The sequence below is a fragment of the Solanum tuberosum genome, unplaced genomic scaffold, assembly GCF_000226075.1.
Source record: "Solanum tuberosum cultivar DM 1-3 516 R44 unplaced genomic scaffold, SolTub_3.0 scf00017, whole genome shotgun sequence".
NCBI lineage: Eukaryota > Viridiplantae > Streptophyta > Magnoliopsida > Solanales > Solanaceae > Solanum > Solanum tuberosum.
In genome coordinates this window covers 1,578,763-1,636,944 of record NW_006238943.1, presented here as the reverse complement: position 1 = coordinate 1,636,944, position 58,182 = coordinate 1,578,763, and the positions used below count along the sequence as shown (strand labels likewise).

At 30.9% G+C, this 58,182-nt stretch overlaps 8 protein-coding genes across 8 annotated transcripts; 3 read left to right on the top strand and 5 right to left on the bottom strand.

Moving 5' to 3' along the window:
- Window positions 1-3,828: 3,828 nt before the first annotated feature.
- LOC102586207 (carotenoid 9,10(9',10')-cleavage dioxygenase 1-like) lies at window positions 3,829-8,866 on the bottom strand. The gene is made up of 11 exons (XM_015303352.1): window positions 8,746-8,866; window positions 7,350-7,609; window positions 6,679-6,858; window positions 6,054-6,132; window positions 5,896-5,977; window positions 5,574-5,636; window positions 5,316-5,454; window positions 4,891-5,218; window positions 4,605-4,687; window positions 4,333-4,494; window positions 3,829-3,945 (listed from the first exon to the last, which is right to left on the bottom strand). Exons 1-11 carry the CDS (start codon window positions 8,864-8,866, stop codon window positions 3,829-3,831), a joined length of 1,614 nt encoding a protein of 537 aa, XP_015158838.1.
- Window positions 8,867-19,356: 10,490 nt separating this feature from the next.
- Window positions 19,357-23,749, top strand: LOC102584556 (uncharacterized). Its single transcript, XM_006340197.2, has 4 exons — window positions 19,357-19,705; window positions 21,326-21,439; window positions 21,540-21,610; window positions 23,316-23,749. The coding sequence occupies exons 1-4, from the start codon at window positions 19,526-19,528 to the stop codon at window positions 23,572-23,574; spliced, it is 624 nt and encodes a 207-aa protein (XP_006340259.1). The 5' UTR covers window positions 19,357-19,525; the 3' UTR covers window positions 23,575-23,749.
- Window positions 23,750-34,295: 10,546 nt separating this feature from the next.
- LOC107058052 (putative F-box protein At3g21120) lies at window positions 34,296-35,546 on the bottom strand. Its single transcript, XM_015303349.1, has one exon. It carries the CDS (start codon window positions 35,544-35,546, stop codon window positions 34,296-34,298), a length of 1,251 nt encoding a protein of 416 aa, XP_015158835.1.
- Window positions 35,547-39,355: 3,809 nt separating this feature from the next.
- Window positions 39,356-40,324, top strand: LOC107058051 (uncharacterized). Its single transcript, XM_015303344.1, has one exon. The coding sequence runs from the start codon at window positions 39,356-39,358 to the stop codon at window positions 40,322-40,324; it is 969 nt and encodes a 322-aa protein (XP_015158830.1).
- Window positions 40,325-40,668: 344 nt separating this feature from the next.
- On the bottom strand, window positions 40,669-41,820 carry LOC102585873 (F-box/kelch-repeat protein At3g23880-like). Its single transcript, XM_006340358.2, has one exon. It carries the CDS (start codon window positions 41,815-41,817, stop codon window positions 40,669-40,671), a length of 1,149 nt encoding a protein of 382 aa, XP_006340420.1. The 5' UTR covers window positions 41,818-41,820.
- A 4,865-nt stretch (window positions 41,821-46,685) lies between these two features.
- On the top strand, window positions 46,686-47,879 carry LOC102585538 (ethylene-responsive transcription factor TINY-like). The gene is made up of 2 exons (XM_006340357.2): window positions 46,686-46,875; window positions 47,486-47,879. Exons 1-2 carry the CDS (start codon window positions 46,686-46,688, stop codon window positions 47,851-47,853), a joined length of 558 nt encoding a protein of 185 aa, XP_006340419.2. The 3' UTR covers window positions 47,854-47,879.
- A 1,022-nt stretch (window positions 47,880-48,901) lies between these two features.
- Window positions 48,902-50,742, bottom strand: LOC102585200 (mitogen-activated protein kinase kinase kinase 1). Its single transcript, XM_015303489.1, has 3 exons — window positions 50,473-50,742; window positions 49,955-50,135; window positions 48,902-49,248 (listed from the first exon to the last, which is right to left on the bottom strand). The coding sequence occupies exons 1-3, from the start codon at window positions 50,730-50,732 to the stop codon at window positions 48,964-48,966; spliced, it is 726 nt and encodes a 241-aa protein (XP_015158975.1). The 5' UTR covers window positions 50,733-50,742; the 3' UTR covers window positions 48,902-48,963.
- A 972-nt stretch (window positions 50,743-51,714) lies between these two features.
- Window positions 51,715-57,500, bottom strand: LOC102584217 (pectinesterase 31). The gene is made up of 6 exons (XM_006340196.2): window positions 57,132-57,500; window positions 56,075-56,179; window positions 55,907-55,984; window positions 55,293-55,480; window positions 52,598-52,771; window positions 51,715-52,361 (listed from the first exon to the last, which is right to left on the bottom strand). The coding sequence occupies exons 1-6, from the start codon at window positions 57,375-57,377 to the stop codon at window positions 52,199-52,201; spliced, it is 954 nt and encodes a 317-aa protein (XP_006340258.1). The 5' UTR covers window positions 57,378-57,500; the 3' UTR covers window positions 51,715-52,198.
- Window positions 57,501-58,182: the final 682 nt, after the last annotated feature.

The following is a 58,182-nucleotide window of genomic DNA, read 5'->3' as shown; positions in this document are numbered from 1 at the left end:
GGGATCCTTTTCATAGCTTTTTAAACTCGATTAATTCAAATATACAGTATACGTTGTTATCAAAATCATACTAAATATTGCGCTAATCACAATTATGTATAGAGTTTACTAACGTGTTATAGATGATTAACTGTCTTATTTTTCAGATTATTAAGTTTACTTAATTATAAGCCAGCAAGTCCAATTAATTGATGTTTTATTTGACTTCATTTTCAATTAATAGATGTTTTATTTGACTTTTAATTTTTTGAGATTTAAAGTCGATCATAGCTTGGTGAAGGTTAGGCATAGAGCCAAACTTTCGTCATTAATATTCAGACTTAATAATAAGTAGATAAGCTTTATATCTTCAAACTGAATAATAAACTGGAATAGAGAATCATAAAGACTTTTGTTTTTAAAACTATAGGAATAGAAAATTATGAAAATTTTAGTTTTTCAAAAACAGATAAGATGAATATAAAAAAATATTAATACAAAAATAAAAATTTGATTCCATTCTCACTGAATTTATTGTGTGTTCTTTCCTTAAAAAATTTAACCCCTTTGTTATTGTCCAAAATTTTGAGTTAATTTCTCACAAGATAAGATATTACACTATTTTGTAATGGTTGGCAATTCAAATAAAATTAAAGAACTTCAACGAATTGAAACATTATTTTTATATTTATAGGCAACTAATTAATTGTGAGATGAAGAGGTGCAATTCAAGAAAAAGGTATTTCTTCCGATTCAATTTAAAAATCGCTTTCATAAAAATATTAGATGAAGGGCGGCTTATGGTTGGTGCTTAAAGCCTTTTTAGTGTTGCTGAGCTTGAGTTCGAATCTCACTCTCAACATGTTTTTTATATGTTTTTTTAACTTTTTTTTAGTGAAAATTTTGATCATATCACTATTAAGCTAAGAGAACACCCATAACTTCAAAATCTTAGATCCATCATGTGTTTGAGCTACATGTTTTCCTTTCAAAATTTGTGTTACTCATTACAAACATGTTTTAGTATTGTTCAAAAAGTTTACATGACTAATTGATATGGGGTTGTATGTGTCTAGAAAAACATAATTCTTGGAATGACAATGGAGTGGTGCAGATTTTAAGTTATGCGTGGTGCAGTATGATTTTTAAATTATGCAAGTACAAGATAGATTGAAATAATTTTCTTCTAAATTCTTTTTCTAGTCTTGGATATAAAAAAATTCTTGACATGGAACACTTTTTCTGAATAGGACCTCATGCAGCGTGAATCTAAGCTAAAAAAGAAATTCTCATCTTCTGAATTGAGCTTTAATACGGATACCGAACACCGAATAAAAAGTCAAGGAAAATATTTTTAAGTCATTAGTAAAGATGTTTTAGTGAATAGATAAAGATGTTTAACAATAATTTAGAAAGAATAATTCAAAGTCATTAGTAATTAATAGGAAGTACTATAATTTAAGTCTCATAGGTTTTCCCTAATTAAATCACTTTGTCGTATATTATTTTATTAATACGTGTAGGCTGTAGCAAGGACTAAGACAATCCATTTCTCTTTTCTTAATAAATCTATAATACTCTATAATGGTACTATTTAATGCACTATCAGTCACTATATTAAAAATAATCTTTAGCAATAATTAATTAATTGTAATAACTTAATTAATGATAAATATATTTTTTAGAGACAATTATTACTGACAGTTACATTTTAGCACTCTTTGTAAATGTAACTAAAGCCTATAGCGATATTAAATCTAATGACACATTTAGTACTATTTATGTTGTATAAGATTATAACGATGCAAAGATGAAGAAATTTGAAGCAAAATAATTTTATACCGAAAGTAAAAAACTCAAAAAATAAAATAAAATTGAATTACTAAAATGTCCAATGACCATTTTACCCTTCCCTTAAACACATACATTCTCTATCTCTCTCATTTAAATTAGTTAAAAAGAGAAAAAGAAAAGTGACTCAAACGATCACATAAATTTATAATTTATTTATTTTTTTACAAAAAAATTGGGGAAGCTAGCATTTGAAATATTAAATGAATATTCAATTAATTGATATATAATGTCTTTAATTAATATGCTCGTCCGGAAACAATAACTTGCAGCCATATTCCAACTCAAGCTAAGACAAGTGGATGTTTGGATTCATAATTAATAATAAATAAAAGAGCAAGGTAAATCATATATTAATATGCTAATAAGTATAAAAATTGTAGGGAAGAAATATGTTGAAAAAAAAGCCAAAGATAAAGGTGAATAAAAATATAACACATCTTGAATCTCTTACACAAAAAATTACAGTTCCATTAGTAATGACGAATTCAAGATTTTTACAGGATTCGAAAAATAATAATATAATACCTAAAATTTAAACCTGGAAACTCTTGGTGAATTTTGAACTTTTCCTAACCCATTGAGTCTACTTTTAGTTTTGTGCTTAGTAGACTCACATAAAAAAAAAAAGTAAGAAAAAAAACCTTATATATACGTGTAAATTTTGCTGAAAGAGTTTGGGTGAACACTCTCGATCCTCTCGCACATTTATTTTGTACCGTTCATATTATGCTATATGGTTCACAAAAATTGGCACCCACTAACGATCATAGTGGGGGCTCACCAAAAGAGATCATGTTATCGAGTTCAAGCACACCTGTATTTATGATAGAAAAAACAACAACAACGTCCTCAGTAAACACAAATTAATTATTTAGTAACCATGTGTTTCGCATGTACGATACAAGGATCTAAGTCTTATAACTTTCTTAATTTATCAATATTGAATTACGTATTAGGAATATTAATATTAAGTCTGAATTGTTCTCAATTGATTTTATGATACTCTTGAAATTAGTAAAGTATTTACGATTGTTTTCGTAACAAACTAACAACGCGTACAACAAATACCATTCAAAAATCGAAATCGAATATCTCACAATAGAGAGGTGACAAATAAGACAAATTGCTCAAATAATTTAATCGAGTATAAAATTGAATGTAATTAATAAACGAGCCATGATCCATCGTGTCCTAAAATTTACAAGTTGGTTATAAATCTAGTTCAAGTGGTATGGGCCAAAGAAAGAGAGACTTGACCATATTTTTTTTAAAGGAAAAACTATCTTATTAGACATACATCCAAACTATATATACTAATTCTATCGACACTTTTAAATAATACGTATCTCACCACTAATTAAGAGTTTTCTATCATATATTGAGGAAGATACACCCAGATATATGTATTTTTTCTACCAGAGACACTAAAATAGAGAGAGAGAGGCGAGCGAGATAGTCACGTGTCCTAGATACATGTGAATCACATTAGATACATACTAGATACACGTGAATTACACCAGATACATAGGAGAGTGGTGAGGGAGACATTTGTTATGTATCCTAGATACATGCGAATCTACTTAATTGGATACAATGTATCTACAATAAATTACTCCTAATTTTGACCCATGTATCCCGAAATACATGTATTTGGACGTATAATCTGGGCGTACCAAAGTCTAGTAAGATTCGTAATATTATAAATTAGAGTATATCTAAATAATTAACTCCTAAACTAATGAGATCTTTATTAAAAAAAAAAATTAATAAAGGAAACTAACATTTATTGGCATATATTATATTTTATTCATGCATGTATTTATTGGAGACCGCTAAATGAAACAATTCAATAAGCCAATAAGCACAAGATATTGAATACTATACTATCACTAAAAAAAACAGGTCAAAAAACGAAGGCCAAAACCAACGGATCGATGGATTTTATTGGTTATAAACTATAGTCCATCGATTTTTTTTTCGGATTTTAACACTTTTTTAGTAGGGTATATTGAAGGACATAAATGCCCCATGAAATCCATATGGCACTCTACTTGGTAATATGATTATGGCAACGGCCTCACTTTCAAATTTTTTTGCATCAATTATATAAACCTGCAAGATTGAAATAATTATATACATATTAGAATAAATATAAATTCCAAAATCAAGTTTGAGTAAAAAAAACTATAAGAGGATTCATGAAACACCATTCAAAATTAATCAATCGATCCTAAAATTTTAAAAACTCGACATAACAATTTTTTTTAAAAAACTATATATATATATATATATATATATATATATATATTTGTCCTTCAAAATTTGACTTCAAAAACTTACTGACTTGACTAATTTAAGTTTGCATTGTAATAGCAAATCCATTATGGGGCTATTTGTCCCTTGAAAACATCTTGTGTAATTGTAATAAATACATATAGAAGATTAACACCACACATACAAATCGAGAAAAAATAATAATTATATTATGATTTAACTTACTTGTGATTGATTTGTATTTTCATTATGTGTGAATGCCACAATCCAACCATCATCTTCATCAACACCATCAAGTTTTGGAACAAATGTAGCTCCACTACAAAATGTGTTTTTTGGGAAAATGTGATATTCAACCTTAATCAAATCTTCTTCTTCTTTATTATCCTAATAATTAATCAACATTCAAAAGTAATAACAATAAGATAAATTAATATTACAATTTTAGAAAATGTCAAATATAATATTATTGTCACAAATTTATAAGTAGCAATTACCTTAGAATTTTCAACATGTCTTTCTTCAAAATGAAGTTTGGCTAGCCCTCCAAATTTAGCAAATCCTCCTGATAAATTCTTTGCTAAATTCAAGATAATATGTCATCATGAAGTTTAATTAGTAACATGAAATTTTTTATTTTATTGCTAAATAATAAATATTTATCGCTAATTCTATTTAACGATAAATTAGTAATGAATTCTTAGCTAATAAATTCATGTTTTTAATAATGATTATAATTTATATCTCAATGTTCCAAATCCAAACAGAAATTAGAGTACTAACCAAAGTAATTAGAGAAAGCTTCTGAATCAATAAGTTGTAGATAACAAAATTTGTTTTTAATACCAATGAAGTGTTCATTGATCATTGGGAATTCCATTATAAATTGATGATCGGTTGTAGTTGAATCTTTCAACTTCACTTCTCCTGTTTTCATGTTTAATCTCCATTCACAAACTCGAAAAAATGAAAAAATCTCTTTTAACATCTGAACATTATTTTTACTGAAATTCATCTCGTCTAATTCGTCCAAACTCAGCTCAAACTCATCTACTATAATATCTGGTCTTGGTATAATCGATCTACGAGCTCTACATGCCCTCACCACCACCTTTTACACACACAAAAAAGGATAAAATTAATTAATTTTACTAGTTCCATTATTGATCACATAAATCTGAAATTAAATCAAAAAAATGTAAAGATACCTCATCATTATCTTCAAAACAATTTATTATGTGAAATACACAACATGGTTCAATTTCAAACCATTTAATGGAATTAGCATCACCATAGCGAGGCATTATTCCAATTCTTGCATATCCATCTTTATCATATTTTATTAATCTGCAAAAATCAGAAGTATAAATATACATAAATTAAGAATTTAATTAAAAAATACTTTTCATGAAATTGTAGTATCACTAATTTAAAAAAAAATAATATATCATGTTTGAAATACTTACTGCTCTCCAATAATAAGTCTGTTTAGGTCAATAGTTAGTGGAAAATCCAAAATCACATTGTACCTACACATAATTGAATTGTAAAAATATTAGAATAACATTAACATATATAATAATTGGATTTAAGTTCATAAATTTATACTAAACTACAAAAAATATTTACACTATCGATTAGTACAATGTAATTGGTTATAATGAATTTTTACTTTAGTTTTCAGGTTATCGTATAAAATTTTATAGAAAAAAATACTTATATTATAAGTTGATTTTATTTTATATATATGATCAGTCAGTACATAAAACTTAAACGCATAATAATTACCTCTTTGTAACTCCAATTTCATGGCAAATGATACACCTATTAAGTTTGACATCCACCTTGTGAACCATTTGTTTTCCATCAGCTGAAAATAGGTATTAAGTGAATTTAAAAATAAATTAGGAAATTAAATAAACTTTCCAAAATGGAAAATAACATACCTGAAATAACTCCTAGCTCAAGATAAGGCTTTAGTGGATTAATTCCCATTGTAACTAGTTCACCTGTATCTGGTATTTTCTGTCGAGACATAATATAAATAAATAATTAATTAAAAATGTATTTGTTTTAGTAACTTAAATTTTGAATGTGATAGTCACATCTTTAATGATATCAGAGCATGCGCAATAATCCTATCTAGTTCACATGTTTCTATAGTTTTGCTCACATCCCAAGACAAAAAAACAATATTTTCATTCATTTGACCTGTAAAAAGAAAGAATAACTTCGATCAACTAATTTACAAAATATAATATACATACAATGTATATTTTATACTACATATACATATACTATATACATAATATACAATATAATTATGTAAGAAATCTTTTTTAATAGTCTAAACTTCTAGATTAAACAACCACACGTACACTTTGAGAAATTTTGCAAACAAGATTCACCGTAAAAGATTTATGTTGTTCAAATTCTTTAAAAACACTGATAAATACACATTAAATTCTTTAAAAATAGCATATTTGATTTTTTAGGATTTGATGTAATTACAATTACATTTTAAGAGAGTTCGAGCGACGTAACAAAATGAGTTTTGTGATGAGCCATTACCTTTGGATGGGCTGTGAATGGTTGACTCCAAGCCCCATTAACAGTCCAATTTCCCAAAGTTTCAAGTGTTTGTATGTTTATCTCTTGAGGCATATGATTTTCAGCAATTGAATAGTACTTCTTTGAATGCTCAAACACATTTGTATTGCTTATATATTTGTGCAATACACCAAATCTCATCTGCAAAACAACAAAAATACATACACATAGAATTCAAACTCTTGCTACAATCAATTACATGTATATTGTTCGGATTCTTTAAAAATATTATTGTTGTTATATTAAATTCTTCAAATATGTACTACCTGTAAAGTATCCGACACACACCCTCCATATTTTTAATTAGTTTAAGAAACATATGGTTAGACCACGTTAATAATACCATCATCTTCTCTTTTACATTACAATTAAGTCTCTGAATACATGTGACATTGCACATGCCAGACTCTCAGATTGGGGCTCTGAATATGAAATAGATAATTCTATTCTTAATAAGATATTTAGCATAAGGCTTTAGATATGAAGAAAAAATCTGATAAGAAGCGTTTCCCGGTTTCCTCCTCTAATAAGTTTTACATACTAATTAATCGAGACCTTGTTACATATATCAAATACCGGATAAGAAATCAAAATCAAAATAAAAATAAAAATGAAAGTAGTTCATGACATACCACATTTAAAAGGGAAGCCACTAAAACAGCAAGAGAATCCCCTTCAATATTAGGAATAAATCCTGGGTTTTTAAGATTTTTTTCCATGTTGAATGTGTCTGTTTCTACATATTTGTTCTTGTATAATATATTCCATTTGTTGCCTTTTTCTTTTGTAAAGTACAAAGCATGAAGCATTCCTTCACCTTCAACCCATAAATGGCTTGATTTTCCAAATATTGACTTGGTTGATTTTAATCCTCCAATGAGAGGATTTGATCCTGCAAATAGACGCAGATTCAAAATTTAAATTTTATCGATTTAATTTTTAGGTTAACATTGAAATCATAAATTACACTTTTGGATGAATTAAAAATTTAAAATATATATGCACTCTATGTAAAAAAACAAACATTGAATTCAGTTGAACCTATTAATTATATGCTACGTACATATGCATTTTTGCCTACAAATGACACTAATTTATTAGGTGTGTTTGTTACGGGAAAAAAATATTTTTTTAAGATAAAAAGCTTCTTACAAATCAAAAAAATAACTTCTATTTATGAGATTATAAAGGGAAGAAAAATGGTTTCATAGCTATTTGATTTTATATTTTCAAAGTTTGATTTCGATCGATAATTGAATAATTGAAAAGAGATATTCAGTCCGATACTAATAAATCATATTTCAACTTTCAATGTGTAGTCCCATACTTATAATTCAAACTTCCATATTGTGAATTTCAATACGATAATTTAATAATATCGTATTAAAGTTGAAGTCGACTGTTCATAAAATATACTCTCCCTCTATCCCTATTTACTTGTCCATATTTCCTCTTTTAGATGTCCCTGCTATTTACTTGTCCATTTTGACAAATCAAGAAAGAACAAAAAAAAAATTCCTATTATACCCTCATTTAAACTTCTTGAAAATTTAAACTTCCCCCAACATTGATTAGTTATCTTGAATAAATTTATTTTGGAATCATAATTAATAAGGGCAAAATTGTAACTTCACTATGCTAATCATTGTTGCCTTAATATGTGTGTCATTTCTAAAGTGGACAACTAAATAGGGACGGAGGGAGTATATGTTTAAAAAAAATATAAAAAGATTAGAATATACACAAAGTGAAAGGTGGAATCTTGGATATTCAAAAGATGGGGCATTGGAATTGTCAACAGCTTAAAAATGATTTAAATTCAATTAGTTAAGACTGGCTGCACACAGAGAAATTAAGTGTGTGGGCAGAATGCAGAAAATCATAACACATACCCTAAAATAATCGAATATCAAATGGGTATTAATGTCGTGTATAAATTATCAAAATTAGTTATTGTATTTTTAAAATTTTATTCTTGAATATCGTATCGAATAAATAAACTAATACATATCAAAATATCGAAATAACTTCTCATTCGACTTGATAATTCAATTTTCGGTGATTTATGCTCAGCTCTAATTGGTGGTCTCCACCCTACCTCCAAATTCCGCCCACTAATCGCCCCAATCCCGAGTTTCATCCCATCCATTTAGTGGCAGAATTAAAAAATTTACTAAGAAAGTTCAAAATATAAAAGTACATACACAAAACGAAACAAAAAGAGGTATAATATAATATCTACTTTATAAACATAATTTTTTTTTATATAAATAACATAATTTTCTATCGAACGAAATTTGAATGAATTCTCTCATTTCTATCTGGCTCCGCCCCACAAACCCAATCATACCCCAGACCCCCCTTTCATCTCCACCGCCTCACCCCCTTCACCCACCCTTATCCCTCACCTCACCTCCAGATTATAAATGCTTACCTAAGTTATATTTCTCTCGTTTCAATTTATATGTCTGATTTTAATTTGATACAAAATTAATTAAGAAAGTGAAGACATATGTTTTAAATTTTATAGTCTAAAACTAAAGATACATAGAATATATCAAAATATTCTTTAATAATCATCATACTTCGATAATGTAAAACAATTTCATGTTAACACACTAATATTAAAACTATCATACCCAACAACACACTTAATATTCATGTAACTAGCTAGTTTCACTTATTACGAGCCACATGCAATTATATTTTTCTTAGATGATCTGATAGTGTAAAAAAAACGTATTTTATACACTTTCTTACCATTTCTTATGTATACACCCTCTGGAAAATTATCTGGAATTTTCCCTTGAATTATAGTGACTCTTACAGCTTCTCCAATTTCTTCAACAGGTGCAAAATTACTCTATCAATTATTTATTTGTGAAAATACACAAAGTCATGAACAAATAAATGTACCAAAAAATGTGATAATTAATGGACAAATTAATATATATATTTTTTATTTATATATAATTATATATATACCTGAGATGGGGATAAAGGTTGATCCACAAATTCAAAGGTCAAATCTACAAAATTGTCCAATAATTTGAAAATAATTTCCTTCAATATAACTTTTGGAACATCCATTATCAAGGGAAAATGTTCCAAATTTGTCAAAAATGGCTGTTACACAAAAAAAAAATGAAGCAAGTTATAATTGTGCACAAAGTTCAAGGGAAAAAAAGATTTTTGAAATTGTTAGTATGAAATGAGTCGATTTTCGACTGACATGTGCTTTTTAATAAAACGTCTGTAGTAATTCACCTTCAGATTAGACGAGACTGAAGCTCTCAAGTCTTTAAATTTTGGTATAACAGGCTTTTGCGAACAACAATAATTAACTTGACATGTATAACTACAAGCAGCCATTAACATAAAAAAAATCTTTTTTATTTATTTCTTCACTATTTTTTTGGATTATTGAAAATTTGAATAAGAAGATATGCTGTTTTGATGCATTAGAATGGATGAATTTATAGTTAGATTGTGTGACCACAAAACATTATTTTACTATTTTGGCCAAAAAGATATTTCCTATACTTTCCCCACCAAGTAGCTGCTCCAATGCTATAATTTATTGCTAGTTTTATTTTGGGGTTTTCCACCTTATAGGGTTTGGTATTTACATTTAGGGTGTGTTTGGTATGAAGGAAAATGTTTTCCTAGAAAATGTTTTCCTGGAAAACAAGTTGATTTTTGACTTATTTCCTTCATACCAAACACCCTTAGGCTTGATTAATTTAAATTTGTCATGCCTAATATAATTAATGTTTTACATTGACTTTTTTTTTTTTTTTTTAAAAAAAAGTTCACCATTGGAAGGTTTATAAATCAAACTTCCGGTGAAAGTAAAAGATGGACGAATATATGATAATTGATATCTCTTAAACTTTTTTGTCGATCGAATCACTAATTGTATCTAAAATATGATGTTCATATCGGAAAAAAAAGCCTTGTTTAGCTTAGCCAATCTTTATTATTGTTAGTCAACTAAGTAAGGCCTGATGGATGCGTCATAATCGAAAAACTAAATAACTTTTGTGTAATTAGATAATTATTGTACATATTAAAAGTCATATAGCCTAGCTCTATGATGTACGAAAGATTGATAAATTCCACGGGGTGGTGGGAAAAGGATCGATAGCTATTCTTGTATCGTGCTAATTTTAGGCGCACCTATGGGTGCGTTTGACATGAAAGAAAATGTTCTGTGCGAAAAATATTTTCTTGAAAAACAAAAATATTTATACGTTAGGTGGGAGGGGGGGGTGCCATTTTTTTAAGGTAGGCACATATCACAATTAGCTAAGAAACTAAGTAATTAATTAGTAACATTTGTGGGTATATAGTACTGTTAAAATATATTTTAAAAGAAGTGGGAATATTAACTGTCTCATACTTGAAATTTTGACTATTATTGAAAGTGGTAATGGGATGGTTTGTAAGTGTTTGACATGTAATTTTATTTTGTGATTTGAAATTATGAGATCGAAGTTAATGTTTGGATATACGATTTTATCTTATGATATCTGTTGACACCCAATTTTGACCCTCCCCAATAATAATTAATTAATTTCTGAGCTTCTTAATTTTTCAAACTATTTAAATAATTGACTTTTACAAAAATTCAAAATATTGTTCAAGTTATTTTAAGATAGTTTTATCACTTTTTATAATTTTTAGATCATATATATGTTTTGCATAATTATGTATATAATTAGTATATTTTATGATTATTTGAAGGTCGTCTCAAAAAAGATTTTATTTTTAATTAAAATATTTTTGGTTAAATTTAAATAGTTTCATATTTTCGAGTTATTAGTCATAACTGAGTTAATTATTATATTGTGTTGAGATTAAGAAGCTCGTTAGTTAATTATATTAATTCGTCTTATTTAACTGCTAACTGAATTAATTAAAAGAATTCAATTTGGCTAGATTGTTAATTTATCTACCTAACCCCTTTATTGCAATTTTAGCCCCTTTTACCCTATCATTTAACTCAATATTTGCAAGACCATATTTTGGCCCAAATGCAATTCCAATCTGCCAGCCCAACAATAATACATTATAACAGCAATACAACTAACACCAAATGACCCTGGATCGTTTCTCTTCTTCTCCCAGACCCATTTTCCCTTTGCTCTCTAACCGACCCGGCCCAAACCCAATTTCCAATCCCAATAGAAACCCAAAAAATAGCAACAATACGTATTACAACATCAACACCCAAAACCAGTACCCCACCAGCGCGTCTTCTTCCCCAGATGCGAGCAGAAATTCCCATTCCAGACGCGACAAAATATAAACCCAGTGCTTCTGTTGTCGTCCAGCAGCCCAGAAATCGCGAGTAGCGCGCGACCCCGTCCCTCTCCAATTCGTACCTACCAGCATCGCGTCTCAGTCCTGAAGACACGTCGGCGCTCAAGGACAAGGGAGTCGATTTTAGCCGTTTATCCCCTCTTTCCTCTTTCGGAATGGGGCGAATTCCTCAGAAAAGGTTGTCTCCCCATAAGGGTGAAAGATTTTCAATTTTGAATTTCGAATGGGCCCTTCCCTATCCAGATTTCAGCGATTCCCCCCCCCCCCCATTTCCAAAAGGAAATTTCCTTCCTATATAGGTTGCATTATTCACTGTTGAAAAGGGGAGAAAAAAAAATAAAAAAAAATAATCTAAAATCAAAGAAAAAAGGAGTTCATTCCGGGTTCTAGTTCATCCTTTGCTTCCATCACTCGTTCAGGTGCATTTGAGTTCGAGGATACTCGTGAAGTCGGTGGTGGTGGAACAACTCAACTCCTCTCGCTTGTCGTCTCGTTTCGCTGCACTTCGAAAGGTAAACTTCACTTCATCTTATGTCTTTTATTTCTCAAATTGTGGGTTGTTCTCTGTTTGGTCATTATAAGCTATTTAAATGCTGAAATATAGAAATCTCAACTCATTAGTAGCTTCAAATTCAGTAGGATGCTCTTATGTCGTCTATTTGGTGGTTTTCGTTAGTTTGTTTGCTGGGAGTCTTGATGGCTCTGTGTGACTTCGAGTGGGTTTTCTTTTTTTTTCTGTTTTTTTTTGTTGTTCCACTGTTAACCTCGCCTTGTTGGTGGTGAAGCTATGATTCTGTCTCCTTAATGCGACATGTAAAGGGTGTGGTTGCCTTAGTCCTTTTCCTTTTCACGTTGTTGGCCATTTTTTTTTATCTGCTAGTAGGCTACCAGGCGAGAGTTGGCACTGTTGACCATGATTTTCATATGCTTATCCGTTTGAAATAGCATGCTAACCTTCAATCAAGAGTTTTCTTCCCAATAGTGTTAGTTGTAGGCTTTGTTACCATGCTTTATAAGTTGTTCTTATTTCAAGTTTGCCGTAATCAAATTTTGAGTTGAAGTGTGTTTGGTATTACTATTCTTCAACTACTTGCAATTTACAAATGCACTACTCTTAATTACTTGCTTCAGTGTTTATTTTTCTGTTTTTATTTTTAACTCCCCCAGGTAAATAAAGATTTATTGGATGTTTACATTAAACTGATAGATACATGACATGTGTTTATACATATTTCTTTAACTCTTAATCACGCTTTATTAAAATTCATCATAGCATTATTAAACTATTTATAAGTATCGAATGTGGGTGAACATTTTGCTTGAAATAGGCATTAAACAAGTTGTTCTTTTTTTAATATATATATATGTTTTAATTTAAAAAGTTTAATACACTGTAACTTCTACAGTTACCTTTTTTCATTTGATATTTTATTTTGTTTTAATTAAGATTTTAGTTGTCTTTAAACATGAATTATAGCTAGGTGATTGATCGAAAGTACCCAAGGAATTTTGTTGTCCTTAGAGTAGAATTGTTGTTTCGGTTAGGGTCATTTTAGGTATTGGCTAATTGTTCATTATTTTATAGCTTAGAAATCAGCTCCCAACATGTTATTTGCTAGTTAAAGTGTGGTAATCTCATTTATCATATTTAGTTCATAGTAATTCTTTAATATGGGATGTATGTTTCCATGATTGGTGGAATAAACTTCTTTTTCAGTTGTATGTCATGATTTCTTTTATTTAAAGTTTGGTGCAAAGCTTTGTTTGATAGGGATTCGTCATTTTGTTGTCTCGGTTTATATAAATTCTTCAAGGTTGAATCAATCGCTTGAAAATTGATCATATAGCCCCTTCATTAAAAATAAAAATAAAATGTGTTCAGTTCATTTGTGCCTTCTGTGGGATTCCCAACAAGTTATATTTATTCATATAATGATGCCATTTTTTCTTGCATTTCGAATTTTCTGAATTAATCTACAGTTCATTGTTGACCTATTTAATTATCGTAAAATAAATTTTAATTTCGCACTTCTCTTTGTTTGCATGTGGAATTTGTCTGGGTCTTCGCAAACTCTATCTTCGCATCTTTCTTTGGGCCACGGAGGCCCATGTTCCACTTTTATCCGAGTCGACTAGCCTATTAAAAATCGACGTACAGGTCCCGAAGATGAAAGAATTTGAAACAGATCGAAAGATTGAAAAGATTGGGCCAAAGGCCTGATCTTCATAAAAGATTGTATTTTGTTATTTTGGGCCTAAGCCCTTGTCATTTCATTTATTATTATCTTGTTGGAATTTAGGACATGTGGAAGATGGGCCTAAGGCCCAAAGGAATAAATCTCGAAATTTAGTCTAGGACAGGTACAAAAACTGGCAAAATTTGGGTCAAAGGCCCAAAACAAAAACGGGCCCAAATACTGGCCCAGGTGGACAGGAAAACCATATTTGGGCCCAAATCCCTTTCCCTCCTTTCTCTGTTGTGTTTATTTACTCGTCATTATTTGCTATTAATCTTAAGGTTTTTAAATTTTCAAATCCCTAAAAAACACTCATTTTGAACTAATCACTTAACTAAATTATTCGTTTCTTACTTGACTTAAAAAATGAATAAATAAATAAATAAGTTTACAAAATACTTCACTTGGATAATATTCTTCTCTTAAAATAGTTCTAACCATAAAGCAACTCAATTTTGCAATTTAAGTTAAAGTTAAATTATTTTAGCCAAATAAAATTAATTGTCGGATAATCGCATTAGCGGATATTCTAGGTGCCTTAAAAACCTTCCTAGAATATTAATAGGAACCTCGAACCCCTCTTTAAATATTTTTCAATCGATTTTCCTGTTTTAATCTTTTAAAAAATAAGTTTTCTTAATTTTCCTGTAAAAATTAAGTGGCGACTCTTAAAACCAGTCTTAATTATATTTTTAAATAAAACAATATCAACTCATGAGATGAAATTCTAAATTCTCCAAAAAGCTTGATTTGAAAATCTCATATTCATGTTTCATATTTTCTGAAGTTCGATCAAGAAATGTTGTGTTTATTTTAGAATAACTTTATGATAGTATATTATACTTTTGTTATTAATTTTGCTTATTTGTTAAGATTGTATGAAGAATTGAGACAATTTTGATAGTTTTCATAACTTATATTTTTTTTAATGTTTATGAGCAAAAATCTATCTATATATAATAGGAGAAGAAAAAGTATCACATGTCAGCACCACAAAATTTCTCCATTTTTTAGTTTTAAAAATTAAAATTTTAAAATAATTTTACTTTGCATTAGTTATTAAATTTAAATTTAAATTTTAAAAAATCAATAGATATTTCAAAAGTTTTTTTTAAAAAGAATTAGAAAGTTACCACAGTTAATATAACTATTTTCTATTATTTTTATTTTTATTTAAAAAAACAGTTTCTACACGTGGTTAAATTTTCTTGGACTCTTATTTTTATTTTCTAATTAGAATATTTATTTTTGTCCTATGTATTTGTGAGTATAAGTGGACAAATGGGATAATGTCATGTAGTTTAAAAACTGCCAATTGACCAAAAAAAACACTTTCAATTCAAAAGAAATAATTAATAAATAATCTAATAAAAATTTAAAATATTGTCAGTAAAATAAATAAGACTGTGGGTTTTCGTAGGGGAAATGGGTAGTATTTTTTTTCCTTTTTTAATTTATTAAATCTTAAATCTACGGATAACATGCCTAGAGGAAACTTTCAATTCATAATAAAATAAATAAATAATTAAATTACTAATAAAAAATAATAATTAAAAACTTATTGTCAAAAAAATTAGAAAATTAAAAAATGTGGATTTTCACAGGGAAAATGCGGTAGTTTTTTTCCCTTAAATTTTTTTATTAAATTATATCCAGATAACATGGCTTATTTTTATTTAATAATAGAAAGAAAAAACTTTAAATCCGGATTAAAAAAAGAAGAAGCCACGTCCTTTAAGGAAAAAAAAACTTAAATTAGCCATGATAAGAAACTGAAATTGGACTTATCTTTCACCTCCAAAGGAAACTGAAGAAATATCAAACACATAAATGAGGGACAATTCTTTCAACGGGAAAAAAGAAAATAGAAGGAAAAGTTAAAATTAGGGTGGAATTTGGAAAGTCTCCAGAAAAGGAAAGAAGACAGAGGTGAAATGGGTTGGTCCTAACAAATTGTACACATTAAGCTTTTCTTTTTTTCTTTTTTTAACATTTTCTGGCCCATGGACACAATTATTTTAGGAAAAATTACATAAGTGAAGGTCTTTTATTTAATAATTTACCACTTTTTAAAATATACTTTTAATTTATTACCATTTTTGTCAACTTTTAGCAATACTTAAAACAATTTTGTTCCTTTAAACTTAGCAAAAAGTGCTGTCATTCGCAACTTTTAGCAATACTGTCATTTAGCCAAATTGTTATATATGGTTAAAAGAATAATGTTGACAAATGACGTAAATATTTTTTAAAAAGGGTACATGTAAGTGATTTTCCCATTATTTTATGGTATTGTTATGATTATTAATAAAATTGGGGTAACACCCACCAAAATTTAATTAAAAAAAAAGAATTTTAAATAATTAATTTAAAATTTGAATTTCAAACAATAACTAACCTTATCCCTAAAAAAAACATCTAAACATCATAACCCACATCTTTGGAAAATAACTACATCATCCACATCTTCTTAAATCAACTCTTCAAAATATGAATCCAAACATGTGTAAAACAAAAATCACATTTAAACAAAAATCTGATTACACTTACAAAGATCATAAAAGCATATTTAGAGGAAGCATAGTAGTATATTGTGTGTGTATATGCACTCTCTCAATTGTTTGAGCTGTTTGATTATGATTGAAGAGAAAGAAAGAAGAAACTAACGATAAAGAAATGGAGAAATTTTGAAGAATTTCATGACGGAGGATCATGTACGCCACCTTTTAATATTTTTGGTACATAAATTACTACAATTGTTTCGTTGATTTGGTGGCTTTGCATGACATTTAATTTTTTCTTCATAAATTAGTTTTTTTCGGTTCATTTTTAATAATTATTGTAATGATCCCTTTTTATGTGATTTATGGCCGAAATATATAGTCATAACTTGGTTATTTGAATAAGATTTATTTATTACTATCATAACGATCTGACGGCGAAAAGTGTAAAGTAACAAATGAAAAATTTATAATGATAATTTTCCATGTTGGTAATTTGTGTAACTCAAATTTTTTGATAGAAAAAATCTTTTAAAAAAAAATTACATATCACATTACATATGATGCAAAAATAACAATATAGCCAAAATATTGATAGATTTTTAATAAAATAATATTGAATGATCTTTTATTTAACGAGTCATGACAACTTTAAGCAATCAATGGATCCTACAGCAATACTAAAAAGATGTTGAATTTTGATATCAAATCTCAATATCCTACATTTTCTCTCTAATTTGCATGGAAGTTTATTTTATATAGTGATTGAAATTATATTTGTTGAATATAAATAATAAGAAGATTTTTACTAATGAAATAAAAGTACAATTAATTTTTTTTTTGTAAAAGTAAAAAACTGTATAATTATTAACATAATATATCAAAAGATGAGCAATATAAAGGACATAAGTGAAAAAAATATACTTCTACGAAAACACATGGCAAAAGGTTAACACAATAATTATTGTTATGAACAAGAAAAAAAACATATAAATAAATAATTTCAATGTGGAAATATATTTAAATTCAAAATGAGAAAGCATTTTGAATTATGAATGTTGTGTATGTATAATAATACAACATTATGCCTGCTATAAGATATATCATATTTCTTTTTTTTTTTACCAAATTATTTATTTTTCGATGCAGAAGGGAGATGTATTAGAGTAATATTTAATTGTATATATTTTTGACACGATATGTATATTACAGTAAACACATAAATAATTTATTAAGGAGGTTCAAATATAAAAGTAAGCAGTAAACACACAAAGAAATTGAGAAGAGTCAACCCATAATACATTCATAAAAATAATTTTAAATTTATATAGTGTAGTTTTCTATCTAAGAGATTAATTTTCTTTAACTCTACAACTATATTAGAGTAAGAACTTATAAGTATCAAGAGTGCATACCAAGTTATTAAATAAAATGTATATAGAGAAATTAAATTGAAAGCTATACAAATGTAGGTAAAAATGACAGATCTTATAATCTCAAGAAAAACTATTTCATTATTTTATTTAATTAACATAAAGATTATGTAACACATTTGGGGAAATATTTTTTCATAAGTAAAATCACAAAAGTTATATTTATCTTTTAGAGTTGTTTAAGTTTCACTTACAAAATCATACTATAATTTGCTACTTAAAAATCTTAGTATGAAATTAATGAGTAGTTTACGAAATCAATTCTTGAAAATATCATACGAATTCATGAATACACTTTGAATATTATTACATATAACATAGAATTTGGCATAATTTTAGATCGAGAAAATATTTTTATAACTATTTAAAAAGATAAATTAACAAGATGATAAATTTTATAAATTATTTTTAATTTAGAAATTATGACATTTTAACTTAAAAATTCAAATTGCATGTCCAAACAAAACTTCAATATCCTCTCATATAATTTCATAGGCATAATACATAAATGTGCACTTTTTGGTCTCATTTCACATTTATGTCCTTCAACTTTGGGTGTGCACAAATAGTTACTTGAACTTGTATAAAATTGAACAAATAAACACATGAGTCATATATGACATAATACATCTAGGACACCATGCACGACACAACTTGCCATATAGGATGTCACATAGGTCGTGTCATGCGTTTATTTATTCAATTTTATTCAATTTTAGGTGTCTTCTTATGCACACTCAAAGTTTAAGAACATAAACGTAAAATCCAAGTTAAAGGGCACAACATGCCAAGTCTATTACTAACATTTTTGGGCATAATATACTGTTAAATATATTTTAATATTTTAAAAGACGTGGAATATTAACTGTCTCATACTTGAAAATTTGACTACTATCGACATAAGTTATGGTGAAATGGTTAGAATTTCCACATTCTTAATCAAGAACATTTGAGCCCTAATAATAAAAAAAGATTATGGTGAGGATCGCTCCTAAAAAATGAACCCTACAAAGCGTGACTTAACATTAATTATCAAGCTCCAACATAAGTACACACATGACTGAAAATAAAAAAGAAATTATTTTATTATTGCCCTTCTACTCTTTATTCCACCAGTCCACATGCCTAAAAGTTGTTAAAAATCCTTGATGAAATATATGCTGTAACAGTTTATCTCACTGTTAAATCTATCTTTAGCAATTTTACACTTTTTTTTTACAGTGACAAAAGGGTAGTGGTAGATTAGATGATACCAATGAACCATTGAGAAGAAAAAAAAAACCAAGAAAATTTTGTTAAGGTACTCTAAGATATGGCTACAGAGACTAAATCTAGTGTAGTGAAGGGGAAACCTAGCAGTAATAATCAAGTTGGGTCATCTTCAAAACCCAAATTTGATTCATCAGTTATCAAGAAAAAGGTTATTCAGATCTCATCTAAGCCATCTGCAGATTCAAAGGGTAAATCTGCCATTAATGTATCTAAAACTGAGGTAAAGATTCTTGCTTTTTGAGAAATTTTGCTTTAATTGAGATCCATCTGTATAAAGATTGGATTTTTATGCTTCATATTTTGATATTCTTGAAAAATTGAGGTGCCCATAGGCAAAAGATTCTTGCTTTTTGATAAATTTTGTTCTAATTGAGATCTATTTAGTTCAAGTATTGGGGAAAGATTGAGGTTGTATCTGCAAAAAGATTGGATTTTTATGCTTCATATGTTGATGTTCTTGAAAAATTGAGGTGCCCATATGCAAATAATTCTTGCTTTTTGATAATTTTGTTGTAATTGAGATCCATTTAGTTCAAGTATTGGTAAAAGATTGAGGTTATATCTGCAAAAAGATTGGATTTTTATGCTTCATATGTTGATATTCTTGAAAAATTGAGGTGCCCATATGCAAATGATTCTTGCTTTTTGATAAATTCTGTTCTAATTGAGATCCATTTAGACATTTAGTTGTAATATTGGTAAATAGTTTGTCTATTGGTGAAAGCTTGAGGTTACATCTGCAAAAAAGATCATGTTTTTATGGTTCATATTTTGATATTCTTGAAAATTTGAGGTAAAAAGATCAACTTTTTATGCATCAAATGTGATATTCTTGAAAAATTGAGGTGCCCATCTGCAAATGATCATTGCTTTTTGATAAATTCTGATCTAATTTTGATCCATTTAGCTCTAATATTGGTAAATAATTTGCTTATTGAGTGAAAGATCGAGGTTACATCTGCAAAAAGATCAAATTTTTATGCTTCATATTTTGATATTCTTGAATCTATGAGGTAAAAGATCATCTTTTTATGCGCAAATTTTGATATTCTTGAATAATTGAGGTGCACATCTGCAAGAAGATCATTGGTTTTTTACAGTCAATCAATCTCAATGTTAAACTAGTGTTGATCTGTAATATGAATGTTCTGTATAAACTCTGCTCTATTCGAGATCTATTTCATAACAATATCAGTTAATAATTTGTCTATTGATAAAAGATTGAGGTAGCATCTGCAAATGATCGTCTTTTTATGGTTCAAATTTTGATATTCTTGAGGTAACATTTGCAAGAGATCATGCGTTTCTCGTGTTGCAAGTATTGATTACTAGTATTCCTTTTTCCTTAGGAGTAATTAAGGATTTCCCTTTCAACTCTCTTTATCGTCTCTAACACTGAGGTACTTCGTTTAAAAGAAAGATCATTACTTTCCTTGTTCTTCAAACTTCTGATATTCTAGAGTAGTTAAAAGATTCTTCATTTCCTGTCTTTGTTTGTCTTGTTTCGTGGGAGTGTGAGATTTCTTGTTGATTTGTTTTTCGTGTTGAATTGGATATTGTATTTTGAGTGAATAGGGTTAAACTAAGATGCATGTGTGACTTAGTAACTGTATTACGCTTAGGCCATGAATTTAGTTTTCTCTAAACACCAATTACCTTTAAATTGATAATTTAGAACATAAATGTATCTATATCTCAATTGGTTTCTTTGAGTTTTCTCATCCAACCCCACCTACTCATTACAATTATTTAGTTCTATAGAAATTAATCACCGAAGCTTATTCTGCTTTGACGATGATGACCTTAATTAGTTCTTTGAATCCTTATTGTCCAAGTAAAGGTGAAAGGAAAGACAACCTCAACTTCATCCAAGACCGTCACGAAAACGCAAACCAAAACTAGAGTGAAGAAAGTGTATTCCTTGGCTGGCCAGAAGTTTGATGTTCCTGAAGAGGTGATATAATCCTTATTTCCTTCATGATCTGTTTAACAATTAATTTAAATGGAAAACCGTACTGGTCCAAGATTTTAATATTGTGTTTTCTCTTCAACAGCGAGAACCGTTGAGGTTATTCTATGAATCATTGTCAAAACAGATACCTTCAAGTGAAATGGCTGAGTTTTGGTGAGTTTTCTTGACATTTGCCTCTGGATCTTCTACTTATAAAAAGAACAAAAAACTTGTCTTGCAACCTTATATCTGTAAGCTATGTGTAGAAATACACTTGTTCAGACTCTTCAAAAATATTATCGCACCCGTGTCGGATCCTTAAAAAATGCACTACTTTTGAAAGATCCTACACATGCTCGTCAACATTTTTGAAGAGTCCGAGCAACACAGAGTAGCAGTGTGCTTGCTTGTGTCTTCATTTCTCAATATTGTTAACTGCTCTTGAATCCACCTCAGCCACTTTCCCTGTATGAGACTCCACAACAGGATTAGGTCCTACCTAGTGGCTTTAAATTCTCACACTGCAGAGAAAAATCTTTCTTTTTCTTTTTTCATAAGAATAATGTCCGTGTCAACTTACGTGCACGTCACACTAATTCTACGAGGTACGTGCTACCTCCACCAGCATTGTTACCAGGTAAAAGGTCCACTAAGGTTTGGCAAGAGTGAAATCTTTTTTTTGTTACGAAACTATTACAACTTACCTCTTTCATATCAGAATATCATGTTGTAGACAGAGTAGGAACAAAGTTTGTTTTGAAGTGAAAGAAGATTAATATTTGTAGTAATTTTAGTATAAGAAAGGGGTTCTCAGAGATTTGGCTTAGGCTTCGATTTTACTTGTAGTTTTGGTAACAAATGCTAGAAAACACTTATATACTAGTCTAGGGAAGACTCTAGATAAACTAGCAGCACATACAAATTTAAGATACTGATTCAAGAAACTTCTAGATTTATGTTTTCATAAGAGAATCAGAATATTACACTTTCTTTTGACACTAGTCAACCTTGATGTGTTCGTGTGGTTGACATTCTGGAAGAACAAAAAATTGATCTTCGACACATATTTTATTCGTGATCTTAAATAGACACTTGATTTTCTCCCACTTCTCCAAAATGACGGTCTTTTTTGGAGTATATCCGCCCGCTGCTCATTAGTGTTGTTAAATCTGCTGAAAGTTTTTGCTAGCTGACTCTGATGAAGCGATCGGCATAGCAGACTGGATTCTTGGTTTCTCGCAATAGATTGGAAATGTAGCCCCTTCTGCTAGAAATACAAATTTTCAAGAATTCTTCTCATCCGTATTACTTCACGAGTTGATTCCATAGCCGAATTGTTCTCTCGTTTGGTTCAACTGAGGAAATGTAACAGTCTTTAGTTTCCTCGAACACCTAAAGACAACAGTTTTTCCGAGATACAAAATATAGCTAGATGTGCTCCTTATATCCAACTAGCTAGCTTTTTTTCTTCCTTTTATGTAGTCTAAGATGCCTTTTATTTTCGTTGAAGGTGCCGTAGAATGCATTTTCACTCAGCAATAAAATGAACTATTTTGGTTCCTTCATGAGTGTAGAAAGAATATTTACAAACCGAGTAATGTCAGGCCTTGTGTGTGCGAGATTGGAGATTTTGAGTATTAGGAAGCTGGAAAAATTTTACACCGCTTTGTTGTGTAAATGAGTGATCATGAAGGCCCATGGCCTAGGTTGGTGACTTCCATTATACTATGGAGGGCTATCCATGCCTAAGGTCTGGTTGAATTTGGATGAGTTGAAAATGGATTGAATAAAAGTTACTAGTATTGTTTTTATTGTCCTTTCATGCTTTCGAGTTTCCAAATAGAGTTGAAATAAGACTTTTGAGGCATGTAAAATGCAGGTTGATGGAGCATGGTCTATTATCACCTGAGAGATCAAAGAAGGCGTTCGAGAAAAAACAGAGAAAGCAAAAGCAAATTCGAATGGGGACTCCTATTAAATCTCCTCCTCCGCGACCATTCATTAGCAAAGCCGAGAGCTCAAAAAAGCCACAGCAAGCATCAAAGAACGGTGATATAAAGGCGAAGAAACGATTAAAAAGTGATAGTAGTGATGACGACGACGAGTTCATTCTAAGCCCAAAGAGAAGAAAAGGGTAAAAAAAAATGAACTCTGCATTTGCAAGAATGATAGACTGGAGGAGCCATTCTTGATTTTCTGTTATTATTGAAAATGAAAAAAATCAAATAAAATTTATAGTTTACCAATTTGTACAATAAACTTATAGTTGTTATAGAAACACAGTTTTCTGTATAATGTAATACTCTTTGCTTAGGTTTTTTCTCTCTTTCAAGGATTAGAAGATGAATACAAAAATTATATGTGTGTTTTTAAAAGCTCGTATTGGAGTTCGACTAAATCTGAATTTGCGCTGGAGGTCTCACACTCCCTAACAAAGGCGACTTTGTACTTTGAGGAGTTCAATCCGAGACCTCTAAGGATGAAAGAGTACTTACTACTCCACTACAATCCTTATTGGTTGTTTGGATACTTTGTTCATGGGAAGTTGCTACAACCTTTTAAATTTTAGTGTGTGTTTTTATCTTGTGGCATTTGGTATTCGAAAGTCATTAGTCTGATTAATTCAAATTCATATCGAGTAAATTCACCAAGAACGGTAGGTAAATCAATATGGTATTTTAAATTTCCTTGAGAAAGAAATTTTCAAAACTAAATTATGTGCTAGTATGTATGGAGTTTAAAAGTGATCACTTTAATCATTTGTCTTATATACACATTTTGAAGTGATCACTACATATTTTCACAGTATATATTAAGGACTATTTCGATTACGTGATATATATTAATGTTTAAAACTGTCTAAGAGACCAAAAAAAATATTGATCTTTAGGTTTCATTGGTTATAATGTTTTCCTAAAATTGCTTCTCTAACTTGATTTTGATTTAAAATTTGTTATTTGATTTTGAGTTTGACTTGTGTCGCTTCGTTAAAATTAAGGACAAATTTGTTCCAAAATATAATGGAAGGGATAAATTTGAACCAAAAGTATAACGGGAGGGGTATATTTGACCCAAAAACATAACAATCGGTATATTTGAACTATTCTAATAATACATGGGTGTATTTGACACTTTTTCGTAACATCAATGGGGTTTGGAGAAGATAGGATGTATGCAGACCTTACCTCTATCGTTGCAGGATAGAGAGGTTGTTTATGCTAGACCCTCAACTCAAAAGAAACTTAAGGGAACGATGACAAGGATCATATTTGTGGGTTAGAGAGACTGTTTCTAATAGACCCTCAATTCAAAAGAAACGTAACAGGAAGACAACTTCTTAAAAAATTCACTTTATGTATGGGGTTCTCCCAGAGCAACATCCTTAGAGTTCATTGATGGTATTTTAAACTTGCATCTTGAATGAATTTGGAAACAATTTGGGTGGCTCAATGCCTTTAAAAATGAGGCATATACCTTAGGCCCCCAAAATTATTTTTTTTAGTAATAGTAAAATTATTATAAGCTTTTTTTAACAAAAAAAAAAAACTATATTTTTTAATTTATTTATCATTTTTTTAGTTTGTTTCGAAACATTAAAGAATGTTTCTTTTTTATGGATCAATTTTTAAATTTAACTTCCACATGATATGTTTAAGACCACAAGATTAAAAAATATTTTGGTATATATATCTTTAGTTTAAGACCATAAAAAATAAAACTTTTTTAATTAAAAAGAAAGAAATAACTTGAATCTCAGATATAAAAAAAATTAATTAAAATTTAGACCTCCAATTTATTTTTGGCTTTAGGTCACTAATTAGCTTGAGCCGCTCCGTGGATTATGTGAATTGATTATGTAATTATGGTGGCTCAGGTGTTGTAATACCTCTGCCCCATGTGATAAAAATGTTTATCAATTTACTACATCAACTAAGAAATTCAATTTATCACACAACCTTAGTCAATTAGGATGCTACTTGCTTTAGGTTTCCATAGCTTGGGCATGGGTCAACAAATCACATTATGTGTCAACAAGATCACAAATTTACCGCCTACTTTATATGATTTATCTTTTTTCCTTTTCTAGATTATTTTAGAGCAATCGAAGGTTCAGATTGATGAAATGATAAATCAACTGAAACAAAGGAGTATCAGTCAATCTAGTGCGGACCTGTTTGAAATGATTGGGAAATTGGAGCAAGCAAAATCTTATTTGCTTGTTGAAAGTAAAAGACAATTCTTAGTTTACGTGTTCTTATTTGTCAACACTAGTCTTTATTAACTACTAAAAAATTGCTAAAAATCGATCGACAGAATAGCGACGAACGGTGTCGCTCCAAAAAGCGACGCCATTTGCCACATTGTCCGTCACTTTTTAATAAAAATAATTATTTTTAAAATTATTTTACAAAAAGCGACGGACAACATCTCTTAGTCCGTCACTTTTTTTTGCGGATTTTTGAGTCAAATAGATCGAGGGGTAGGCGGTGATTAAAAAATGTTATATATATAATTAATAATTATTTATTTAATATATATAAAGACACATTCCATCACTTTTTATTAAAACTAATTATTTATAAATCAAATAATAACTTTATTTTATTTATTTTAATAATTATTTATTTAAAAAAGCGACGGACAACATCTCTTAGTCCATCGCTTTTTGGTCAAAATATTAGGTCAAACATTTTGAAAAAGCGACGGACAACGTCTCTTAGTCTGTCGCTTTTTGGTCGGTCAAATATTTTTAAAAAAGCGACGGACAAAGAGACGTTGTCCGTCACTATTTTAAAATTATGTTGAACCAAAAACGAGGTTTTGCCCATTTTCCCATCTCTCTTTCTCTCTTTTCTCTCTTCTCTCTCTTCTCTCTAAAACTAGACCGCTGCACCGTCGCCGCCCCACTTCGACATCGCCCTTCGCTCCCATAGCAATAGTCTCGTCGTCACCTTACCCCATCGGCGCCGCCACCCGCTATCCCCATTGCCTTTTTTCCTTAGCTTGTTAAAGTTAGAGTTTAATTATTATTATTTTTTCAATTCTAGTAATATTTGATTTGTTATTAGTTTGTTGAATTGTGTTATTTAATTGTTAATTTATACATTTGATTATTGTTGGTTAGGGAGAGAATTGGAGATATTTGATTTTAGGGTGGTTTTGTCCGTCACTTTTTTGAGGTTTTCAAAATTTAATTTAGAGAAAAGTGACGGACTGCGTCGCTTTTCGGAATTTTTTTTAAAAATAAAGTTGACGGACCACTTTGTCCGTCACTTTTTAAGATTTAAAAAATTATAAATTAAAAATAAACGACGGACTGCGTCGCTTTTCGGAATTTTTTTTAAAAATAAAGTTGACGGACCACTTTGTCCGTCACTTTTTAAGATTTAAAAAATTATAAATTAAAAATAAACGACGGACTGCGTCGCTTTTTGGAAATTAAAAAAAATAAAAATTATGAAAAAATGACGGACGACATTGCATTATTCAAGAAAATATATATTTAAAAAAATGACACAGTCCGTTGCTTTTTGAAAAGCATCGAACCTGACTGCATCACTTTTCCATCGATTTTGACAAAAAAAACACAGTCTGTTACTTTTGGCCGTTGTTTTTTGCATGACCTTTAGTAATGACTTTCGATCCTTTTCTTTCGGCGGGGTTTTTCGATGACTTCCCTATGGAGTTTCAACAATCAGCCCTAATAGATGTTCCTCGCTTAAAAAATAGCCTTAAGGCTTCAATAACCATCCCATGTGGTTGATGGTCGGCAGGTGGCAATGTTGACACGAGCTGCCTAAGTGGGTGATAATTCAAGATGGATGCATTTATGAGACCCTTATAAGCACCATTTTGTTTTGATGACCCCTTTACCCATCCCTTCGTTTACCACAGTTGAAACTTAATGATCAACAATTGCTAGAAATTAATAGTGAGCGTGTTAACACCTTAATGCAAGGAAGTCCTCCTGAGAGCTTCGTAAGGTCACAAATGTTCCGTTATGTAGGTATACCAGTGACTTTGATAAGTTCAAAGTTATTTGGACTTGGCAATATTAATACATGTTCAGGTGTGTTGATTAACACTATGGAAGGACTTGGATTAATCCTATCTTGGTCATAGCTAAGGCTCAAGTTTCCGCTTAAGCCTATGATTCACTTGTCTTATCAATGGAAATCGTTTAGATAGAAGTATAAACTTTTTATCACGACCAATGAGGCAGGTTAAGTATTGTTTAGTTTATGAACACTATGTTTTAATTATTATAATTTCAATCTAATTATATTTTTCCTTTTCTAGATTATCTATGAAGCAATTGAAGGTTCGGATTGATCAAATGGTACATCAGTTGAAATAAAGGAGACTTGATCAAATCTATTATGGACTTGTTTGAAATGATTGGGAAATTGGTGCAAACAAAGTTATATTGCCTTGCTGGAACTAAAAGATAGTTCTATGTTTTTATGTATTAAATCTAGTCTTTATTAGTATCTTTTATTGATTTACGAGCTATGCATGTTGGGTAGCAACAACCATCCTGATGCAGCTCCACGCACCCGTGTGTACTTTTCATGCATTTCTTATGGATTTTCAATAGTTAGCCCAAATTGACCCCCTGGATACTTTCGATTCACTTCTTACAAAGTTTTCAATGCTCTTTCTACGTATTTGCACCAAACAACATGCTTCTCAGTTTACTTTCGATTTCATTCTTATGAGTGTTTTTGATTCTGTTCCTATGGTTTGCACCAAGCAGCCCCAACGGATGCTTTTGAATTTACAGGGCTTCAACAAGCAGCCCACGTGATTGATGATCAATAGGTGGTAAAGTTCAACTAAAAACCCATGTGGATGATACTCCAATGAGAATATTTTTAGGAATCAACTATTGACTGCCTTTTTGTTCTGATGACTCGTCATTTAAACTTGAGGATCATATATTTCTAAAATTTGATTTTAAATCTTACAGCGAGAAAGTCCTCCTAAAAGCTTTATAAACTCACCAAGTGAAGTTAGCACTCTAGTGTCATTGATGGGGTCAAATTTACTATAGTTATCAATACCACTACTTGCTCAGGATTGTTAACTCATACGATCATGTTGGAAACCACACCATCCCTATTTTGGCCAACATATGAGCGCAAGTTTTTGGATTATTCAACAATTCACTATCTTTATCAATGAAATTTTTTTGGACGAGGCACAAGCCTTTTATTTTCACTGCTAAACAACGTATGTAATTTTTATTTTAGTTCATGATGAACATGTTTTAATTTTCATTATTTCACTCTAATAATTTTTTATTTCTATTTGACATATTGTCTAAACAATCGGGTCCTTCTCATCAACCTGGTCATGAATGAGCCCATCGAAAAAGGTGATACTAGTGCTAATACCATTCATTAAATTAGAGATTGACTTATTTTTATGTTGATTATATTTGAATATTCTCTTGTCAATTTTTGTGATGCTACAATGATACTATATGACTCAGAATTCCTTAAAACATTTTTGTAAAGCTTGATTGGGTATGGTAGGCCCGATCGTGATCACTCATCACAATTTTTATTTTTGTGTTTTTGCGGGTCTCTTATGCTTTTTTTTTGCCATAATATAATTCTCTTTGTACAACACTTTTGGTATCTTCTCTTTCTTTACTTTTTGGATTCCATAATCACTTTTAAAATTTCTTAATTTTAAAGATGTGAATTTCACAAGAACAAGATGAGTTTCAAAATTCATAACATATAATCAAATCAATTTTATTTTTTACGAAATTTGAGATTTAAGTTTGTTGTGATGTGATGAACAAATCCTAGTATGTTTGAAACTTCAATTTTCTTTCAAAGAACCCCGATTTCAAAAAATGTGCTTGCATATTCTTCAAATTCTTCAATCACCATCAATGGTGAATAGTTTAATTTAGCTCAAAACATGTTGTAATCTCATTTCTAGACTCAATCAGTACTAGAGAACACAAATCTAGTATTAGAAACTCAAACAAAACATAAATCATACAAAATAATTGGGTTTTTTTAGATTTTTTTTATTCTAGATTATGCAACGATTCACCTGTCTTATCAATGGAAAGTGTTTGGGGCGAAACACATGCCTTTTATTTTCATCAATGATGAAAATATGTGTTTTTTCTTTTAGTTTATGAATGAACATGTTTTAATTTTCATGATTGCACTCTAATTAGCTCTTTCTTGGATAGTGTCTGAATGAGTTGGTCCTTCTAGTCGAGTCATTTAGAGAAAGAGATACTAATTCCTTCATCTTGCTCCCTATTTCTTAATTATTCAAAGAGTTGTTAACAGTATGTTATTTTGGTTTCTGAATCTCTCATTTAAGTTCAGGTCTTGGTAGGACCATTGCGTTGGAAAAAATCACTAACAAGCTGACTCAAAGGAAGAAAAAACACTACTTCCTCATTAAGGCAAAAGAAAGGGAAAAAAATACTACAATTCTATGAGGACTTTGTTCAAGTCAATGAATGTGATGATATACCATATGAATTAAAAATGAGAAGTGAGCGAGATTGTTGCATGAATGTTAATACATTTCACATGACCCATCTTTTATTATTTCTTAGTAAGACTAGTTCTTCCTAGATACAAATGTATCGTCAGTCTATCTTATTTTGTCCTTTCCTTTTTTTACATATCTAGTTAGAAATTACCAGGTTTGTTCTTTACAATTCAGATACAAATAATTTCACTTGATTGTTGTATATGTTTTGACAATGATGATTCATAAGGTAAAGAATAGAAGAAGAAAAGGATAATTGGATATACGTTCTGGTAGCTCAAGATTATATTGTTAACTAAGATCGAAAGATTCAACTAAAAAGGGAGAATGATTTTGGATTAAAAAAACTTGATTATAAAAGAAGACTTCTTGAATTGGATGTTTTTGGGTTAGGTTACAACTTACAAATGACTAAGGACATCCTTATTTATACTTAAGTAAGGAGGGTTCTAGATACATCTACAAGAACAATCTAGATAACCTTATTTTCTAACTATCTAACAAAAAATCTAGAATATTCTATAATTAAGTATAAATATCTAATTCTCTAGAACATCTACATATTTCTTGAACATATACTAAAGGTATCATTCTACAGAACTCTAGAAAATTTCACAAAATATCTAGGATTGTTTGTACCTCCTAAAATCATCTTTATTTTTCACACAAGCCCTTAAAAGTGATTTTTAAAAACTACCCCATACTTATCGTGGAAGAACTCAAATGAAGCTTTGAACCACGCCTTGGTGAAAATTTCAACAATTTCTTCCCGAATCCTCTTGCTTTCTCAAATGATGAAGATTTTCCGTTATCAATTAGTCATGTAAACAAATATAAATATATACTAACAAACTTTTAATTCATGTAATGAACCGGCTTCACAATATCTACTTTTGGCCTTTGCGAACCAAGTGAGTCATGAGTCATGACTTTATCGAGTTTCATGTTGTAGAGTTTTCGAGCTCCTCCTTTCTCTTAACTTCTCTATAAGTATACCATCCTAAATGTATTACTTTATAACACTCTAGAAAATTCCACTAAATATCTAGAATTGTTATACCTCAAATAAATCATCTTTATTTTTCACACATAGAATAACCAAAAAATACACGATAAGTAATATCAAAAGAGTCCGGATTTCCATTTGAATGAATCATTAAACATATCATGAAGAAAACAAGAGGAACATCAAACTTTGGTTGTTTTTCCTTTTACCTTTACTTAGACAATAAGGATTCAAAGTTAGCAAGCTTCATTCAGGCACCAATGTCTATACAGCTAAATAATTAATGGGCAGGTTTGATTGAATTTGGACGAGTTGAAAATATATCGAATAAAAATTAGTACTAGTACTGTTAACTAAAAAATAAATTTCAGTTGACTTTTTTTATGTTGTACTGAAAATATGATAAAAGGATTTCCAATGACTACACCATTTTGATAATTTTCTTTACTCTCCAAAAATACACTTAAAATGTGGGGTTATTTATATATTTTAAACCCCAATTAAAACAGCATTGAAATGAAATGAACTAGTCAATTGAAAAACACAAAATAAGAGAGAGTCTAGCTTCATTTTCTCTACTAAGATCTCATTCACTTGTTTCTTAACTTCCATCAGATTAGTTTCTTGATTATAATAAACTTGGATTATAAATTTTTGGGGTATCGAATTATCGATGATGATTCTGGTGAGTTGCTTCCTTTGCAATCTACTTGGGGGTTGATGATTAGGGTAGAAGGTAATTAGTAGGTAGCCGAATGTTGTCTAGTTCACTTATCATTATCTGTTGTTTTCTTTGCTTCAATTCACATATTATTTTGTTGTTGTTGCTACCTATTCTCTTCTTAGTTATTTTCAGCATGGCTTCTTGCTTTTGTATTTTCTTTACATCCCATCTTCATCTTTTTATATGTTTATTTATGTCGATCGAGGGTCTATTATGAAACAATCTATTTACCTTCATAAGGTAGGGGTAAGGGTAGTAAAATTATCCGCGCTTCACGCGGGAATTTAATATCATGGAATTTATAAAATAATACTTAAAACCTATTAGTCATTAAAACTAAAACACTATATTGTCTTACATACAAGATTACGCAGTAACAAACAGTAATAATGTAAAGGAAAATGAAAATTATTACATCTTATCATTTATCATTAATAACATAAGCATAAATTAATGACTGTTAAAATACATATCAGGATTTGTAACATAAGCAATGTGTCAGTGAGCCACTCAACAAGAGCAAAATACACAAATATTTAATTGTGAAGAAGAAGAAGAGATTCAGAATTTTCGTTGTTTTAAAATGAGTGGAAATCCCTCTATTTATAGACAACAAAGGGTAGTGTGAACAAATGTTTATTGTGCCTTATCGGAAAGGTTACAACTATTTGGATATGTTGCAAACCTTCAGAAAGGTCACAACCTTTCATAAAAGTCACAACTTTTCATAAAAGACTCAATTCTTCATTAACGTCGCAACTTTTCATGAAAGGGGAAGACTAATTTTGGAAATAAATATATTTAAAGGGAATTTTGGTTTGTGGTGGCGCCACGTAGGTGGGCCTAAGATTCTCTTTTATATATATGTGTGTGTGTGTGAGATATGATAGTAAATAAGTAAAACAAAATGTTTATAAAATAAACTATTTTGAAGCAAACTTCCTGACAATCTAAATCAAATAAGTAACATTGATAAATAAAGTCATTCTTTTGTCTTGAGCATCATAAAACTAAATCGTGACAATTCTCTAACTCTTGAGAAGTTTAATAATTTTGGAAAAAGATATTCAATAGCATATATCTACATCAAAAGAGAAATTGTTAATAAAAACAAATAAATTTAGACTACATCATGTTAACTTCATATACTGGAACATTACATGCTAATGCATATATTAAGCAAAAACAAAAATTATTATAAACAAATAAATTTAGACTACATCATGTTAACTTCATATACTGGAACATTACATGCTAGTGCATATATTAAGCAAAAACAAAAATTATTATATCATCAAAATTATTTTCCTCAAGTACTCGAGGTTATGAAATATACTCTCTTAGGATAGAACGATTTACTTCATCAGAATAGTGGTACCTCATATTCCGCTAAACTTCGAACTCACTCAATGACAATAAATCACACGAATTTTTTTTAAAATGCAAGAAGAAGAAGAGTATAAGGTTAAAAAAATTGTGGTTGAAAAATGAGAGGAAGCCCCTCTATTTATAATCAACAAAGGGTATTATGAACAAGTGTTTTTGTGTCTTATCTGAAAAGTCATGACCTTTTCGAGAAGTCACAACCCTTTGGAAAAGTCACAATTTATTGAAAAAGCCACAACTCTTTGAAAAAGTCACAACTCATCGAAAAATCACAACCCTTTAAAAAAAGTCACAACTTATTGGAAAAGTTACAACTCATCGAAAAAGTCACAATCTAAGTTAGAGATATTATAGTAATTTAACATTCAAGTTAGGAATTCATGCTTTTAAGGTAACTAGATTTATCGCACATGCGTTGCACATGGTTGCTTCGTCTTAAGATTGATACATGTATGATAATCTATTGGTACTATATTTGGCACAATTAGCTTTCGGGTTCACCATAAGGCGTCAGCCCGAGGTGTTGAGTTTTAGTCACATGCTTTTAAGGTAATATAGATATAGATAGATAGATAGATAGATATAGATAAATATAGATATAGATATAGATATAGATATAGATATAGATATAGAAGATGATGTTTGTTTTTCTAAAGTTAAGGAATGCATGTGCACCCCCACCTATACATGTAGGTCCGGCTCTGCTTGAGACCTGATGACTTTTCTCCAATAGGCCATGCCCTTGGGGGCTAGTAGCTATCCTTGCCTTTGAGTACCAAAGGCGAAAACTCTGAAAATGTAAAACCTCTTTTGTAACAAGCTCTTTACATTTCCTAGTAGATCTATTCGGCGTGAATTTGAATTGATTAGTCCAGTAAATTTTGACTATGGAATGTCTAAATAGCTTGAGATCGCATAAGTGTATAAAACGATAGTTGATTTAATTTGAATCTTTCTTGATCACATGAGAAACTAGAATAGGAGTTCAAATTTATCAATCTTGCAAATGCATAGCAATTTTTTCTACACTTTTCTTTTCTTTGCACACTGGAAATTCACAAGAATTACCAAATATCATATATATAAAGCCATGCTGCTTACATTCTTCATAGAAAAAGGTTGCCTCGAAGCCTTCATAAAAATGCACTACTTGGAAGGATCAGACACACACCCAACGACAAATTTAAAGAGTCTGAATGATCTAGTCTAGCCTAGCACGTAAAAGAAGAGTTCAAAAGTGGTGGGGGACGATGGAAAAGAGACACCAAACTTGGTACATAAGGGATAACAATTGCAGAGCTAGACAGAGGAAATACACTCAACAGCATTCCAGTTGCTACATCAATAAAGATTTCACTCTCACTCATAATTTGAATCACCAACATGTCATCAGTAACAATTGAGACGAACCACGAGTTCGTGATGCTTATATTGTAAGCCATATTAGGAACAGTCACATTGAACTCATTCTTCCAAGAATTGAAGCTACTCAAATCAGTACTAGTGTCCGCAATATATACCTTGATCAAGAGGGAGCAAATAGGACCATAACTTATGTTTACCAAACAAAGGTTTCCTCCCTTTTCTGCTATCCTAGATACATACCGACCTCCTCCTTCTAGGCTATCGAGTTCAGCTGGAACCATAGTCGTAACAACTTCTTCTTTAGATACATCAAAACATATGAGGCTTTTAATGATCTTACTCCGACAACGTGGCAGAGTACAACTCTCCATGTACCAATATAATACCCCCTTCACATGTACACCCTTCTCATGTCTCGTATAAAATTTTGTATCAGGAATTGCTTTCAGAGACCTCCACGAACGGTCAGTTCCAACAGTAAAAACTAATGGTTTAATCTCAACAGATTCAAATCCTTCACCGTCTTCATGAAAAATAACCACCTTGTATTCATATGAAAGCTGGCAAAACCCGAAGCCAACTGCAGCAAGACAGAGTGGAACAAAACGATTTTCATATGTATATGGTGGAGTAGTGAAATACTCTTCAGTCAGAGGATTGCAGACATGGAGACGAGCATTGCAACTCCAGAAACAGACAAAACCATTCACAGAATTTACTGTTATCACTTGTGGTGGAAATTCCAATACATCATCTAATGTATACATGTATTTAGTCTCCCAAATGTCATCAGGAGGATAGTTTGGAAAACTACTGTGCCATTCCAATGCAGAAACTGTAACGGAACGTGTACCATCAATACGGACAATAACAACGGCTTCCAATTGTGAGAACGATGATGATGATTTTAATATTCCGCATTCAACGTGTGAGTAGGCAAAACTCCCACTATAGATAATCGAACACCACTGCATACATACTTTCTTTAAAGTTTCAAACAAATCTTTGCAAGGTACTCTTTGTAATATCTCAACGACAACTTCTTTGGGTATAGAAATGTTGACATGTTGCTTTTTCGTTGTCTTTGAGACCTGCATTCTTTCTTTCTATCCAAAGTGCCCCTACTAATCAAGGAAACAAAGTATTTTAACGAAATATTGAAATCAATATTCATAATAGTAGCCTACATAGAATGAATTTTGAAGATGTTTTCATGTTACATTTCTTTTGAGTTACACATTACCGGTGGATGCTATAGCCGCTATCACTATGGCTGCAGGGTGGGAATGAAGGTCGAATGGGGGCGTGTGCAATAGTATTCTTACTTTCTCTCGATCACTTCAATGCCTATAGTTTGAGAGATAAGAGAAAAGCCCTCTCTCGTATTCGAATATGGGTGAGAAATGGTTCCATCTTGCCAATAAACTTTCCCTAGCCTTCGATTAACCTTATACTCATAAAGGGTCTTACGATCGGGAGAACTACCTAAGTAAAGAAAAATAGTGTTCTTTCTAAGAGTCGGCAAGTGACTTTTACTCCTACTTTAAACTACTGTGTGCCTATTTGGAGCTTTTCACAGCCAAAGTCAAAGGTTTGTTGGTGGCAAGATCGGCATGACTTCTAGTCGGTGTTGACTTTAACCGCACCTGAACTACCCAGAAACAATCTCTCTATCACGCAAATATTACTTATTTTTTATAATAAAGAGACATATATGATCCCTGCCATCTTGCCTTTACGTTTCTTTTGAGTTGAGGATCTACCAGAAACAACCTCTCTACCGATTAGATACACCAGCACACAAAGGACATAATAACCACCAGCCCATCCGATTAATTTGGTATAGGATGATTCTACAATTTTTCTTTCTAATTGAAGATATGATATAATTAAAACATGTATCAATGTAAAAGGGCAGTATAAAATAACGAGACCACGACGATGACAACAACAACAACTTATATAGTGTAATTCCTGGGATCTGGGGATGGTGGTGTATTGTACGTAGCCTTACCCCTACCTTATGAAGGTAAAGAGATTGTTTCATAATAGACCCTCGATCGACTTAAATAAACATATAAAAAGATCAAGATGGCATGTAAAGAAAATACAAAAGAAAGAAGTCATGTTGTAGAGCTTGTAGCAACAACAACAAAATAATGTGAATTGAAGCAAAGAAAACAACGGATATTGATAAGTGAACTAGACAACATTCGGCTACCTACTAATTACCTTCTACCCTTATCATCGACCTCCAAGGATATTGCAGTAAAGAAACAAGTGAGTGAGATCTTACACTTAGTAGAGAAAATAAAGCTAGAATCTCTCAAATTTTGTTTTTTTTCAATTGACTAGTTCTTTTCATTTGATTTTTTCTGTTTTAATTGGGGTTTAATTAAAATATATACCCCACATTTCAAGTGTAATATTTGGAGAGAGGAGAAAATATCATCAAAATGGTTTAGTTACGGTATATATAGCAAAGTCGAAATAATCCCAAAAATATAGTAATATTTTTTTAGAGTACTGACATGTTTAAAATCACGAGATTAAAGAGCATTTTGATGTATTTAACATATTTTTACTTTTAAACCACAAGATTCAATTTTTTATTTATTTTTAAATTTTTTTTGTGTCAAATCAAAATAGACCAAATAAATTAAAACTAATGAAGTAATGTATAAATGGGGCCCTCAAGCATGTGCTTTAGTGGCTTCACATTGAAGTCTGCCCTGCTAATAGAACTTTCTTTTGTAATAATTTTGATTGATTATTTCTAATATTTCTTCTTTAATTGAAAAACGATGTGTGTCGCATGTGTGACACATATCAACTTTTATAAATTTGTAGAACGATTTTTATGAAAGTATGTGTGTAATAAATACTAAAATGCAACAATCCCAAATAAATTTTTAGAAGTCTGACAACAAACACCAAATAAGAAGTGTATTTCATGTCTTAATTTAATTTTCTTTTAAACAATCAATTATAATTTTTAACTTTAGTTAATAGTTAGCAAATTTCCAATAAAGTCACAAATGACTAATTTGTGCCCTAATAGAAGTACACACTTACAACAATAAGTTAAATAAAAAGAATTAGTTGGCACCCGTATATTTGTATAGAAAAACATATATTAAAATTAGATATTTAGTCTTCAAGATTATATTTGAAATCCTTCTTTTCTTTTGGATGCAAAAGTAAGCTCTTTGTAAAAACAAATTAATCTATACGAGGTTTATCATTTTCAATAACAATCAACGGATAATGTAGCATTCGATTGATCACTAATGACTCAAACATGAGCACTAAGCTAAATTTAAAATAAAAATGTGAAATAGGACTCTAGCAGGATTCAGACCCTGGTCTCGTCAATGATTACTTTGGCTTGTACCAGCGGTGCACAAGGGCACTCATATGCTCCTCATAGGTGTACTATTAATTATATCATAGCTCCTGTCAGTTTTTTAAGATATACATATATACACATATTTTTTTATAAAAGTTAATGGATGCACGTGCATTTTCACCTATACATGTGGCTCTTCCTCTGTATAGGGATCTGACTCCTCTTTGGAAAAGAGAATTTTTTTAATAATATATTTATGGATCAATATATTGCTATGATTATGATATTGCTAATCTTTTATGAAATATTAAATATCCAAATCATAATTAGAATCTTATTCTAATCAATTAAATCTAACTATTAATATTTGCTTATTCCATTTGTCTCCGATTCAAATAAGAACTTGACGAAAAAAGGAGAGAAGGGATATGGAAAGGATCCGGATCTGGATCCATTAAGTATTATTTCGATTAGGTGATATATACAAAATACCATTTTGATCATTTTCTCCCCTCTTCAAAAATACACTTAAAATAATGTAGGGTATATATTTTACTTAAACCCCAATTAAAACAGAAAACATGAATTGAAATGAACTAGTCAATTAAATAAAAAATACAAAATAAGAATGAGTCTAGCTTAATTTTCTCTACTTAGATCTCACTCACTTGTTTGTTTCTTAACTTCCATCAGATCAGTTTCTTGATAATACTACACTTGATGATTACAAATCTTGGGGTATTGATGATGATTAAGGTGAGTTGCTTCCTTTACTGGAATCTCTTTGGAGGTTGAGGATTAGGGTAGAATGTAATTAGTAGGTAGTCGAACGTTGTCTAGTTCACTTATTATCATATTTGTTGTTTCATTTGCTTCAATTCACATATTATTTTGTTGTTGTTGTTGCTACCTGATCTCCTATTAATTAGTTGTTTTCAGCATGGCTTCTTGCTTTTGTATTTTCTTTACATGCCAATTGCCATCTTGATCTTTTTATATGTTTACTTGAGCCGAGAGTCTATTGGAAACAGTCTCTCTACTTTCATAAAGGTAGGGGTAAGGCTACGTACACACCACCATCCTCAGATCCCACTGGTGAGATTACACTACGTATGTTATTGCTTTTTGACTTTGATGCATGTTTTAAACATAGCATATCTTCAATTAGAAAGAAAGAAAAATACTTTCTTCAATGTAATAGGAGAACATCTTCTTCAACATTTATTCTATGTAGGCTACTATTATGAATAATATTGATTTTAATATTTCGTTAAAATACTTCATTTTCTTGATTAGTAGGGCATTTTATATAGATAGAAAGAAAGAATGCTGATCTCAAAGACAACAAAAAAGCAACATGTCAATATTTTTATACCCAAAGAAGTTGTTGTTGAGATATTACAAAGAGTACCTTGCAAAGATTTGTGTGAAACTTTAAAGAAAGTATGTATGCAGTGGTGTTCGATTATCTATAGTGGGAGTTTTGCCTACTCACACGTTGAATGCGGAATATTGAAATCATCATCGTTCTCACAATTGGAAGCCGTTGTTATTGAAATGACAAATGATGGACGTTCCATCACAGTTTCTGCCTTGGAATGGCACAGTAGTTCTGATGAAAATTGGGAGACTAAATTCATGTATACATTAGATGATGTATTCGACCACCCAAGAATTATGATAACGGTGAATTCTGTGAATGGTTTTGTTTGTTTTTGGAGTTGCAATGCTCGTCTCCATGTGTGCAATCCTCTGACTGAAGAGTATTTCACTACTCCATCATATACATATGAAAATAATATTTCTGTTCCACTCCGTCTTGTTGCAGTTGGCTTCGGGTTTTGCCAGCTTTCATATGAATACAAGGTGATTGTTCTTCATGAATATATTGATGCAGGGACTAAACCATTAGTTTTTACTGTTGGAACTGACCGTTCGTGGAGGTCTCTGAAAGCAATTCGTGATAGAAAATTTCATTCAAGACATGAGAAGGGTGCAAATGTGAAGGGGGTAATATATTGGTATATGGAAAGTCATACTCTGCCACTTTGTGGGAGTAAGAGCATTAAAAGCCTCCTATGTTTTGATGTATGTAAAGAAGAAGTTTTTACGACTATGGTTCCAGCTGAACTCGATAGCCTAGAAGAAGGAAACCGGTATGTGACTAGGATAGTAGAAAAGGGAGGAAACCTTTGTTTGGTAAACATAAGTTATGGTCCCATTTTCTCCCTCTTGATCAAGGTATATATTGCGGACACTATAAATGATTTGAGTAGCTTCAATTCTTGGAAGAACGAGCTCAATGTGAGTGTTCCTAATATGGCTTACAATATAAATATGACAGAGTGGTTCATCTCATATGTTACTGATGACATTTTGGTGATTCAAATTAGATGTGAGAGTGTAATCTTTATTGATGTAGCAACTGGAATGCTGTTGAGTGTATTTCCTCTGTCTAGCTCTGTAATTGTTATCCCTTATGTACCAAGTTTGGTGTCTATTTTCCATCGTCCCCGCCACTTTTAAACTTTTCTTTTACGTGCTAGACTACTATAGTCCTAGACTAGATTGTTCAGACTCTTCAAATTTGTCGTTAGGTGTGTGTCTGATCCTTCCAAGTAGTGCATTTTTGAACTCTCCGAGGCAACCTTTTTTTGTTGATGAATGTAAGCAACATGGCTTTATATATTGTATTTGGCAATTCTTGTGAATTTCCAATGTGCAAAGATAAGATTCAAATTATACACTTATGCTATCTACAAGCTTTTTAGTATGTAAAATTTGAAAAAAAAAATGTATTCATCTCACTAAAGCAAATAACAATATATATACTAATAAGTAATGAAAGCAATAATATTCAGATGACCAGTTTATTGACCTAGTTTCGGAAAGATGAGACTTTCCGTGTAAACAATACCATCCTTTGCATCATGATCTAGAGGCCATATTTGATTGTTTAATCCAAATGATCCAACAGATATGATCCTATATACGAATCTTGACCTTGTTGTCGAATCTAATTGAAAACAAAGTAACATTTGATAATCTGAAAACGTATATGTCGGTATGACTCTGTAAATTCCGTAGCTTGGTATAGTGAACAATTTCATCCATGAAGAGCCATGCTTGTCTTCCATTACCCATAAATTAAAAAAATTGTCATCTTTATAATAAAGACCAAGCATTCCGGCCAACACTGTTAGGCCCACATCAACTTCAATTTTAACATCATACTCGAACCTAGATAGAGTGAGGTAACACACGATCTCTGGCAATGGTATGTCTCTGTACACCTCGGATGAAATATTAAATGAAACAGCACTCAACTTTGATGAGATACCAAGCCAATGAAATGCTCCATCTACAAATGGCAAAAATTCTCCACCAGAATACATAGAACAATCTGTCCCATCTAATGAAGACGTTTCTTCAATAATTCTCCATGAATTATTTTTCAATGCGAAAATTTCGTTTTTGTTTTGGCCATCTTTAGTCATGACCAACCTAAAGATTTTATAGTCATCACTAATAGAGTCATAACCCAATCCATAAGTAGATCGGAATTCATCATCGTCATCATCATCGTTATTGAATTTGGAATGGGGAAGTACTATAGATTCTCTTGTAGAGGGATTCCATATCAATACTACTGAAGGTTGTTCAACATGAGGTTCAGTCCAAATTCCGATCAGAAACAAGCCATCACAACTACAATAGACCTCAAAACCATCTGATGGATTCGAATTTGAAGGGCAATCAACTACACGGATATCTTTAACAAGTTGAACCAACGATAAAGAATACGAATAGAAGTGAAGACGATTATTATCATCTGCATCGTTAGGGCAGTAGAAAGAAAGTAATTTTTGGGATCTGGCTTGATTTTTGGCATGATTGAGATGTTTCTTCCTAAAATAAGGGTGAGAAATTAATGTATTCCAAAATTTTGAGACGCAATTGAAACGAACAACTGACTTCACAGGTAGCCTGCTCAGAATGTTCACAAGTATTTCCTCCATGAACAAGACAGGTATGCCAAGAAACAAAGAGCAAATTAAGATGGAACAAAAAAGCTTATAATTAAAAAAAACATACATCAACTGATTTTATTTATAACTACTGTATTAGAATCTCCTAGTTGAAACAAAATTTGTTTCTTAATAGGATTGGACTATTTATTTTTTTTTGGTTTTGTAATTGTAAAACGATTTCTTTCAACATTCAATTTTTTTTAAATACAGTAAAACCTTTGTTTGGTAAACATAAGTTAGGGGTCTGAAAAAATGAACTGACCGATAAATCGAACGGAAAAAATGATATTGGGTTATTGGGTTATAAAAAAAAGTTATTGGGTTATTGGTACGGTATCGGTATTTACTATTAGGTTATTGGGTAAACCGATAACCCAATAAGACGGTAATAATTTACTATTTTACCCTTCCTAATTATTAAATATTAATAATTTAATATATAACTAGACACTATAACTATATCAAATTATTAGTACTCTACCTACTTCACACTAGGCCACTTTACTAGTTTTTACTGTTTACTCAAAACCTAAAGATTAAAGTAATGGTTCGCAATTATTGTAGCTATTTGATTTTAGTTTTAGTTTTAGTCTTGTTGGATTATTTGATTTTAGTTTGTAATTGTAATCGTAGGTTGTAGCATTTGCAAGTTTGTAAATGTCCGTAATTTGATTAACATCAAAAATTTCATATTATGTTTTGGCGGTGACATATAATTATAGCCTTCGTGCTATATTTTCTCTTATTGATGCAATTTCTCATTATCTTTCTTGTTTCACTATATCAAATTAAAGCATTTAGAGAAGTGAGAATCAGATAATATTTTACGGACATTTTCTTATTGGGCAGACCAATAACGATCAAAAATCGATAAACCAAATTAGATAATACATAAAATCGAACCGAACCGACCGATTCACACCGTAGCTTCAAATCTTGGAAGAACGAGTTCAATGTGACAAGCGTACAAGCGTATTTATACGTATGAATACAAAAAGTAGATTCTATCTGTACACTTGTACATATCCTAGAATTAGCCAATAAATCAAGTTATCACCTTGTACTTGTCTTGATAAAGATAACAAGAATATAAGGTGAAAAAAAAAGATGTGTGTAAGTTGATCTGACAATAAACAAAAAAGATAACGCAGGGATTAGTAACGGAGGAATTAGTAATGCAGGGATTAGTATTGCAAGATTTATTTTTATCAAGTGTTTGGTTCATTATTTCTCACCTCATCTTGTGTTTGGTTTAAAACTCTATAAAAGTCTTCTTTCCAATTATACCCTTGAATTATTAGGTGATTGGGTCAAGGTAGATAATTGTCGGACAAAATTATTTTTATGGCCTTCTAACTAGCTATGAGAAGAACAATTTTGTTATCATCTTTGCTATTTGTTCACTTGAATTATTTGAGGATAAATAATTGTCATCTTAATAAATTGATCACTCACAAAATGTTATTTTTCAATTTAAAAAAGATAAACCATCTACTATTAAAATCGAAAAGACGGTCAACAATGGTAAAATTGAATAAACTATCTACATTTACACATAAAAATTGTAAGTTGTAGTTTTAATATGTATGTATGTTTTAAATTCTTCAAAATACGAATAATTAGAAAACCACACAAATATATGTATATATATATATACACACATTCAATTAAGATCACAAACGTCATATACAAATAAACAACTCACATTTCAAATTTGTATTGAATTTATTTAGTAACAAACAACTCTCTCTAAATAATTTGTAAGTTAATTTATTTAAATAAATTTACTAGTACAAATATAAATCATAAAATCAAGAAAATAAACAAATTAATTAAAATGATTTGAGGGATATTTTTGTCTTTACATAGGCTTATCACATGGTATTATATCCTATGTATTACTAATACCTCCAAATGGAAGGTATTAGTAATACATCCTATAATACCATGTAGGAGGTATAACTAATCCATGGATTAGTTATACATATGCCCAAATTCCTACCAAACATATAATAAATAATACCCTACCTAATACATAGACTATTTCTTCTAATGCGGTCTACCAAACGACCCCTGAAAATAACAAAGATATATGTGATAACATGTAACACCATATTATGATCAAGTGTCCATTAAATAGCATGAGTATCTCAGTCTTAGCACTTACCATACTAGAAGATGTAGCAGAACTTTGATTATAATTTAATGCAATGTATAACATAAGGTTCATGAACCTGGTTTTATTTTTCACATGTGAATAGAGTAGAAGAAATGGAGAATTTGATCACATCATATTTTAGGTTCCCAAAACAAGAAGAAAAATAAGGTCCGTCCAATTCGTGTCAGAAACTCTCACGTGAAAGTAAAATGAAAAGTTAATTTCATATTCAAAACTCAAAATCAAGTTATTTTAGTTAAAAATAAAAAATATTTATTGCTCCACTGCGATCCTTATTGATAAAGTAAATTGCATCATTTAATGTGTAGAAGGACTATGTCAGTAACAATGCAATCTTGATTTGATAGATATATGTAGGATAAATTGGTACATACCTTTGTCAAATTGACAAATTCAAAATCTTTATGAAATTATTTTGTTTCAGACTTTCAGTATGGTTACTAAATATTCGATTCGATTTTTATTCATTTAATTTCTTGATTTTCAATTGAGGTTCTTTGAACCAAAACAAATCAAAACTTTTTTTATGGGTCAGATTTTGGCCGGTATAAACATATACAGCACATGGATTTTTGTAAAAACTATCGTCGAACACTATTTGTCCTGAAATTCAGAGGGTTCATATTCATTCCATACCATCAGGGCCGTCTTAACCCCTAGGCCACTAAAGTCATCGCTTTGGCCTCATATTTCAAATTTTTTTTGCTTATATATGTTTTTTTTTTTTTTAAATAAAATTATGTGTACTATGAGTGCTATGATTTCTACTAAAAAAATTACATATGACATGAATATAAATATGATTTTCATAAGAAATAATTTGATGAAAATATGGATAACTAAATCACTAAGTCCCTTGAAGAATCTTTAGAGTTGATTACGTTACATATGTAGAGTAGATCAAACTATTTTTTCACTTTAAAATAGATTTGAACCAATTGAAGTATATAAAAATATTTTTGATTTCTTATTTAGTGGTAAAATATTGAGATTACTAGATGATGAAATTTTTTTAAAAATACTGTCTTAACCTTGAACTTTCTTTAACACATACTAGTTATTTTGAATTGCTGGTTTAGATTTATTTTTTGAATTAAAAGTGTTAAAGATAAATAATACAAGTAGAAGATAATGATGTAATGAAAATACTCAATCAAATAAAAATATTTGATTCTTTTCCAAATACACATATTGCTCATAAGATAATGTTAACAGTTCCTGTAACCGTTGCCTCAACCAAATTTTTCTTTGTTCGAAATTAAAATTGATTAAATCTTCTCTAAGATCAACAATGTCTCAAGATAGATTGAATGAATTAGCTATATTTTCATTTGAAAAGAAATTATTAAAACAAATTGATTATAAAACAGTACTTAATGACTTTGCATCTGAAATAGCTAGAAAAGTATATTTTAAATAAAAGTACATATGATGGGAAAAAAAATTAGGGCTCTTCTCTTAAGTTTCGCTTTAGGAACCCAATGTTGTTGAGTCGGCCCTGCATATAATAACGACATTGTCGTGATTAAAATTGTTTTTTATTTTTATTTTTTTGTATTTTAAAGTCCTGAAATGTGAATTCATGATTATAGGATTTCGATGTATATTAGCACAAGAATTTTAATCTACACGTTATGTGAGGAAATAAAAGAGATTAATTGGGTGTATTCTCACAAAATAAGTTATATTTGCATTTTGTTATATTTTTTAAAAAAACATATTCATCTTTTTCATTGGACTTTAGGATCATTTTTTTTTGTTGTTGTACTCTCAGAAATGTCGTATTTTTACTCCTGTTGTGTTAAATCTCTACTTTCCACCTTAATTTTCCTATGTAGCGCCTTTAAATAAAAGAAAAATTACCTAAATATACATCTTATTGTACCATAATCTCTAAAATTTTCTACCATTTAATTTTTTTTTCAAAAATTCCCTATTCATGACTCCCTCTCGATGAAACATCCTTATCCTCCTCTTGGATACATCCCTTCCCTCCCATATGTGTCCAGATGTTTGTTGATGTATTCAGAAGTCTAGTGATGCACCTCTCCTCTCGAATACATCCCTCTCCTATGTATCCGGAAGTCCATATATCCGAAATCCATAACCACTAATGATTTAAAACTCTGAAGTTTTATTATTTATGCATGATGGATATAATTTCATCACTCAAATCTCGTCCAAATTAAAACCCAACTTGTTCCAACAATTTTTATTTATTACATTAATTTTCTAAATTGGGAAATTACAACCACCTAAATCTAAATCAAATAGTACCAAGTTGATCAAAAGTAAAACATTGATGAAATTATAAACCAAAAAAATATAGAATATACTTTTTTTTTCCTCCCTAGGAGCTCCACCCCTTTTGCTCCCTTGGTGACTCGAACTCGCAACCTTCCGGTTGGAAGTGAGGGGTGCTTACCATCCGAGCAACTCCCTCTCATCAAAAAAATAAATAAAAAAACATAAAAAAATATATAAAATAAATAAATAAATAATATATATATATACCAAGTTGATCAAAAGTAGAAATTAATGAGGTCTACTAGAATCACCTAATTTAATTCTCCATGCATGGGGTCCCCCTCCTACCCAGCCCCCACCCCAAAAAAAAAAAATCCATTATAAATAAAAGTGTTATATTGTTTCTTGAATGAATTGGAAAAAAAAAAATATGGAAGGAAAAAAAAAGAAGAAGAGAAATGGAGAGGAAGTATTATATAGAGGTGTACGTATGAGAAATTGGGGAAAATGGGTATCCGAAATTCGCGAGCCTCGTAAAAAATCTCGTATTTGGCTTGGTACGTTTTCTTCGCCTGAAATGGCAGCTCGAGCTCATGATGTAGCCGCTTTATCTATCAAAGGTAATAACATCGTCTTTTGTGTTCTAGTTTATGTGACGTTATTTTTTTAGTATATATAGTCTGTTTAATTCATCCTATGAATGGTATAATATGTTAAGATGAGACAATAATTAAGTTTCAAATTCAAATCGAGATTTTACTTCTGTCACAAGATTGAAATAACATAGATATTATAATTACCTTATTATTAAGGGAAAGTGTTATTTTTAGATTTAACTTGAGGATGATTTTAAATTATGGTCAAAAGTTCATTGATAAATTCAAAAAGAAAAATCTCAAAAGATTTAGACATGTGTTATATATGTAGCGATTTCAAGCTTTGACCGTTGTTATAATGACAAGGAGAAACACACGATAATTTGCTAACAATAAAGATATAAAATTACGAATGGACTAAAATATAACGAATACCAAAATAATATAGTGGAAAATTTGAACTTTCTCTTTACTTATTTATGTATTTTAACATGTCATCCACATTTGACATTCCATATTAAAGTTCGATTCTTTTTAATAAATCAAACACATGAAAATTATCTTTTTATAATGAATAGTCATGAATTTGAACTCGGAATATTTTGAAATGTATGATTATCTTATCTGAAAGCAGGTACTGCTGCAATCCTCAACTTTCCAAAACTTGCAAGTTATCTTCCAAGACCTGCTTCACTAAGCCCTCGCGATATTCAAGCAGCAGCAACAAAAGCAGCTTCTATGAAAAACTTCGATTCTTTATTATCATCGTCTTCTTCTTCTTCCTCTTCATTATCAGTAGCAACGACCAATTTGGGGACAATGTCAGAAGAATTGACCCAAATCATCGAGCTACCACAACTTGAAACTTGTATTGATGACTCGTTTGATCAGCTAAAAAATGAGTTATTATATGTTGATGACTTGAATATGGGTGGATGGTTATATTCCGATAATAATGAAGAAATAATTTCAAGTTGTTTTGAGCCGTTTAATTTATTGTAGAATTACTAAGTGGAGTTAATAAACATATGCAATATCATATAATATAATGTTAATAATTGTTATTATGGTTGTTGTTTGGTGTATCATGTATGTACCGTACGTACATAAATTTTTAGTTTTTTTTTTTTTGCAAATATAACCTTGTATTGTGTGTTGTCGTAAGGATAGACAAGATCTCGTCATTCTTAACAAAATGTAAGGTCTATTAAAAAGAAAAATGATCTCCTATTAGAATTTCTCAAGACGAACATCTTTTGGAGGGAGAGAAAGAACTTAGATGTAATACTTTTTTGAGATCGTGTTTGACTTATGATAAAATTTAAGAAAAACAAGACTTTTTTTTATATAAATACTTGTCAAAAGCTCAAGTTATATGTATTTACCTGTCTAGTTTGAGAAGTTTGTTTGTTTTATATATATATATTTGTAGTTAGATTTGACAAAACCCTTTTAAACATACTGAATATCTGAAATTGTTATGAAAAAAGTAGACTATATTATATTATGTTTGTAGTTAGGTTTGACAAAACCCCTTCAAATATATTAAATATCTGAAATTGTTGCGAAAAAAAGTAAGCATATAAAAAATAAGTAAAATTTAAATAGTCGTGTCCAAATAAAATACTTGTGAACATATTTATGAATATGGGCTTGTCAGACCCATATCAGTACAACTACAACATGACTTAAGGTAGAAGATCCTTGTGATATTTACTTTAATTTCTTTACCCAAATATTTGAATTTATTTTGCAGTTATATAAATATATATATGCGCGCGCAAAAAGATTGAAAAATCAGTTTTTCGATTATTTGCTATCCAATAATAAAAAGAAGAAATACACAAATAATTATATAATTAGCACATAACCGATAAACACTAAGAAATCATAATTAAATTGAAAAAAAAAATTATAGTGCTCGAATTTTTCAAAAGTATCACCTCATGATAGTTAGATCCTCCAAAAATGCATTACTTTTAGATAATTTAAATTTTCAACACATATCCTTAACGACATTTTTGAAAGGTCTGCATAACAAATAGAAAAAGATAAATCAATTTACAATCATTCTTGATTATATGCTTCTTCGAACTTCTGAACCCCTATATATTAATCTCTACAACGATGCTGATGATTTTCACCTATTTCATTTTCAACGTTACTAATAATATATGACGATAAATTCAAATACTTATCTCCCTCTAATTCATTTCTCACATCTCTCCATCTTGCACGACAAAGCACACAACTAATTGATTTTCTTCTGCTATTACTTCTCTTCCATGCCATCAAACACTCTTCATGAATACGGTTTCTACATGTAACACAAGCTGCTATTTTTTCCTCTTCATTCATCTCTTCCAAACACACCGGACACGTCGTCCCGTTTTCGATCTGTCATAAAAAGGTTCGAGATGTGAAATCAGCTTTTCTTAAAGAGATATATTGTCCGTATACATACAAAATATTTTAAGATATATATCGTGGAACAATATTTTTCTATAGCAACTTAATTATTTGTACACCATCTATATAAAATAAATTACATTACCAAGTCACCCAAATTAAGAATATTTATATGTAACCTTTCTTAAAATATGTGATTTGTAATCTTGTGTAAAGCCTAAAGGTGACACGATGATATACAAATTCTTTAAACTTTACGTAGAATTTAAGTTGAAGTCTTCAAATATATATAGTACATAATTAGTTATATATAATCGTCATGGTATAAAAAAACAAAATCAAACTAATCAAAATGATATATAATATATATATACATGCATGTTAGCCTCCACACAAAAAAATTGGATTCTCTTGAAAATAAGTCAGATTACCTATGTGTTACATCAACATGTAATTAAAGATAACTTATTACGTTGGTGCAAAATAAAATATTTATACCAACAGACTATATAACTTAAACCTCCACAAAACAAGATTCATATTATTAAAAATAAGTCAAGCGCTACGTACTCGATACAATCAGTAAAGATAATTTTATGATGTAAAAAAAAGTTATACCAACGATGTATATAACTCAAATTCTATATGTAATAATTCGATATTATTTATTTATATTTAGAAACTATAGACTAACCTTTATTATTATAGGTGAACTCCTCTGCGGTTGTTGAGAAAACAATTGATGAAACATTTCACGTACTTTTGAAGTTGCTAATGCTTCTGTTGAAATTGGTAAATTAAGAAGACGTTGAAGATGACGTGGCCGTAGACGCCGTCGATAGAGACACGTGTCATCAATCGATACGCCCAATACCCTAAATAATTAAGCAATAAATAATACGTATCAACAACAACAACAAATTTAGTGTGACCGCATTTATAAGATATACCCTAATAAATAATTCCACGTGTCATTAATCGATACGCCCAATACCTTAAATAATTAAGCACAAATAACATGTATAGGTATTAATCCTCTCTAAAAAAATTTCTTAATTATCGATATATATTCATGTTTAATTAACATATTATAAGAGATGGTGCGTTTCATTTTCATCTTAGTAATTATTGCCGGTTATTATCTTTTTAGGTTACTTGATATAGTTAAAATTCAATTTTTGAATTTTCATAAAAAAAAATTGGAAAATTTACCTAATGAGCACAAATAATATGTGTTTGCATGGGGTGGTACGATCAGGGCAACTGCATGAAGGGGTGGTGGAGATAGTCACAGTGTAGACGTTACACGTGGCACCTAACACGTAAAAAGTCGCATCGCGACAGTGGAGGAGGAGGAGGTGGTGGCTGAGCGCTCGAAATATTCGGTCCGCGAGGGGTTGAGTTGGCGTTAAACGACGATGACGATGGTGGTGGTGATGATGGTTGGAAGAACTAGAGGGAAGGGATTCCATAATTTTTGGAAATTAGGATAAGGAAATTATGATGACATATTGTTAATTATTATTATATATATATGTATATGTATAGATAGAAAAAGAATGGAGGAGATACTTTGTAGAGTATGAAGGGATACGTGAGGGATAATTTAAGGTTTAACTAACATCAAATTAAAGGATACCTTTTAACTTGGTTTTTTCTTTGTATAATTAAAAAACAATACTAATTAGGTTAATTTAACCTTAAGGCACGTTATATGGAAGTCCAAAATTTGATTAATGGTCCCGTGGATAGAGTTGCTCCTTCCTTAATGAGAGATTTTAGGTTTGAGTCTTAGGTGTGAAAAAATTCTTGATAAAGAGCGGTTTTTTTTTTCAAATGGAGTTCTACGCAAAGCGATAATTGTGTGCTCCAATGTGACAAAAACAAAAGAAAGAAACAAATCCAAAATTTGACACAAAAAACATTTCTTTGTACCTAATTTCTTGTTAATTATATAAGGGAGGGATAAAGTCAAGTAGGATTTAGGGGGCTCATACTAAACTTTCTTGGTGGAAAATACATTATATATATTTATATATTGTAGATGTTAAATCTCTGTTGACTTTCGTGAGTTTATTTCTTTGTATTTTGGATTATCTTGATGAAAATTTGACTCCACAATACACTCGTTTATTTCTTACACCCCTTATGGAGGATTTTCAAGACGGATATCATATTCCTCTAATGTTTATTACTCGAGCCAAGGATTTTTCAAAAATAGGATCTCTACCTTCTCAATATAAGGCCTTCTATGCTCTTCACACCCCACATAGGATTAGACTAGATTTGTTGTTGTGGTTGTTAGCTTTATTTCATATTTCCCCTAATTGTCTTCTGAATTACTTGCAAATCATATCGTGTCGAATCGTCATGATTCAAAGCTATAAACCAAAAAGAGAACAACAATACAAGTGGATATGACTTCGTGATATAATCCAACTAGCTGCATTAGAATTTAGATGGAATAAAATTGTCATTCAGAGGTACCATTTTATTCAGAACACAAGTATTAACAAGAGAAATAATACAATTATTACACTTCATCAACCAATGGATGCATAACACGTCACACAACGTTATCACTAATCAATAGTTGATCAACACATTCTCGTCTCAACTTATCATTTAACTATGGTAAAATTAACGTAGTTTGGTGTAAACATCAAGTGTGTGTAAACATTTACCATCTCGACCACCATAGCTGCTGTATGGAGGAACTCCTTCCAATGGTGAAGCTCAAAGATGATCTTCATAGCAGTAGAAGATACTCTCCCAGAAGCTTTAGTTAACTTGGTACAATAATGAAAGCAACATAGCCACTAAAGTTTTATTTATATTGCGTGGAATATCAAGATTAATACTTTCAGTCTAAAGCGGAAACTTTAAGGTATTGATCAGCAAAAGGATATCTAACGAGGAAGTGGCGAGACACTGAGCTTTATGCTGAATATGGTATGCGCAACGCCATCCTCTGACACAGCCAAGGGCTTTGTTGATCAGAATCAATGAACCCATGCATGATAAATTGTTCTGCTTCTTCATCCATCAATTCTCTGGCCCAGGTGACACGTTTTGACGGGCAGCTACCCGGTCCATGACACCTGAATAGTTTCAACAACAAGATAACTGCCTCAGAGATGATAGCTTAATGTTGGCTTCTTTTATAAATCGACTTACACACTTCTTATCGAGATTTGTCCCTAGAGAGGATTTAAGACAGATTGAAATTTCTTCCTTAATCTAAAGTAAGCAGTATATGAGTAAAATGTTCTGTGAAATAGAAGTTAATATGATCATTTGAATCTTGTTGTAAATTAAGGGATTTCAGAAGACTAACCGGTACTCATAGAAGCAAGCAGTTCTCTCATTTTCTGCTTTACCCCAGTTGTTCCAACCGACATGCTTAATACAGTGATCCATATAACAATAGGCAAAAACCACCCTCCCAAAAGGCCCCCATGGGCGTCCAAGATGTGTATATGAGGTTGCTCCGCTGCCAGTGATCACACATCTGCATAGTCCCAGGAAAAATGTTTCAAAAGAATGACAAACTTTAACATGAAAAATGGAAATTGCAGAGAAAAAGTCTCTAAATATTAATCTGACATTGAATTCTTTAGTGAACCAGACACCAGTGTGAGGTACAAGTACAACCTCAATGTTCTGCAGCTGAGGTAAGCTCAATATCAGGCCTATCAACCAAGATGAAACTCTATATTAAAAGTTTTCTATTGATCTTTCACGATACAGCTGATTGAAAGATGGGTTTAATTTAGACTGATCACTCGCCAAGTGAAACTTCAACAGGCTTGAGGATGTGGCGTCATCATAACCTAAAGTGAGTTTTTAATGGGAGAATTACCAAGAATATTTACATTGAATGAACAATGGACAGAGATCTTAATGATGCTTTGACACAAGCACGAGTGATAAAATAAAGTTATATTTTCTATAACACCCCATACGGCCATACCTATAGCTACGATTTATCTAATTGAGGCATGGTGGAAAAGGGTAAACCTCTCTTAAACAGCAAGTCAACACAGTAATAAGATACATTTTGACTGAGAACACAGAACAGAAGAGCACTCCAGGTCAAACATCATCAAGACACAAAGCTCTTTCACCCTACACAAGAACAGAATTTTCCTCGACAGATAAGACAGAAAAATGTGTCAACCCTTCAAGTTCCGGGAAACATCACAGAAAACTCCCTTCTAATCGAAGTATGATTTTCAGAAGTTATGCTTGCAACATCCTTTATCCGGAAAAAGAAGTTATGTTTGCAACACCTAAAATTTTATTCCACACCTCAAGTGTTAAAGCTATAAAAGCTTTGCCACTAAGGGTAAAATGAAAAGCTCACGTTAAATAGTTCTCAAATTTAAAAAGTTGTCATTCTTTCTGGATCAAATTTAAAAAGAAATGCTGCCACATAAACTGGATAGAGGGAGTTGTAGTTATACCTTTTTCTTGGGGACAGGTTGTACCGAATGACAGTACCTAACTAAGGTTACTAAGTAGTTCTGGACTTGTGTATGAGTAGCTTCTTACTTCAAATCAAGGAAGTTAATTGCTCAACTTATTTTGAAAAGAAAGGCAATATACAAGAAAATATATTGTTCTGCACCTGTTGTAGATTAGTTAAAGAACCAAACATAGTTTCTGAAACTAATGCTCATCTTGCAAATGCTTATAAAGCTAAAACCAATCTACTAGATCAACTAACTAAAGCCCTTCGAGACATCTATGAAATAGTTTTATCTCCTTTTTAGAGAAGTCAACTCCAGTCCCTTTGTTGAAAAAAAAAGTTCAGCCCCTTTACAGAGTCAAGGAAATGAAAAGCTGAAGCACCGCATGAGATGCTATACATTATCCTCAGATAGCGGAACTAGGTATTGCATTTCCAAGATCGGGGGTGCAAGAATCATTTCTGAGGTGAAAAGGGAATAAAAGACGCTAACAATTGTGATGTTCATCAAGATGAGATTAAGAGCACTTCTTTAGATTCAATCATATTGACAACGTCACAACACACATGTGAGCGCACGCGTGTGCACACACACACACACCTATACATATGCATGTTTATGTTTGCATCGTCCTGTTTGGATACGCAACTTGATTTTGAAAACAGTATTTAGTAAAAAAAGCAATTACATCTTAGAAGTATCTGTTTCTTATTATTTCAAATGTAAATTGGTTTCGACTTTCGAGAAGAACTTATTCAACCTTTTATATAATCTGTTGAGGCATCCAAATGAGGTATCCCAGGATTTATGCATTCAGCCAGTTACTTTGTGCATCTCTTCCCATTATCAATTAAATCAATGTGACAGGAATGTCCATAGACAAACTAAGTACTATTACTATAGGCTACTAGCATAGAAAAATCTGAAACAAGGTGGGATTTATAAATATGAAATCAAATGGAAGATCACCTTGAAATAATGTAATGAAACCAACAAGAAATCAAACAAGCATATCTTTTACAGAAAGTTCATGTATAACGTTCTTTTTCTCAAGGGTTTAGACAGATACAAACAACAACAACAACATACCTAGTATAAATTAAAATTTTGGACCACATCTCGATTTGAGCGTGTCATCTTGCACATGGGAAGTTTAGGCGAGATAGTAAGACCATCAGATCAGAGAAAGGGCAATGTATCCATGAATTAGGAATTAAAACCAATATCCCATAAATTAGGTAATTCAATCGGCCAGAACTGGATTAATGTCAAGCTATTAAAGTTTCTTAACAGAGCCGAGATTTTTAGATGTCAAGAAATTTATTATAGCCTATCCAATTTAATGAAAGCCTCGGATCTGCACAAATTTTACCAAGACGCCAAGAAATTTCTTATAGCCTATCAGTATAATGGTAACTTCGAATCTGCACAAAATTTACCAAAAGGGCAAAGAAAATATTGGTGACAAACATAAGAACCAGCCTGACAACAAAAATAAAGTGGTTGATTTTCTAAATAATTGGAGCTTTGAATGATAACCAAATCCAACTACTTACAAACCTCAGAAACACATAGCCGGTTGTCTCTTGAGAAGATTTCCTGCTTTGTGCAGTAATGAATCCTGCCGATTTGCAGTGTATGTGACAATGCTCTAAGAGAGCAGTGCTATTACCAAAAATAAAATCTACACTTCCTTCGATATAGCAATCTTTCAAATATTGCTTCCCGTAGTGCAAATACAGCGTATCCTGCAAAAATTAATTTATTTTCTTTAAAAGAACAGTTAAAACCCTCAAGGTAGACAATCATAGACACAACAAAAAGAGAGAGTATGTTAAGCAACAATATTCAAATGTGCTATACACATCTAGAAGGGAGACAAAAATTGGGGAATTAATTAAGGCAGTTGGAACTTTTGGAGCATGGAAGGAAAATTGAACGGAATTCAGAAATGATCCAAAAACATATGAAATCACTCTTGGGGGGAAATCAGAGCACATATATAAGCTACAAAGTTTCTTCTTTGACATGGAGTCCTTGACACTCACCGGAACTAGGAACTGACTAACAAGTTGGTTTCGCCACAAGGTATATCCTGCTACTATAGACATGAAGTTCGAAAGTTCTGGTAAATTGTAAAATTTGACAGAGCATAAAAAATTTTAGTATTGCACCTGCCAACCAAGAAATCTGCAATTATAAAATGCACAACGATCAGCTGTAACTCTGATTGCCACTGCCTGTCCTGATCCCTATTGCAGAAGACCAAAAAGAAAGGAAGCAAGATGAATCTACATGCACCATTTGCAAAGAGCAAAAAGGAAAAAAAATATACAGAGTACCTCAGGAGCAGAGTTTTCAAAGGTGATGTTCTCAGCAATAAAATCCTCTCCTTCCACTATTGTACTCCCACACCCAAATGTACCAGTACCAATTAACCTTGCAGCCTAATTATCAGATAAAATGAACATAAAGAACTTAATTACACAATGGTACACATATGGAGGAAAGATGACGTTGAAGAGGGTTTGAATGCTTCATCTAAAATCTTAAACCGTTAAAAATTAAACTTTGTACTTAATTATGTTTTACACCGTCTATCACCCTATTTAACGGCCAATTCTTCTGTTTCATTTAAAGCTACAACTTTATACTTACTTATGTCTTCAACACGTCCATCACGTGTATAACATGCCCAGTTGGAATAACTCATTTCATCTAAAAGCTCAAATTAAAAAGATAGCCACTTCTCTTTATTTTTTGATAACCGTGGTGTCCGGACCGTACTATTTTGTCTTTGTTGGATTCGAACCTGACACCTCATGATATTCAACCCGCTTCATTGACCACTAGACCACACCCTTGGGCGCCAGCCGCCAAGATAGATACTTATTTAACCTAGTTATGTCTAACATATCCGAGAGTTAAATTGTTCTATTCAACCAAAAGCTAAAACAGTTAAAGATTGACACTTTTATGAATTTCATTATGCATTTTAACATGACCCTGTATGCTATTAAAATTGATACTTCTACTACCTTAATTATGCCCTTTTTTGTTTCCCACTGTCCGGTACAATCAATTGATGCCCGGTTAAATCCGGATTTGTGCCATGAAGTCTAGCACTCCCTAACAAAGTGACTCCATAGCCGAGGCTCCAACCTCATACTTCTAGCTATTAATGAAGGAGTACTTACCACTTCACTACTCCCCTACAACCCCTGTTGGTTTCATTATGTACTCACTAGTCACTACATCTATCACATGTATTCCACCAAAAATGCCACAAAAAAAACATTTTTTTATGACGGTGAGACTTGAACCCAAACAATAAAGAATAAATCCTCTTCTCTAAAATTTTAACACATAAAAAGAAGCTAAAAAGGAAAAAAGATATACCTGATGGTGATCAATTTTAGTGGCAGTATTATTCCAGGTGAGAACAGTAGCTTCAGGACTAACCCCAGCAAGTGTAATGTAATTTTTCGTTTTCGGAACATAAATTGGCTGCTTATAAACACCAGCCGCTACACGAATCACAGTGCGACACTTATTTGATAGTGGAACAGCGTCTATGGCTTCTTGCACTGTCCGGTAATCACCAGTTCCGTCCTGTGACACTGTTACCGACACCCTCGATGACATTTTCGCTAGACTTCCCGGTAAAAATTCGCCTCGCCGGCGAGAATATTTTGTTTGCGGCGGTGTAAGAGCGGTGATGGTGACGATTCCAATCGGGTCGCGGCAGAGATGATTTTTTTTTTTTTTTTGAAAAAGGAAACCAGAGAATCTTATATAGTGTCACAATTTTCGAGGTGAATTTTATCTTTTAGAGAAATGAAAAAATAATTATATAGTAATATATTTGATTAAAAAGTAGTAATTAGAAAATTAGTAATCACCATTAATTCTAACCATGTTTGGAGAATTAAATAGTACTCTTATACTTTTCAATTTCATACTTGATTAAATAATATGGACTAGACAAATATGTTTAATTGTATATTACATTCCGTTACAAAATAATAATATTACTAATCAATTTCTAGATTAGTTTCCAAATAGACTTTGAGGTAGTAGATAAGTATTTGTATAATCTTTCTTTTATATTCTTTATCGTTACATAATACTATGGAAAAATCACCCCATATACACATTTAAGAGTCAATATTATAGGTTTTAAATTTACTTTTAAAAAATTCTTGCTTATAACAGTTTAATTACGGGTTATAACATATCACTAATTATTTATAAATTAATTAAATTTTACTTTATTAAATAAGTAATTTTTTATTATTATTAAATTATTTAAATAAAAATACCCCATAATTATCTCTTACACAATTATAGAGATTTACATTGATTATTGTTCCTTTTTTACGGTTACAAGTCACACCTCCACACCCCACCTAAAGCCCTCACCCCACATCAATTCCACGTTAAAAAAAAA

What these genes read in the sequence shown, in the direction of transcription:
- LOC102585538 (XM_006340357.2), top strand. Translation starts at nt 46,686, where the DNA reads ATGGAAGGAAAAAAAAAGAAGAAGAGAAATGGAGAGGAAGTATTATAT. An exon ending in AGCCGCTTTATCTATCAAAG is followed by an intron (nt 46,876 to 47,485) that starts GTAATAACATCG and finishes ATCTGAAAGCAG; the next exon opens with GTACTGCTGCAATCCTCAAC.
- LOC102586207 (XM_015303352.1), bottom strand. Translation starts at nt 8,866, where the DNA reads ATGGATGGGATGAAACTCGGGATTGGGGCGATTAGTGGGCGGAATTTG. An exon ending in TGGCTTCCCTTTTAAATGTG is followed by an intron (nt 6,859 to 7,349) that starts GTATGTCATGAA and finishes GTTGTTTTGCAG; the next exon opens with ATGAGATTTGGTGTATTGCA. An exon ending in GACATGTTGAAAATTCTAAG is followed by an intron (nt 4,495 to 4,604) that starts GTAATTGCTACT and finishes ATTAATTATTAG; the next exon opens with GATAATAAAGAAGAAGAAGA.
- LOC102584217 (XM_006340196.2), bottom strand. Translation starts at nt 57,377, where the DNA reads ATGTCATCGAGGGTGTCGGTAACAGTGTCACAGGACGGAACTGGTGAT. An exon ending in CTAAAATTGATCACCATCAG is followed by an intron (nt 56,180 to 57,131) that starts GTATATCTTTTT and finishes TCTGATAATTAG; the next exon opens with GCTGCAAGGTTAATTGGTAC. An exon ending in GCTTGCTTCTATGAGTACCG is followed by an intron (nt 52,362 to 52,597) that starts GTTAGTCTTCTG and finishes GAAACTATTCAG; the next exon opens with GTGTCATGGACCGGGTAGCT.
- LOC102585873 (XM_006340358.2), bottom strand. Translation starts at nt 41,817, where the DNA reads ATGGAGGAAATACTTGTGAACATTCTGAGCAGGCTACCTGTGAAGTCA.
- LOC107058051 (XM_015303344.1), top strand. Translation starts at nt 39,356, where the DNA reads ATGACAAATGATGGACGTTCCATCACAGTTTCTGCCTTGGAATGGCAC.
- LOC107058052 (XM_015303349.1), bottom strand. Translation starts at nt 35,546, where the DNA reads ATGCAGGTCTCAAAGACAACGAAAAAGCAACATGTCAACATTTCTATA.
- LOC102585200 (XM_015303489.1), bottom strand. Translation starts at nt 50,732, where the DNA reads ATGGAATCCCTTCCCTCTAGTTCTTCCAACCATCATCACCACCACCAT. An exon ending in ATATTATTTGTGCTCATTAG is followed by an intron (nt 50,136 to 50,472) that starts GTAAATTTTCCA and finishes TTAATTATTTAG; the next exon opens with GGTATTGGGCGTATCGATTG. An exon ending in GTTCACCTATAATAATAAAG is followed by an intron (nt 49,249 to 49,954) that starts GTTAGTCTATAG and finishes TTTTTATGACAG; the next exon opens with ATCGAAAACGGGACGACGTG.
- LOC102584556 (XM_006340197.2), top strand. Translation starts at nt 19,526, where the DNA reads ATGGCTACAGAGACTAAATCTAGTGTAGTGAAGGGGAAACCTAGCAGT. An exon ending in AGTTTGATGTTCCTGAAGAG is followed by an intron (nt 21,440 to 21,539) that starts GTGATATAATCC and finishes TCTCTTCAACAG; the next exon opens with CGAGAACCGTTGAGGTTATT. An exon ending in AGTGAAATGGCTGAGTTTTG is followed by an intron (nt 21,611 to 23,315) that starts GTGAGTTTTCTT and finishes TGTAAAATGCAG; the next exon opens with GTTGATGGAGCATGGTCTAT.